This window comes from Pseudoliparis swirei, chromosome 22, assembly GCF_029220125.1.
Source record: "Pseudoliparis swirei isolate HS2019 ecotype Mariana Trench chromosome 22, NWPU_hadal_v1, whole genome shotgun sequence".
NCBI classification, from domain to species: Eukaryota; Metazoa; Chordata; class Actinopteri; order Perciformes; family Liparidae; genus Pseudoliparis; species Pseudoliparis swirei.
The window spans coordinates 16,923,468-16,984,415 of NC_079409.1; the positions used below are offsets into that span (position 1 = coordinate 16,923,468).

The window sequence follows — 60,948 nt, forward strand, 5'->3', positions numbered from 1 at the left end:
GAGAAATATGGCACAGAATAAAAATGTCTTTGTCTTCTTCTATTTAAGATATTATTGCTATGGCCACAGTCATTACAGCAACAGTGCTATAGGGTGCTTAGCATGCTCTGGCCCCTTAGTCTGCTCTTTACAATGAGCCACTTATGTAGAGAAGGAACGCTGGCATGTTAAATCACTTCATCTATAATTGCCTGCATTTACTTCTCCTTAGAGGGATAAACATAAGAAATTCTCCCAGGCCCAATAAATGATGCTGCTGACGGTATTTTTGATTAGGAGCTGGGGGCGGAGGAAAGGGTTTGACGCTCATTTTTCACAAACAATTTTTCCATTTTTCTTCACAGGCAGACAGTTGGCATTAGATTAGGGCAGGCCTAACAGGGGCAGGGCCGCTAGCAAATTGTGTGGCTTGAAGGGCAAATGCCCCTCTGAATCTATCAACTTATGGCTCCAGTGAGCTGCGAGGGATGGTGATGACCTTAAGATACCCTCCTAAGGATGCCTTTTACCATCACTCCATGCTACACGACCAGGCTCTTTACAGGGCCATAGGCTACGGGCCTGAATGCTTTTTTCAAGTTTTATTTTTTTTAAATCTGCAACTAAATTGGCTACATATAGCTGCAGTTGTTTCATGAGGGTTGTTTCATAACTGTACCACAAAACTGTACACAACATTATGTAACATTTTTCTCTGCATAATGCTTTTAACAGTACACACACAACTGGTGTACTGGAGCATATCGGTGCTACAGACTGCACTGCACTACAATATCACTTCAACATATTACATATATAGGAAAAGAAAATGCAATATTTACAACTGGTTACGACTTCATACTAGGTTGTGAAGGTTTTACTTATTGGCTCAATAGAAATAGCAGTAGTATGATAAGTTATAATGCTCTTTATAGGAGATCAGACCAAGTTTGGCTACAGGGAGTATGACAGAGACTGTGCACACAGGACAAGTGTGTGCACTTGTATGGAGACCAAGATTGTTTTTCCCCAAACTGCATCACTCACCCTCTGTGACAACTCCATACAAAGAACTGTTGTTCCATCAGGGTCGTAACTTAACTGGAAGGACAGACACAGTGGAAACACACACATTAAAAAATGTATTCCAAGATATACTGCACTGCTGTCATGAGACTGTCAAGACACGTTGTGTGTTTGAATGAAATTCATTTGAATGGACACATTGTGCCTTAAAAGCTATGATTCATGAACAGTATTCATCTGACATGTGGCCATGAAAGTGGATAGACACACATACACACAGACACACTTAAAACTCGAAGGCAGAGGATCATTAAAGTAAGCGTGGAAAATGTTACCTGTAATTGTGTCTAGCTTTAGAACAGGTGGAGCTAAATGCACCTGATTGTTGACACTCAGCTTCATTCTCACACAGCACGATGCATCTTCAGGATTGTCCGATTGAGTCTTATATTTACTTCATAGTGATAAAAGCTGCTCAACAAAAACTTTTTTGTTCTGTATAAATAGTCAACATTTAAGAGATGTTCTGTGTTGTGTCATTTCGATGGCTCACTAGCTTGTTTTGGATTGAGAACAACATTTTCACAACATGACTCGAATATCACAACCCATACATTAAAGGGACAGTTCACCCCCAAACAGATATTCTCACCTATGCCATCGTGCTATTTATCAATCTAGATTGTTTTGATGTGAAAGGCCTAGTCTTTGAGATATAGGCAAAATAGATGTCTGCCTTCGACTTAATACAACAGCATTTCTTCTTTCCAGAAATCATGACCCGGCTATTCAAGATAATCCACAGAACTTGTTGTGAGCAGTCATGCCAAAACAATCTAGAAAGTGAAATAGCACGACAGCAAAGACGAAAAATATGTATTTTTGATTCGGGTGTGAACTGTCCCTTTAACACTTGAAAAACACCATAATGGTCTTTTAAGAATAATACAGCGATTACCCGGATATATTACATGGGTATGATTTAATACTCATACAGTCATTTATTTTTACTGTAATTATCATGTAGTCTAGATAATCAAGTTGGCCGTTAGTACTGTAGAGTGAAAGGTCACCCTGACTAATGCCTAAAATGAAAAATGAGGCGTTTCAATATATGCTAATGTCATAAACAGCAGCAGCCAGTGTGAGTCACTGATCATGTCCCACTTCATCATATGATCTTTACTGTCATGTTGTGGACTATAGATTGAAGGGTGACTTACATGTTGTTTTCATGAGCAGCATTAAGGACGTTAAGGTCATCAGGCTGACACTGACATTGTCCGAATGTAATCCAGCTGCAACATCTTAACAAACAGCGCAACGAGACTGACAGCGAGACAGTTACGTAATGGAGAACCAGCTTCAACGCCCATGTGGTTTGTCTGAACGTAACATTCTCCACTTCACTGTGAGAGCATTGTAGAATTTTGGCGGAGAATTTAGACCATCGACTTGACCAGTCAGGTGTTTCTGTTTTGCATTTAGGGGGCACCCAGAGTAGAACTGGGGACCCTTTGATCTGCAGTCAAATGCTCTGCCACTGAGCTATACCCCCAGTTGTTTTACCATGTGTAGTGTGTGGGTCGCTCTCTGGTAACTGTAATGGTCTTCGCCTAAACTCGTAAGTCTGGGGTTTGATAACCAATTGTAGTCCCAGTGGGTTTTCAGTTGTGAGGCAACAGACATCTTTAAGCCACAAGATTTATTTTACATCGGTCGGTAGGTTTTTTTTGGAGGAGGAAGCTCGATTTGACCAGACAGGTGCCATGCCCATGCAAAACAAGCCGGTTAAGAATGGACCGGCTGCTTATCCTGCTTTAAAGTCAACCAATTCTATAAAGACAAGTGTTTCCGTTTTGCATTTAGGGGGCACCAAGAGTTGAACTGGGGACCCTTCGATCTGCAGTCAAATGCTCTACCACTGAGCTATACTCCCAGTTTGGGGTTTTTGTCTCTCTATTTATTGTTTTAGTCCCGATGCACAATGTCATGAGCCTGAAGGATGGCCTCAATCAAAACAAGAAAGGGACTTCCTCAACCAGAATCAACTGCTCTATTGTGGCTTCATCATCAGTTACTTCTCTTTCACAGAGGTGAGAAGAGATCTAGAATATTGTCCAAACCAACAGAGTCCGCAGTAAGTGCATAAAACAAATTATCAAGCGTTAACAATAACTGCCTCCCTTATTTAAGACTAAAATGTAGAACAAAACCTCACCAAAGCAGACCACGTGGACATGTATAAATAATATGTACTTAACTCCACAGACACACATATTAGCCTCCAGCAAATTATTCATGAGTTAATTAAAATATAATTGTAATAATTTCTATGGTTTTTACGTACTGCATTTTACGCACACGCAACTTGCCAGGCAACAAAGTGTTTGTTGGCGTTCTCATCTGAAGAGTTCAGCAGCGTGTTGTTGTTACTTGGTTAAGATAGTTGGAACATTCTTTTGGTTTTTGACTATGTTGAGGTACAATTATGCTAATTATATCCACACCCCATGCAATCATTCATTTATTTGTGCTTAGAAGAGCCCCTGCTTGTGAACTCGGCCCACAAATGCAAATAATTCTAATGTATCATGTCTGTAGTGTCACCAATAAGGACATGCACTGTCCTGCTGCTGCTACCCCAAACACACCTGGAGCTGCTGATTCATCTCTTTTCTTCTCTTCCATTCTCACACTTATTCAGACTTCTGATGTTTTGTTTTACTCTGTCACGGATGCAACTTTAAATTTCGGAAAGTACATTACTTGTGATAGATAGTACTCAAAAGTCAAATTACAGATTTGGTAAAAAATACTTTCAAAAGTAGATCTACAGAAACAATTATTTGTTAAAGTAACACGTTTAAATGTAATGTGGTACTCCCACCCCTGCTCTTCTACAATAACAAACATATATTCCTCCGACCTGACAATCTCAGCTCTCATAATGTTCTCATTGATGTAACAGTCTATCGGCCTACAGTCTGTGGTCTTTACAATTTTGGTCCTGTAATGCAAAATGGGACTGCAACTTCTTTTTCATAGTGACCTTTTCTTTTAGAACAGAATAAGTGTGATTGACATAGTTCTGGAAAAACTGATTATAGATATTAAACAACACCGCACATATCAGATAGCAGCGGATCTGAATAACATGGAGAAGGGATTAGGCTCTCCAATTTAAATTTGATCTTGTTTACATTTATTTATTTTTAGCATCTGATACTTTATGTCAATCCAAAACCAACCACGACACAATCGTGCCAACACAAATATACAGCAGGAGAGAGATATAGCCTTGTTTTTTGAGTAACTGATTTGAGCTATTTTTGTATAAGTAATTAAGAAATGTTATATATATTATATTGTGATATGACTATCTTCATTCATAGACAGATGTCACCTTCCACAAGTTAGGTGCCAATTCACCAGTGCCAGTAAATACAGATGAGGGCAAATCTCCTCCACGTTTTAATGGTGATGGTAATAATATCCTTAAGAATCAACAATTCATAAAGCACACCCTGAGGTCTCTCTTAAAAGGTGTGTTCAGTTTGATCCATTAGATCTTTTGTTGCCTGTGGCAGCGTGTATTATTTTAGCATTTGATGAATGGAAAACTGTCACGCATTCAAAAGCAAAATGCAGTCATGCATGGCGTGACTCTCACTTTAGAGTAAATAGGATATAGAGTCTGATGGAATTCGCCTTTCTGGGCGTAATCAATGAAATCCCAACTTCCAATTCAGTTTGCATGATGCCTTTTAAATTGAAATATCTCTGTCAAAGTCCAAGCCATCAATCAAATGGTTCAGATGTATTAAAGTATGGAAATATTTTGATGTTATGACTATATCACTTTGAATCATATGTGTGATTGACTCATATGTGTGTATATTTGAATAGATGTGTGAATAAAGACACCCCAGGCATATATGCACATTGCTGAGTTTTATCCTTCATAATATGCAGAGAGATTCAATTGTTGCACATTCTTTGTTTGATTGTTAACATAGTTTAATGTATATGCATTGATTAAAGATTGACGTGTTTGCCATTATTTCATGTTTAAATAGAGTATTGTGAAATACTGGGAGGTAGGAGGAGATGACATGTGATCTAGGTCCACTGTTGAATTACAACTGGAGAGGTTTGGGTTTTTATGGTGCAGGCTACCTGGGATGTATAATCTATCCAGTGTGGGTCTGCCCTGGGGTTTCCTCCAGGTGAGGACGTTTGAAATAACCTCGACAGAGTGCATCAGGGAGTTACAGTGACCAAATGCCTCAGTCTGGAGGCAGTCTCTCCGTGTCTCTTTCAATGAGATGAGGCTGTGGCCCGACTCTGACCTCGTCACCCGATCCTGAAAGGTGAGCCCTGAACACTTGGCATTTTGACCAAGTGCAGCGACAGTATTGTCTGCTCATTTCATCTTTTAGCCACTTACACAACGTGGGTTTGAACTTAAAGAGCAAAGATGTCAGGCTGCAATTGCTGTCATATTGATCTCACAGGGAGAGTTTCAGACTCAAGTCTTTGGCAGTTTCACATCCTCAACACAGGAGGGGTAATACACACATTCTTTACTAATGATATGACCAGTGAATATAATACCCACTAAGAATATGCTCACTAAGAATATGCTTCACTTGAAAAAAGGACAACTTAATATCCTTACTTATGCTCAAATATTATAATTATGTCCAGTTATCCTTCAAACAGAAGTGCAATAACACAGCAGAACGATTTAGTTTGGACTTTTCTCTTATTGGAAATGTGAACACTAAATGCTAATGATAGAATTACTGTTTGGTGTCCAGAGGTGGAGTGTTTACAAGGACCCTGCAATACCTATTAGCACTCAGGTGACCTTCTGGAATTGGAGAAACTCCAACACTAATAGCTTAGCTGGGCCCTTGTGAGTATCCTCACCCCCTGCTCATTACCTCTCACTCTGAATAACTTCAGAAAAAAAGTCCAGAAGTTTGTGATGATACAGCAGTCAGAGGTGAGCTCTACTACAGTATATGTAACTGCCATCATAGACGTATCAAAAGCCTTAACCATCTGATCAACCAGGGGCGTCGTTGGCCCCCCTAAAATGTTCTTCAGACCCCCCCAAATCATTTTTGTCTGAAACTATTGTTTCTCACATACACACATTATTTATAACTCTAACATGCTACATATGTGCGTGCGTTCTGGTTTGTATGTTTTATCCCCCTTCAAATAACAATCCAATAGCCTGTCATCATACTTAACGATATAATGCACGGGCACTAGGACCTTGGGGAGGCTGCTTTGCTGGCTTTCTCACTCTGCCAAGGAACGTTTCTCATCAACAACCGACAGGATTATATCCAGGAGTTTACCTCAAAGTCAATGATGCACGGAGTGAAATGTAAGTCCAGGTAGTTACACAGTGTGGCTGTCGGTAGTTGTTAATGATTGTTACGTGCTTACATTTAGGTTTACTTGAGGCACATGAAAGGAAACTTAGAAACTGTCTCCATTGAGCAAGAGTGTAAACGAGAAGAACTATCGACATCTCTCTTTTCTTTGCATTAATATATATTACGGTATTATAATATTTTTTTCCATTAAATGGTGTATTTGACACTAAACTAGTTCATCTTTATCTCAGTGATAGTGTCCAAATGAGCATCAAATATCACTATAACCCTTAAATCCTGTCTCTTGTGTTATCATATACTGAATGCAAAAAAACTACAGCGTAAAATCACTCCTTCTGATTGAAACAATCTAAGAACTTTCTCTAACAATGGTTATCCGGGCCCCCCCAAAGAAATTGTGCACAAGCACACCTAGTCATACCACTCCCCTTGGGGCTTAGCCCCTCTTTCTTTGAATCCTACAAACGCCCCTGTGATCAACTAAGAGGAAGAACATGGAAACAAACCTGTGGTTAGCTATTTACAAAGGAAAAGGAGAATTAGCCAAAAAGAAAGATGCACCAAGCAGAATTAAAGGACAATTAATGATTAGGGAAAATCTGAAGGTTAGGTTTTTATTACGTAAGTCATGTACACAAGTAGAAAAAAATACGTAAGCTTCCAATGTAAAGTAATGACACATGTCCGGTCCAATCTTTGTTCTTTCATGTATTAAATCACATCAGCGCTTGATGTAATAAAGAAAACCATGATCTTTTAGAAATCAATGCAATTACTGTGATCAAAAAAAATCAAGCAATTGCAAGGGACCTCTGGGAATTGACTGAACCAAACATATGAGTTCCAACTACATGATTGTCTTTGCTTTTGCTGTACCCGCTCTTATGGCTGCATTAAATTAAGGGCTCTCTTTCATAACCTCAGGTATTGCAGAGCTTAGTAAAGCAACGGCTGATTCAATTCACCACGTATCAAAAAAAGAACCTGGGACGGGACTGTAATCAATGGATAATTTCCACAGAACATGTCCTGTGGACTTCTGGGGTGTCAAATGCAATCAAAAGTGTCAAAACCTGTAAAACTTCCTTTCAGCACGTGTGTACGTGGGAATGTGTATTTGTGTGAGTGCTTGTGTGTGTGTGTGTGGGGGGGGGTGTGTGTGTGTGTGTGTGTGTGTGTGTGTGTGTGCGCACTATCGCTGACTGTTTTTTGAACAACAAGGAAGCAACTGCTGTGGTGTAAATCCAATTTCCAACACCCAGTAGGTGTCATTGTGTGCCTCAAGTCAATCGCTCTACTTTGCACATTTACATCATCATGACTTATACATGACTTTTGAATTTTTTCTGAAAACAGAGCATTGTATTAGAGGTAGATATTTTCTCTTTTAAAAATAACTATCTAACTACGAACATATCCCTTTTCCAACATTGTATACAGCACTAGTCAAAATCTGAGCTTTTTTGATCGTGGTCCACATTTACAATTTGGATACATAATTATTTTGTATTACCACACATGTTATTTAAAGCCACAGTGTTTATATATTCTAAGGAGACATACCTCTTCATCAGTTTGTCATAAACATAGTAAGTCTATAATTTAGCATTAGCTTATACCAACAAAACATGTAATACATGTACATCAATCAGACTCAATAATTTCAAGAAATGTAATAGTCCTTATAATAGACATTGGGAAATATGACTTGTAAACAAAGTATATCTTAACCACTTCACCCTCTTAAGACATGAGAAGAAGACAAATTATTACATTTCTCTATTTTATGTGCTTGCTAATGGCATTACATCTCTTTGTTATGCCTCAATGGTGCAGACAGCAGTCCCTCAGTAATTAAGTACAAACGCCAGAGAGAGAAAGAGAGCGAGAGAGACGGAGAAAGAGGAAGGCTCAGCTGGTTCCCTGAACATAAAAACAGGTCTAATTAACAGCGTTGACTTCACACATGAGATTGACTCAAAGGGGAGTGAATTGCAGGCAATTACTCATACAGCAGAATATCATTTATAGACAATTCATTTGAAAACTTCTGCCAATTTATTCATTTAAGTGCCAAGCAGATTCACCCTAAGGCAAAGTTTAGATGTTTTATATTTTTGAAAATGTATCGGGTAAATTAATATGTACATTTGTGTTGAGATCAGAATCATTCTTTACATGATTAGTTGTCAAATTCCTTTTGGTTTAGAGTGGAGAGTACATGAAATCTATTTAAATTTAAACAAGATATTTTGATGGGGAATCCTGCAAAATCCACATTGATATGACTCCCTCATACACTGTACTGTACTGTTGTTGGGACAAAGGAATACATTTATTTCTCCTGAAATGTAGGCCAATTACCATCCCTTATTTTGTCTTTGTATGGAGTTGTTCCAGTTTCACAAAGGGGAATTTACCTGGTGTATGGATAGTGCTTTGTCATCAGGTTTGTCTGACAAGGGATAGAAAAAAACTGTCCACAATCCTCTGTTCTTTTCTTTTTACAGTGAGGTGTGATAAATGGCTAGTCAGCGTCCCACTAGAGAATAATATAACTCCAGCCTTTGCTGTCTGTCCAATTCCTGTCTCTACCTCTGCCAGTATTTTCTATTTTTCTTTTCTGTTTTTTCTTTTACTTGCAGTCTCTCAGTGACACTCTACCTCAACACACACACACACACACACACCTCTCACACACACACACCTCCCACCCTTTTCCACCCATCTTAACCCTGTCTCCACTGTCTGAAACACTCTGTTCTCCCTCATACCTTCCCTTTTCCTCTCTCTCTCTCCATCATCTCCCCTCACCCTCCTCCCCAATAGAAAAGAGAAAGAAGCCAACATTATTCTAGCAGAGGAGCAGGTGAGGGTTAAAAGTCGACCGCGGCCTAGTCTTCCAGGAATTAAAGGGAAAGAGCTTGGGGAAGGAGGGGATAAAGACGGGGCCTGTTTAAAATTCTGACACCTCTTTGCTATAAAGTAGGATTTCTGAGCCACTTGGGGCACAGGGAGGAGGAAAAGAGACTTAAGCAGATGCAGAGGGTAAATGCAAGGCTTTGTTATTTCTGACAAGCCCACAGAATGGAAATGTCATTAACTGACTGTAAATATTCAAACTCCTTCCCTCTCGCTTTACTCTCTGATTGAGGTTTTTACAATGTTGTTTTGTCTTGAGGCATATGCATAGATAATCCACGTTGTGCACAGAGACAAAATTCTCTGAGACTTATATTAATTATTCAGGCGTATAGGTGGATAAAAAAAGAAACACGTACGTAAGTCTCTGCAAGAAGAATTATTCATTTCCATGCATTTTGTAAGTGTTAGCTTTTTTGAATTATATAACTTTGAAATCAGAACACTGTCTTGTATGGTATAAATGGTGCAGTTTATGAAAATGCTAAGTTTTTTATGTGAGCTGTATTTCATTATGCTGAATTTCTTTCATAAGCATTTCATTGAATCTGTGTAGCACAGTTAACCTTGAACAGAGTTACACTTTGAAAGTATTAATTTGATTGTATATTCTGTTCAATAACGACAGCAAACTTAGTTACAAGTTTGTGTTAACATTTGGGGACTTATTAACTTTCTTAAATATATATGTGTTGTTGCTTGTTTACCTTTGTATATACATAGACAGTATAGGAAAATGTGATGGAAAAAGTAGAATACCTTAAGGATGTGGAAGATGGAAGGGCAGGAATGAGTATTAGAAAAGACAGACAAAGTAAAAGAAGCGAGAGTCCAAAGACGAGAGAAGAGAGATGTCGAGTAGGTACTGTACATACACAAACTAGGCACAAAAGACAACCCAAGCAGATGACAACATTTTCAGCCAACATCTTCAAGGACAAATGGAATAGTGCTGGCAGTCACAGAGCACCTTAGGGCAGCCAGCAGAATCACTCTCTACCACCAACAACATATATTTGTCATTTAGCCCATGGCAATTCAGTCCCCTTGAGACATTTGGAATGCCTCATCAAATGATGCCGATGTTCCCTTTCGCTGGTTTTGTGTTGTGTGCCCAAAAGCTGCAAGGCACATTCATCTTTGGAATAACCCAATCCCTTTCTTTCTTTCTCCCCTTGGGTATGTTGAGAGGCCTGCTGATGTGGGTTATTTGTCCCCATCATGCTGAATACATGGTGTGAGTGTATTTGGGTTGATGTTGTTGCAGTATACTCTACACTATTGCAGCAGATCGGAAGACTTGAAACCATAAGGAAAGCTATGGCTTTTAGTTGTGTTGCTTGCCAATGATTTTAGACATGCGAGCAGCATGGCTTTAGGCATGGAAATGTCAGACGATCCGTCAGTATATATCTCGAAAGCAAATGATGGATTGGTACAATATTGTTTCCTTATTGTCTGAACTTAAATCCTAAACCGGCGTCCACCAGTAGGTTGACTTTATTGACTGACGTTTTGGAAAACAATCATGACATGAATGGAAATAACATTTGGTGCAGCCATCCATGGTGCTCAGAGGAAGAATGTCTCATTTCTTTTGTGATCCCCCTTGCTTTCCTCTAAAACCAAATATCTACAACCACAAGATAGATTGGTAGAACTGTTACTTAGATAATCTCGATTCCCAGACAATGCATTCTAATGGCTTCTAGTTATTGTGTAACCATCATGAGATTGATGTGTCTGTATTTGAGTGAAATGTCTGAATATCCTCTGGCTAAATTGTCTTAAAATGTGGAACAGATGTGTATTTATCTTGGCATCCAATTTCCTTAGAATAAACGACAACATGCTTCTCAGCTAATCGTTCCACCAACGAGGCCAAAATTCTGGCTTTTTGTGTATAGGCGGCTGCGAATTCTAGTGTCCTCAACCATAATCCCTCGGGGAATGAATCCAACCTATTTGAAGGATGCGAGTGGCGTACTTTAACCGCGGGTAATTCGAAAGTAATAAGCAAAATTAACAGGGAATTTAAGGCCTCAACGGTACACGCCTCAAAGATACACGCCTCAACGGTACAGCTTGTGTCAGAGTGTTGAATATATGAGGAGTGAATAGGGCGACTGCTGCATATTTTACCTTTTCAGTTTACAAGCATAACACAAGTATATCACAAATGTACAAAGATCCCCATTGTCCAAACAGGAACAGTATAATGATGGATGCCATTCTCACCATGTCTAGGGACAGTTAGTTATGGTTTTCTAGACTTGTATCAGTGCCAGGTGGCCAAACAATTTGAGGAGGGAGGTTCCGACCTAGCTGCTGCCAACCCCTCAGTGCAGATAGTTCTCAGATCCCAGTTTGCACTTGCAGCCTCTCTGAACAGTGCATGTCCTGGGAGACCATTGGGGGAATCCCTTAATGGTTTCCACCATGACTCCATAGTAGTATGTGTTTCCACCCCCACTGACAGGGTCAGCCACCTTTTCTTGTGTGGCGCAGTTGGGTTCTCAGTGCAAAGATCAACTATCCTCTGGTAAAGAAGTATATCATGGCAGATGTAGAAAATAGCACCAGGCTGGGATCTATTCATGTTACTTCCTCAATCCCAAAACAAGACCCGAGATTCAAAACAATTTCGGATTACAAATCTCTCAACAATTTTATAATATCCTTGCAATGCAAGATGTCACCGAGGATTTGACAGGCCATCGTCCAAGGCAACTGGTCGACCTAGAGAATGCAAATATTTAGATCCTAATATAGGAGGGACACAGAGGCTTTCTCAGATTCGCCCTCAACAGCTGAACCTGGTGGGTAAGTCTCCCTCTACTTTCATTGGAATGGTGGCAACCATAAAGGCAGCCTGTGTCGGGCTTTAAAAATTGCACAGCCTGAACTCCATTTGCCACCCTAAGGACTGGTTTTGAATCCCTGGACAGTCGGTCTTTTGATCTCCACCCTAGCGCTGAGGGCTGAGAAATTACTGTGTGTCTTCATCAGACTTGTTCGCATAGGACAAACCTAACTGCACAGGACAAACAGTCTTCAAGATTAGGCTTCCTTATTGGGTTGTGGATGCAATCCAATAGGCGTATAAGAAGGCAGATCACTACAGCGGGACATGGCCTGACATGCCATGCCTCATGGAACAAATGTATTGCAATTAGACCTTGGCCTGGAGGGATGTTTTCTTCTTTCAAAGTTAGCCTTACATCCTGACAAGCTAAGTGGCCTTCCATCCATTTCCATCCACTTGCACTGAGGCCATGGGTGTGTAAATATAGTTTTTTTGTTTATGAGCACATGGGTGAGCACTCTGGTATTCTAAGTAGCAAGAAGTCTTTAGTTCTATAATTGACAAATGTAAGCATGCTAACATGCTAAACGCAGATGGTGAACTTTGTCAGCAATATATCAGCTGATGCTAGAACTCAGCTTAATGAGCCAATCACAGAGTCTCTTGCATGACCATAAACTGTCCTGTTAGGATTCCACAGAAATGTGCCACTATAGACCTATACATTAGTATGGTCAAATAGATAACAGGAAGCTACTGACAACATGGTGAAACACCATTTGTAACTTAATAAAAATTAGGGCTGTGAAACGATTACAAATTTTAATCGGGTTAATCACAGGTTTTTGTGGATTAATCATGATTAATCACATATTACCGATATTCTCGGTATATTTTGTGAGAACATAGAGATTTATGACAAAAGACGGATATATACATTTATACATTCTTCTATACAATGGTGCTGCAACTCAGCAGTTATTTAGCAGTTTTCTTCCATATGGAACATTAATACATCTTCATCCTAAACAGAATGTTTAACCCTCCTGTTACCTTTGGAGTCAATTTGACCCCATTCAATGTTTAATGTCGGTGTTCTTTGGGGTCAATTTGACCCCAGGCTGTTTTTCACTGTGTCAAACATATAAGAAATATCAACTTTTTTATTTATTTAAAGGGCTATTTAGGTTGTCAACAAACAAACATAAAGTACCTCACACTTAAACTTGGGAAGCAATATTAATTCTAATAATTTTCTGGAGGTTTTAATTGCTGGGGTCAAATTGACCCCGAGGGTAAAATATGTTAGTAAATGTAAAGGTAACAGGAGGGTTAAACAGAACATTTTTCTCTTGTTTGTCAACCATTAACTCCACCATGATACAATCTAAAGGCCTCTAGTCTTCCTCTAGCAGCTGCTGAGGCAAACTGACTGTGTGGGTTTTCTTCATGAACTGGGCCGTGATGAAAGGGACGGCGGGGACACCGCTGCAAAGCTGAAACCTCACCGGCCCGGACACGGACAGGTGGACAGATTGACAAGTGACTTTTTTTTTACTCGGTCCCGATGCGCGCGCACGGAGCTCTGCGGCGCGCGAGACGGAGATCGATAAGTGTTAACGCAACGCGAAGAGACAGAAATGACATGCTGCTGTGGAGATACGATCAACAACAGACGTTTAGTTTAGTTTAATAAAAGAACAAAGACGTGCTATAGAGAACATGTCAGGGGGCGGGCCAATCTTTTTAATGTCATGCCTACCAACAGTGTCTACCAACACTACGCCGCGATCGACTGGCAGGTCGCGATCGACGTGTTGAGACCCTGATCTACAGAAAGTAAAAGTCGTAACAAGGTTTCCGTAGGTGAACCTGCGGAAGGATCATTACCGATGAACAGACCGTCTGCATGAGAGCGGACAGAGTTCAGATTGAAGTGGTGTATTGGAAGCTCATTTTGCAAGTGACTTTTTTTTCGTCCCGACGACCAACAACAGACGGATTGGAAGCTCATTCTGCGCATGCGTTAAATGCGTTTTTTTTTAAAAACTAGTTAAACCTGAAATTGAATTAACTGAGTTAACGCGTTATTTTTCACAGCACTAATAAAAATACATTTGAAAACAAGATCATGCCTGCTCTAGACGTTCTAGATATACACCATAAACAGGCAAACAAATAATCCATGCCAAATTGGTATATGCTCTGTTGCTTTGTGGGGCTGAGTCAGGTAAATGATTAGAAATATAAGTTGTTGCAATATATTGCGAAACCAAGTCAGTGGTAAACAACGGTTGAAATGATTCTGTATTTATAGTAGGCAGACACAATTGTAATGGAATAGGCATGCTTATTATCTATCCCTTTAAAGTCAAAGGTATCTATTCTACACACTGCAGTTCTGTGCAGGCAGCTCGTTATGAAGAATGGAAAGGTACTGAACATCAATAGCATGCATGACTTATTTTATGAGCCTTGCGCACGGTTAAATTGGTGACATTTGGCCTTTAATAGGCTGACTGAAAACTCATATCCGTTCTAACTACTGAATAAGGACTTCTAATGAACACCCAGCCGGCTAAGAGAGTTAGTGGCCAGTACTCACTGAACTGAGAAACCAGGAAAGGCAATTATCAAGGTTCCCATACAGCACTGATCGAGGATTGCTGCCGAGAGCAATGTTTTTAACCTTGGTTTTAGGACCCTAGTTTTACTGCAGCAGCCTTGCAGCAGTTTTCAATATTAAACATTTGCCATTGCCCTCTCTTCATGGACGCAGTAAATTTGATCCTCCAAAGAAGCTGTAAATCGTAAATCAAAAAGACATCACTTTCCAATCCAGTCTTATCAGAAGTTGACATTCAAGCAGTTTAGAGTCCTTAATCACAGCTGAAGCAACCAAACCTCAAGATCAGCTCATTCATGATAATCTGAAAGGCCACACGGCACCAACTCACTGACCCAGCTCGCGGTGAATTTGCTGAGGGGGAACATATGCCACATGTTTTATACTACAGCATCACTTTTCATGCCGTCATTTTTTAGCACGCCGACTTTGATATTGATCTACGAGCGAGGTGATTGGATGTTGCGATTAATGACCACAGAGGAAAGAAGTATTCCTCTGAGGTCCCTTCCTTGAAATGCCACTAGATTACCTTCCGCCTTCCACTAGATCTTATGATCAGTGTGAGTGATACAGGGGCTGGAGGACTGAACAAATGACGGCCCCTGAGTCACAGGAGACCCGTGTAAGTGTAAAGGTACGGTAATTTGTTTAAAGAGCAGTGTTTCCATCCCTCTTTTTCTGTCATTTATTCGTTCTCTCATTCTCCCTCTTCCTCTTCTCCCTGTCCCGGATCTTCACTCTCTCTCTTTACTCACCCCACCCTTTGCACTAGCTCAAGTCCTCAATTATTTTCAGACTGCCAGGCAAGGCACTGCGGGGGCACATGGGACCATTTGGACTTAGTACATTAAAGAATTCATGATTTGAAACCACCACAGCCCACCCTGACGACTCTATGATATGACTTTTCACTGCCTGAAGCTCCTTCCTTCTTTCCCCTTTTTCCACCAGACTGGCTCTCATTCCCCCTGCCGACTGACATTGATCTATCCTTGAGTCTTTTAGCTCCAGGACTCTCATACCTTAAACTTCTGACTACTGACCATTAAAAGAAACAGAGCAGCCGATATTTATGAATCTGTCCGTAATGATTTCCTTGTCTGTTTCTTGTGTTGCCATCTGTAAATTGGCCTGTTGGTATCAGGCACATATAGCGACAGACATGACAGCTGACTGCTGACAAAGAGACAAAATATCTCAGTGTAACACAGGAAATCAATCTATAAAGAAAGTGTATGTATGTATGTGTGTGTGTGGGCAGGGGACACACACACACAAGGTTACAACACCAAGTATTGTGTGTTGGACTTTGGAGTCTGATGTATTTGCATATTAAAAAAAGTGGTTTTCCATCTTAAGTAAGAACACAAAATACAATTACATAGTGGTTAATTTATTACAACATGTGGTTTGCAATTGGCAGCTTGCCAACAATTCTGAAGAAATGTGGATGTTTTTTTAATCCTAATAGGGATTTCGTTTTCTCAAAATGTTTGATTTGCCTAACATCATTTGTTTTCTCAATGAGCTGTACAGACCCAAACCGCAACATATCATCAACATGTATTTTGTATGTAAGATGATAAGGACAAAAAGAAAGAAAAAGGCAAAATATTACCTTGTCAAAATCAATATTGATATGACAAATCCAATGCTCTACACAATATACTGATGTGTTTCTCGGGTCATTAATAAAATACTGAATAAGATGTGTGCTTTCCTCAAATGATCGTCATACCACCTCAAAATACAATTTGGCGTGCAACTATGCAGCGACTCCATATCCTCACCTGTTTGCTGCTTGCTCGTGACAAGAGAGGATGACATCACCGGTTTTCTATACCGCACTGTTAGTTGAATGAAGCCATTGCAGACAAAACACCGTTACTACTCTTCTCAAAGTGGCCTCATTCATAAATGTCTATCCGCCACGTGCGCAAGAAAAGAAAATAGAAGTAACCAAAAATAAAAAAATGTCACGTTTGTGAACCATTTATGCTTGAAATGTGATTGCTGTGTACGCGATAGCGAGCAAAATATAACATTATATAGATGCTGTCTATATTTACAGCACTTCAAATAATATGTTCATATATTGACGCAAAGCACACAGAGTAAACAAGTTATACAAGGATATATCGTTTTTTACTTATCAATTTGAAGTGCAACATCACCACCTAAAATCAAGCATCAGGTTTTCTGTACGTAGTTAACTGACGTGAGTGTTCATATTATTTGCATGACCAGAGTACCAACACTACATAAATGCCAGAACAGTATAATGCGTTGGCTTTTAGGCAGTCAACCGTTCAACCTCTACCTTTTCATTCAAGCCCTAATGTGCATCCAATTTGGTGTGTTTTTGTGTGAAGCGTCCTGTTTTTATCAGACATTATATTGCATGGTGTTTGCGATTTGATGGGAACATAGTGCCATCTCCTGGACAGAGAGGCTACTGTCATATTCTTTAAAGGAAATTGGCTTACTGTCTGAAACATCTGGATGCAGACATATAAAGTTGCTCAACTCCTAGAGACTCAGTCATTCCTTTCCCTTTTTCCTATCCAACATGGTGTTTCTATTTACTTGTAGGTGTGTCTGGCACAGCGAGAAAGAAACACAACAAGATCGGAACCGGGGGAAAACAGAGTGAGAGTCACAGTCAAGATACTGAATGCCCTGACATGTTTTTCCATAACACAGGGACATTCTTGGCCACAACGCCCGACTCCAAACAAGCTCTCATCACTGTGGGCGGTATCCTACTCTCAGTGTGAGTTCCCTAATGGCCATAATGGAGGACAAGATCATTTATTATTACTGGGGGGTGAGGTATGTATACGGCTACAATTAAGGAGAAAAACATCCTGGTGCTTGTAAAGGGCAGTAATGTGAATCGGGAAGTGATGAATGCCGGGGAAATGAGTCTTGCAGGCCAGTGGGAGTATCTTATTATCTGAGGCAGGTGGGGGATCCGTCAATGAGGTAAATTAGAGAAGAGAGAGAGAGAGAGAGAGAGAGAGGGAGAGAGGGAAGGAAAAAATATAGTAAAAAGAGAGGTATCTTGAAATTCGAGAGAAAGGAGAGTAAAGGGGCTAAAAGAGGAAGAAAGAGATGTTAAGAAACATTTGTACAAGACAGGTGGAGAAAGATAATTGAAGAGAACAAGCTCCACCACAATGTGCCCTTAAAGCAATGCCTTTCATTTTTCATTTAGTATACTCCACTGGGAATTGCATCATTGATGAAATTACTGTAGCTCATTTCACATTGCCAACAATTACTTCCGCTGGCTGCCATGTTGTGTGCAGCATGTGACGGTGAGTGAAAGTGTTTTTTATTGAGTTTTTTCTTTTACATTTGCATAAAGTATGTCAATATATATTTGTCAGCTGTGCAGCTATCCAACATGCTTATTACATTTCTATTAATTATTGTTTCTCAGAAAACATGCAGATAAACAACAGGTGTGTATGTACACACGTGTACATGTTGATGTAATCGTGTTTGTATGCATGCATATGTTTTCTTTGCAGCAATCCAGTGTTGTGATTGTGTCATTGCAGGATCCACAGTCATTAATTTGTGCCCGGAAACACATTCTCGTATGCATGTACAGAACATGCCTGTATATGCTTTTTCTAATTTGTAGCTATCTATTTGAATTACTGTGTCTGGCTGCATCCACAATCACTATTTTACCCTCGGGACTTAGTCACACAGACAGTATGGGTGGTCAGTAGCAAGCCAATCTCAATTACACTGACAGCTGACAGTGAACTGAAGACATTAATACAACGTCTAGAGAGTGTACCGTGTTGGTGTGTCTATGTGCTGTATGTTATTGTGGAGGCCTGCACACGTGAGTCCCCTTTCAGGATAAAGAGCCACATGCATGAATCCATTCTGTGGGGCAGACAATGCCAATGAGCTGCCTAATAGCACCATTAGGCTTTGACAAATGAAAACACTAACTTAGTCCAAAATGGAGATTCAAATGTTTCACTGCAGTTGGTTTCTTAACCATCAGTCCTGGGTCAAGCTTATGATTATGTATGGCTGTGATATTTTGAACTGCCATTGATTCGGAACATTCATGCCCATGGATGACTGCTATTCAGATTCTACAAGAGGGGAAATTGCAGAATGTAATGTTGACTGATTGGATTATCATTGGTGATTGGTAATATCCAGCTCTAATATAAAACAAAGTATGTTAAACTCTGGGAAGGTTAACTTTGCACTCGCTATGACTTTTAAATACCAACAGTATATCAATCTGTATGTTAGTAATGCGATTGAACTGAATTAAAAATAACACACAGGTTCGCACGATACAGATGGGCACATGGATTCACTAACACAGTGGAAGATGTGCATTTGAATAACGGCTCTTAAAAGTAATCCAAATTAAAATGCATCCGCAGGTATGTTTAAAAAAAACATGGACTAGTTTTTGGGACAGTATCACACAATGGGGATCCTCATTACCATTGTTAAATGTGTATTAATGTCTTCATTTCATTGCAAATTGTCGTATATAGTATATATTTATTATTTAGAAATGGAGTTATAAACTGAACAAAAAAATATAACGAAAAGCAATTGGTATTTTAGACATGCTTTGAAAATAGGGGACTCAGGAACATCCCATTTAAACCATGCTGATATGCTGTGTAGACGCCATGCAACCTTTTTCCATCTCATCCTTATCTGGATAATCCAAAATTCCAAAAATGGGAATATAATGTCACGGTCCTCTATCTCACCCGTGACATTTCTGGAGCATGGAGTATAAACTTATTTTATCCATTTTTTCTATGCATCTGTGTCTTTTAGTGGATGTCATATTGTGTGTTTATTACATATAACCTGTTGTGCCGATGTGTTGTGAGTGTTTTGTGTGCAGATGTACTTTGTAATGTTTTTTTATTAAATTGTTTGCAAGATGTCCTTGATATGCAGCATCAGTGGTGTGCATTGAGGGACAGACCAGTTTAATGCACACACAGTTAATCCCCAGTCTCACAGCGGATGCAATAAGATAAGAAATGTATTGTCGTACTAATGTGCTTTCATTGATATCATCAAATGCCAAAAGCAGAGAGGTAGAGAGAGCACAAGAGGGGTACAAAAACGAGGGGAACGGAGACAAGGACAGACACTAAGAGACAATAAGTCATGAAATGAGACCAAATGAGAATAAAAAACACAACATTCAGAAATACAGACAGAAGTGAGAACAGTCAGACAGCAGGAGCAAGAGATGTAAAGAGGCAGATGGGGGACATTAAGTCAAAGTTAAGTAACCATCGTCTGCTTCTTTATCTCACCCAGATATGCTAATCCAGTGAGCCTCTGCTGATATGAGTTTAACAGCCTGGCTGGTGTGTGCGTGTGTGTGTGTGAGAGTAAGTGAGAGAGAGAGAGAGAGCTTGAGTGTGAGAAAAGACCCAGTTGTCCATGCTCCCAGTTACACTAGCAATGCTTAGCCAGTGCTGGATGACACAGTTATAATCTCTTTGCAATGGAAAAGTGAATATAAATCACGTCTAAGGCACTCAACAAGATTCCACTGTGTGTGTGTGTGCTAAGACCAAGAATTAAGCGTGAAATGTGTGTGTGTGGTTGTGTGTGTGTTTGTGTGTGTGTGGAAGTAGGTAAAAGAGAGCAGAAGTGTGCTAAATTCATGGAGGAAGGGATTTAAGGCTGCATGCATTTATGTGAATATACACTCCTGTTCAAATGTTTGGGGTCACTTTTTTTTCAATAAAGATAACATTAATAAAAAATACACACTATACATTGTTAATGTGGTAAATGACTATTCCAGGTGGAAACGTCTGGTTTCTAATGAAATATCTCCATAGGTGTATAGAGGCCCATTTCCATCAACTATCACTCCAGTGTTCTAATGGTACATTGTGTTTGCTAATCGCCTTAGAAGACTAATATCTGATTAGAAAACCCTTGTGCAATTATGCTAGCACAGCTGAAAACAGTTATGCTGGTGATATAAACTATAACTGGCCTTCCTTTGAGCTTGAAGTTTGAAGAACAAAATTAATACTTCAAATATTAATCATTATTTCTAACCTTGTCAATGTCTTGACTATATTTTCTATTCAATTTTCAATTCATTTGATAAATAAAAGTGAGTTTTCATGGAAGACACAAACTTGTCTGGATGACCCCAAACTTTTGAACGGTAGTGTATGGCAGAGGGGAAGCGACAATTGGTACATATACATATTTAGAGCTAGAGGGTGAGGTCATTTTAGATTGAGTAATATTCCTATGTCATCAAGGCAAAGTGTTGTTTCGACAACACTGATGCATTTGGATCCGCTTGAGCCGAAAGAAAAATGTACCCACTTATTGTTGACATTGAAGTTTGATAGACTGGCGTAGACAATTAAATTCAGTCGGATATCAAATAAAATGCTAATTACTAGCGTTACGAGGAATTCCTTTGTAATACATGTGCATTCTATGGAGCCGTGATATGCAGTATTTGCGCAATAACCTAAATGTTTTTTTGGGTCATTACACATTTTTACCTATAGTGAAAACATTGTTTTGTCATACTGAGCCATTCAGATTGAAAATCCCTTATAACCTTTTTAAAAATGTAAACATTGTATCAAATAAGCCAACTGTATTTTGAATGCCCGATAACCCACAGACACTGTAATTTCATATCACATGGCGACACATTCATCTTCCATTCTTGTGGCCAATCAATTGGACATGCATCTTGGTATCTCTGAGACTTGACCTAGTAACACATTTAGATGATAATCTAAACAGCACTTTTCATGTCAGGACATGTCTCGGCAGAGACACACTCTCAGTGCTGTGCGTAGTGTGACAATCACCTGCCACCACATTGGCCCATCTGATTCAAATAAGCCGTGTTTCATTTTCAGTGACACATGTTCATGGGACTTTGGCATGCCATGATTAAGCGTGTCCAATCATCGCTCCCACCCCTCACGACTGGAGGAACATATAACAAAGTATAAACCCCTGTACATGACCACATGCTGTGACATCCATGGCACATCTGCAAGCACGGACATGCACCAAGACTCGTGCATATTCCCTGACAAGCATCAGAGGTTTCAGAACCCGTTACTGGCAAAAATGACTATTTCAGGCTCTGATGGCCAAAGTGAATAAGGCTCCATTCACTCTATTTCTCTTCTTTTCTCTATAATTCCCTTCATTGTCCTTTCCCCTTTTCGTTTATTTCTTATTTCTTATCTTTTTTTTTCTTTTTTCTCTTTCTCTTTCTCCTTCTTGCCCCCTCCTTCTATCCATCTAACTCTCCTCAGCCCTCTCTCTAATATCTCCCCTGCAGCCATTTTCTGGGACTCTACAGGGAGGGAAGCAATCTTAGATTTATTTTACCTCCCAATTTCCAATTTGAGAGACCCCCTGCTGCTGAAGGCGAATCTTCAGCGGGTCTGATGTGAGTCTTCCTGTGAAATTAAAGTCTGTAAAAAATGTCAAAATATCTCTATGGCCAACCATGTTTATGGAACAACAAGATCAGAAACACCATCCTCGTTCTGTACACAGAGCAGGATGCTTCACTTAACTCCTTGGCTATAGGGCTTAACAAGTTCTCATATGACATGAGAAGTAACATGACTCAAATAGGCTAAATCCAGGGTGAGACAGAAAGAGGCCCAGAGCTAACACAATCTGGAAAAACACTGCCTTGAATGGTAAGTGGAGGCCCTCATGTGATGTTAGGTTTGAGTGTAAGATATATAGTCTGGTCTTCGTATATGCATCTTTTTGCTTGCTGAATGCCTTTTATATAACATTTTTGTTGCATGATGTGTCTGGGATATATACTGTATATCTTAGCTTTGCTGAAAAAACAACAATCAACAGGAGCTAATCTGACCCCCTGCAACATAAAATCCCATCTATTCCCCAAATGCCCTTTGATACTCCATTACTGCTGAAAAGACTATAGTGTGCCTTCTAGTCTCCATATGTCCATTCTCAAATCCTCACATAAAAGAGCCGCACACACACTTTCTTTCTTTTTTTGCTCTTGATCTAGCAGGAACACAAACTGTCTCTCTCTCTCCCCAAAAAAAACCACACTCTCCCTTCCACCCCTCTGTGCTCTTGCATTCCCACTCGCGCAGCACACAGTCCTCTATTCCCAGTATAAAGCCTGGAGACAGGTGTTGGATTAGCTTTCTGGAAGAAAAAAGCTCAGAGCCTTTGATAGGGGTTGAGCTGGCCTGGAGAACAGGGAGGCAGGTGCACCATGAGGAGAGAGGAGGGGAGAGAGAGGGTGTGTGTGTGTGTCTGTGTGTGTGTGTGTGCGCGTGTGAGTGTGTCAGAGGATGCAGCCCAGTCATCCCATCTATTGAGAAGAAAAGAGGGGGTTTCTGGCAGAGGTGTCCTCTGTAATTGGAGAGCTTGGCACGGCCATAAGTGAAGCGTGGTTGGCTGTTGCCACGTGGTGACAGTTGCTTGCCAGCCGGCACACACGCGCGCACACACACACACACACACACACACACACATGTATGCACACAGACACTCACAAATGCACACATTTAGCCAGACGTTTAAACTTTTAAATGCCTTCCATTGACTATAGCATTTGTGGTAATCCTTCCCTGATACTACTGAACCTTTATCCTAACCCAAAATGTAATTATCAACCTCATTCATTTTTCAAGCAGGATATTTCATCTGCACAAGAAAGTAAATACTGACATTACGGGCTCACATACTATACAAACAAACACAAGCTGCCAGGCTGTAACCACGGTAACTGAGAGAGCAAAGGAGGCCTCTTCCCGATGCTTTTGTTCTTTACGGACATCCCTTGGATGTGGTCGGCCATATCTCCATGTGACTGAAGGTCTCTCTTACTCACTCACAGTAAGAGACGGAGAGAGACACGTGCCTCTAATCCTCCAATTTGAGGCATTTTTTTTAAATGACCACGACAGAGCCGAAAGGGAGAAAGAGATGGGAAGAAAACCAAAGTAGAGGGGGTTTGCGATTGCAGATGGATCTACAGAATAGAAAAAGAGCGATACGTGGGAGAGGTATTGTGTGCTGGCCACTAACATCGCCCTACTGCCCGTGAGGAAGGTACAAGATTGCATTTAGATCGGGTTCAGGGTAACTCAAGGAACTAGCATTCTTTTACAAAATATGCAAATAGTGTGTAGAAACTAGTTGTACGTGTGAAACATTCAAGACAGGGCAGGCCACACAGATCATGAATTTGAAATTAGAGGCCATCAGAAAACAGTCTCTCTCCAGATGGACCGATCCTTAGACATCATCCCAACACAAACTCTTTCCCATACCTACTCATTTCTAATTTGAATATGGAGTCTAATCCAAGACTTTAACTAAAAGCCAACAATTCCTCAGAAAATCAAAGGGAAGTATGTATGAGAAAGAAAGAGAGAGAGAGAGAGCTAGATCTACATGAGTAATTGCTGTTAATTGTGTCTCTCATCACTCACATTCATCCATCAACCCCCATCGGCCGGTGACTGATGACCACTCAGGGTGTGAACTGGTACAATTAGAACTAGAATGGGCACTCGGTAGAGTGCATACCTTCGCATATCACAAGATTGGGCATTGAATTATGAACATTTTGGCATTAGTTGCATGCCAATTGGACAAAAATGTATCGTGCTATGGTAAAAAAAGAGTTTGACCTTTCCATGACCTTGACCTTTGACCCGATTGATCCCAAAATCTAATCAAATGGTCCCCGGATAATAACCAATCATCCCACCAAATTTCATGCGATTCAAGAAAATGTTGACCTGTTCATGACCTTTGACCTTGACCTTTGACCCGATCGATCCCAAAATCTAATCAACTGGTCCCCGGATAATAAACAATCATCCCACCAAATTTCATGCGATTCGGTTCAATATTTTTGAGTTCTGCGAAAGATTTTGACCTGTTCATGACCTTTGACCTTTGACCCGATCGATCCCAAAATCTAATCAACTGGTCCCCGGATAATAAACAATCATCCCACCAAATTTCATGCTATTCGGTTCAATACTTTTTGAGTTTTGCGAATAACACGCATACAAATAAATAAATAAATAAATACACGGCGATCAAAACATAACCTTCCGGCATTTTCAATGCGAAGGTAATAAGGTGGTGGTAGCTGAGGATCATAAGACTACAACCATGTGTGGCAAGGCCAAATAGGTTGTCAAAAAAGCTTATAACGATGACCTATTTATGTTATTTATGAGTGTTGTATGATTATGATTAATATATAGTCATATTTCAAAAGGGAAGTTTTTTGTTTTTTTTGCCAGACTTTCTGGAGATGTAAATTAGAACATGAGGTACTTAACATGGAGAAGTGTAACTGACATTTCAATAAACACGTTTGTCCCTTCTGCATACATTTTTTACATTCAGTGGGTAAAGGATTTATCTATGATTTATGTCTTCATATGATTTCTTGACCTAATTACTTCAATTTTACCTCCTGATTTATTGAATAATTTCAACATTAATATGATATTTGATCTAGAAGATTGTATAACAAAAAAGATGTAAGTTTAATTTGTATTGGAAGCCCAAGTGTCTAATGATGTTATATTTTCATTATAAAGAAAAATATTGTACAATTATGTTTTGCTCGTAGAGCTCTGCGCCTCCCGCTGAGGAGTTTTTTTGACTGATTTGTTTAGAACTGCGGCTTTACCATCTTAACCTGATTCTCTGTGTTCCCCCTGAAGCTTCTTAGTTTGTTTAGAAATGATTATATGAAATATGAGCAAAGCATTCTCATAACTAGATTTGTTGATGGACAATAAAACAGAGAGCCTTTGGCCACAGTTTTAATATATTGATATCATAGTGATGGGCGCGTATGTGTTAGAATTATAAGAAAATTAGCATGAGTGTTATCTGTATGTTTTGTTTTTGTTATTTAAAAAAGAGCAGTCTTATCTGCTTAAAGTACCCCGACTTATTCAAACCTGGTCATTTTTTCTGTACTTTTCTTGTATCACTGTCAGTGGTTTTTGCTATGGTGTCTCCATTATTCTTATCGAGGGACATTCACAAAGCTAAAGATTATTTATTATGTCTACTTTCCAAATTATTTCTTTGTGGTTTTATTCAGATGTTGCCTCACATGTAGGTACCAGCATGCTGTGAGTCTGCATAAATACTGCCACACTTTAATGACTGGATCCCCATAACGTGGACAGCTTTCTCCCACAGAGAAAGATCCCTTCCATCAGAGGAAGACCTTTTTGGCCCCTCCAGTCAATACTTTATGAAATACAGCAAGGCCCAAGTGGAGAGTCCGAGCTTCCAGCCCTGGAATGGCAGAATGACAGAGGAATCAATATGATGAAGAATGGACAACAACACCAAGGCTATTCTACGTTTCCTGAGATGGATAGATCACATCTCCCTCCCTGTCATCGATCATGAAACATAGAGAGGTGGGGAGGGCTAATGCAAATCAGCTCAATTCATGTATGCTTAAATCTGAGAACAAATTTGACAGAATGTTCTTATCATATTTAAGAAATTCTACAAATAAACCATTATTAAATACTTGTTTGAGTGGAAGCATAGCTTCTGTTTTAGATGGACACCTCTGTGTCCTCTGTGTGTTTATGTCATCGTCTTACAATCTCATTATATTTTGTGAATGGAAATTAATTGTGTGTAATAAATCAAAGAACAACTGAAAGAGCTGTTGCTTTAACAAATAGGACAAAAGCTCCCGCTATGTTTGGTTGTCAAACACACCTCACACATGCATGTTTGACGGATTGAGTCCTGAAGGTTACACACAAACACAGTTTAGAAGTTATTAAATGACCAGCAAACAGTACACACAAACAGGATAAGCTCACATGCCTCATTCCAACATTTGTGACGATATGTATCATAATGAGGCAAAAGATAATACATAATACTGAATTCTGAAGGTTAAACTGCTTCCAGAGTTACACATATGTATTCTCTGTTGATGCAGAGGCCCGTACGGCCAGTAGATGTCAGCCTTGTTGGTTCAAAGTAATTACTGACTCCAGTGCTGGTGTGTTCAGCTGTAGTAGAATAGCAAATGATGTGCTGTGGTTAACTGCTTCAATGGCTTGTCAGTTCATCTAGTTCATAGCAAGATCCCCAACATCATAATAGTGTACTTAGATTATCAGAAAACACGTCATAACAACAAAGCCTTAGGAGAAACAGGGACACAATTTGACCAATTACAGAAAGAACAGCCCGTTTACTGTCTTATACGATATACTAGTGTCTACTAAACCAGACTGGAACATGTGGTCACTGAAGGTTTTGGTGCTTTTCTTCCCCTGGTCCAAATGTATTATCTGAACTGGACAGCAACTGCAAAGACCCACAGATTCTACATAATAAATTCGGCAATGTTTGACCTTTTTGATCATTAAAATTGTATAATTGCATAAACACGCATATGAAGACAAAATAAATCAGCTCGGATTTAAGTTGTTTTGAATGAGTGACACACCATGTGTATTTTGGTCTATCGCTAATCATGGGTGAAGCATGAGAGAGTAACTATACATTACACATACTTAAAGGAAACATGCCCTAGGTAATTAAAAAAGGTAGCCTACAGTAAATAATAAGAGAACACTAATGACTACAAGTTGGCTTAAACCCTTTTCAGAGTAGTGATGAAAACATATGAAGACTTTTTATTTTTTTATTTTTACTATTACAATTCACATAGAGATGGGTAAAAAACTTAATTTCTGCAATTTATCATAATCATTTTTTGATTGTTCTGAGCAGGTTATGGCTGCCTGTTACGCTTATTATTTCCTTTGTATTCAGCTCTCGTCGTACACACTGTCCAGAAGAAATGCCTCGTGAAGCAATGGAGCTGCAGCATTGCTGCTAATGGACACAATGTCCTGCCAGGCAGCCAGGTACCACTATGAGGTCATCTTGTTGCAGTCTGGAAGATGTTCCAACCAGGCATGTGTGGCTTGTGTTTCTTTCATGTTAGTAGCTAAAGCTACTGAGTTAACTACGAGGCCACAGTTGTGTTAATTAGAGGGAACCGTAGACAATTAGTCCAAAATCACGTCTGCTTGGCTGCGACTATTTCTGCTTTTTTTGTACCACTTTATGTAGGAATTAGTATTTTATATTAAAGGTGTGTAATACTTTTGGTATGAATGATCCATTGTTTTTTTACAGAATGACTAATAATCCCTCCCCCACACACACCCCACCCAATATGTATTCTTCCTCTAATGAGCTGCGGTCTGTTATCAGTCATTACAGGAAGCCTGATTATCCAACTGGCATTCTGCACACGCTCACAGAGAACTTCCTGAAGGTGACCTTTTCACGTCGCCATAGAAACCTCCTCTCTCCGCTCGAAGATGCTCAGCTTGTACACAGACTGGAGGCAGGATGCGAGACAGATGACAGAACATTTTCTTCCCAACAAAAGTGCATTACTATTCTGCAATTTGATATCATAATTACAAGTCTGTGTATGATGTAACAGCACAGGTTATTTTGTTTGCCAATAATAAATAGGATAAACTCACCTATAGTTAAACATCGGGCATTCAATACTTAAATGTCTTGTACTTTTTGGCAATTTATTTATTTTAAAAAATGGGCTGTCTGTCCATTACTTAACTTCACCTGAAAGCTGCTCTCAGAAACACAGTAATTACTGTGTGAGCTTATTTAAACATGTTTATAAGTGGATTTGGCTAGAAAATAACACAAACAACTCTAAAAGGTAATTTGACAGAGCCTCAGAGAAACATATTCTCTATGATTACAACGTATCTGCAATCGTTAGCGAGAGAAATTGGATGCTGTGAGAGGTATTCTGGGATGTCTATAAATGCACTTTGAAAGCAATCACTCAAGATGCAAAAACAAACAAGAGCTTTGAAAGATTATCAAGGCCGGTGTGTCAAACGGACATATTCTGATTTAACACCTCTACCAAATGAAAGATATGGGGCTGCTTTTTAGTTCAAGGGTTTCTTGTTATTGCACTTTTATTTCACGCTATTCAGGATCATAAAGAATAGCCGATGCCTATAAAAGCATACATCAGATAAAAAGTAGGTCTCCAATCCTTCACGTATCCTCATTTGTATATGGTTCATAGCAGTCAGACAAATGTGTCCACGCCACTCGAGTAATTAAGATGCAAATAAGTTGAGATGCAAGGTCATTTTTACATAAACATAACAAATAAAAATATCTTATTATTAAAGACTCATGTCTATATTATTTAATGTCAAGTCAACAGCGTTCTAAAGCAACACAATATAAAGATATAATACAACTGAATAAATCTTAATACCAGCGACATTTTGAGTTTCTTGCCTGAGCTGAACATCTGACCCCAGTCATCCAGCCACCAGGCTCCTCATTCAGTCAGTTTATTTTCAATTACTTGCCTCAGTAGTCCGGCCTTTATTGTGGATTACAGAACCTGTCGATATGTTAGCCGCCTGAATATTATTTGCATGAGGAGATGACTGAAATGCTGCCTTTTGACCAATAAACACCAACTTTACCAGACCTGTAATGTCTCCTGAGTCTACATTGTGAGAACCAGATCTATAATCTAGTGTTGCTTCTAAAATCTTGCCATTTACAGCCTTTGCCATTAAATACATGTTGCAGAGGTGCTAGTAACATTCACTTATTTAAGCTGCCACTTAGTCAAAACCTCAGAGATATTATTTTTGCGCTAGCACTACTTAATTTTTTTCCACAATGTTTTTTTTTAGGCCTACGGAAGATTTATTTCTGAAAATCCCACTTCCCCACTTTGGCCAATTAAAAGTACCCACCACACTGTGTGCAAGGTCATAGACATAAGCCAGGTTCATACTCGGCTGCATCCTATATGTACCGAGCGTTCGTTGTCCACTTCAATTGTTTAGATGAAATTAACTGCCGAGAAAATGTCGTTATGACTGTAGGGCACACGTTAAACAAACCTGGAAAACGCCTCTCTCATTTTAATGTGGTGAGTTTTGACTGAACAGCAGACTCGTTCTTGTTATTTATGAACAGGATTTTTGTACTTGAGTCGTGATGTGGTTCATCCCTTTAGGTCATACATCCCTGGAGAGGAGCACTGAGATGGTGACTAATACTTCCTTCAACAGTGTCTGTCACTGGTAGCGCTAAAAATAGACTGGGCAGTATGTGACTGGGATTCTGAAAAGATGGTATGTGTGTGTGGGTGTGTTTTTAATTATTGTGTACCTGCCGTGGATTTTGATGCAAGACTAAGACGCCTTTCCTCCACCCAGATGTTTTCATGTGTGTTTCTGATGGTATCACATTCCTGCAGTGACTGTGTCATGTTGTGTCTATAAGTTCATGTACATATGGATGGAGTTGAATGCATATTGGAATGGTAATGATAATATTATGATGGAGAACAACATATTCTGTAGGCCTGCCTGTCTTTGACTTTCAACTGACATTGTTATGACAAGCTGCCCTGAAACTGAGTGTTCCTGCCCTCCGTTCTTATAACAGTCATCCACCCATCCAATAAATATGTATTCATTCATCTCGACATGAATGTTGAATCTTGAATGAATGCCTTTTCTGTTCAGCTGGTCCTCCCTCCTGCCAGGTTATTTATATTCTCCGATGAATCATATATTGTCATGGATGTGACGCATGCGCACAAGACAGCGTGAACATCTGAATCATCGACGGAGAGAGAGAGAGAGAGAGAGAGAGAGAGAGAGAGAGAGAGAGAGAGAGAGAGAGAGAGAGAGAGAGAGAGAGAGAGAGATGAATGTAGAGTGATGGGACCCGGCTGAGGGAACGGTAGCGAGTGATCACTCTCCGAGCTGTTAATGACAGGTAAATTACGATTTCAGTGTTTTTCAGAAATATTACAGAGATGCTCAGATGGGTTGATGATTTTGTCAACAACATAACGGGGAATTATATTTCCTGGATAGACTCGGCGTCATCCGTGCACGCGATATCGTCTATCACATCTGGAAGTCGCGTTATTGTGGGAACAATGTCGAAAGAAACGTTCCTTTAAACTTTGTGATGTCACCTTGTTTACCTATTCGCTGGTTTTTCCATGTCCATTTCTCGGGCTTTTGGGCGTCGCTTTCCTAATCAGATGAAATAAAAGTTCAATAAACTCGTACCTGCGGATGTCCTATTTAGAGATTGCGTGTGTTTTCAGGTGGTGAGACGAACCGATCTCGTGTTCGATGCAAATGTGTCCGCCTTTTGAAGTTGAATTGAAACTTGTGCTGTGTTTCTATTTGCGTCTCCTGGGGGGTTGGGAGGAGGTCTGCTCTCAGACCGGCGTCACGTATGACGCCTGTGTTGTCCTGCTGGGCTGAGGGCTGGCTGCTCAGAACATGGCGTTCAGCACCACCGACAGCTCCCGGTCCAACGCTCAGAGGACACCTCGCAGAGACCTGTGGGTTACTGCGAGGTGTCCTGTATATTGTACATGGCAGATATATTCTGCAGATATATTCAGCTTGTATTTACAAGGCTCTAGTTTTATGGAGGTCAAGGTAGGTCGAGAGGTATATTTAGTTTTGTTATGCCGTGGAGACAAAATACATCTAAATGCGAGCGGATGGACCAGTATAAGATAGAGCATCGTCTTATAGAGACACAGTGTACAACTGTGACCCGTTAGCTGATCTGGATTTAGTATTGCCCCATTTTCACAATTTGTTTTGGTCCTGTTTATTTAGCCATAGTTGGTATATTACAAAGCAGTCATCTCATTAAGTTGATCAAATAACCTTATCTGTAGTCGGTTCAGGCCATTTACATTGCCTGCGTGTGTGTTTCTCTACGCTTGGATGTTGTGCTGGACCACATAAAGTCAAGGGCACTGATTTCATCTCCACGCACTAAAAGAGTGCGTGCAGCAAAATATAATCTGATAATGAAAAATGTGCCTGATTTATGGAATTCCTATTTCAACATGTTTCCTACTCTAGTTTAGTGTTTGAATGGGGATACAGTAAGGCTCAACGGAGTCCCCTGAACAAGCAGTTCAAAATCAACAATCTCTCATATTTTCATATTTTGCATTTTACATTATTTGGCTCGTTAAACCTCCTTGAATATGCAGATATGGGGAGAGAGAAGGAGAGCGCGCTCAAAGCATTTGGGCAGCGCCAGATGTCTTATAACAGACCTCGGCAGGTACAAATTAAGCAGTAATAAGATTAACAGGAGGTACCAGGGAACACTGTGTCTCATCTTAATGCAGCACTCCACTCATCACACTCATATTATGGGAGCTGGCTGAAACGCTCATATCTCTCATGTACTGTGTTAATTTATTGAAGTGGGACACTCTCAATCTCACACGTTTCTGAACATCTATCATCTCTATTATCGAGTTGAATAGATGAAACAAGCACTCTGTTGTGTTGAATGACAACACACTTGCTGTTTCTAGCCAACATTTAACCCCACAAAATGTGTACATGTAACTATAACTCACAAAAACAGATTACACCAGTGTGCTGTTTGACATTTAAGACTTCACTTCAGCCTCACAAGATGTCTGTGAATGTGTCATGTCAGCTGTCAAAGGGGAGCCAAATGAAGGAAGACACAGTCTGTTATGGATTCAGTTTTACAAATGCCTTTGAACATAATGTTTAAACACAATGGAAGCAGGGTAATCACATTGACGGCAACACAGGCCAGAGGTCAATGATGCTTTTTTGTGCTCATTTATTATTACTGCCCAGCTTACAGTTTAGTCTAGAAAGCACCTGCAGATGGAAGCCCAAATGAATTTTCAACCCTAATTAAGTCAACACCATTCATGTTTTTCATCAGAGGTACTTCATTAAACATTATATTACCCATTGATTTATGCTCCTATCAAAATGAACCACATCAGTTATATATATACAGTATTTATATATATATATATATATATATATACATATATATGTATATCTTTTTAGTTTGAGGGCAGTTTCTTTATCTATGACACGTGTATCATAAGAGCATGTGGCTTTTGGAGCATAACATTTTGTAAATAAATGTGTGTCTGGGATGTGTCTTTATTTTGCTTTAATTCTTTTGGCATTGATAAGAAATGTTGCCCACACTGGGATCAGTGTTTGAGTCCCAATTATGTGCGCTCGGGGTGCAACAGAAACAGCAGTCGAGATTTAGTGCTAGCTGACAGAAACTTGAAACGTAGTTAAGTGAGTCTGTACAGCGGCACCGAGCTGTGAAATGCCTCTAGATCCCAAAAGGTTAGGGAGGGAAACACGATTTCCTCCAGCCTCTCTTTTCCTGCCATTGTTATGTTTTATCAGGATGCAATCATTTTGTTTTGTTTTTAATAGTAACAGGAAAGAAAACTAACAGTTATAAGATGCTACACAATGTAAGCTGAAATAAAACAGCGAGTTAGGTTCCTTGAATTATCTTAATGTAAAAACAAGTGAGTTTGGGGGAAGTTTTTTTTATGTTTTATGTTTTATGTTTACATAACATGATATAATATGCCTTGTAAGAAACAAAAACATGATACATGTTAATATTATGTCCTTTATTTGATCTGTGAAACCTTGTAAACTACGTCAAACTAAATATATTGCCGAATGTTTGATGTACAGCACAACAAAAGTGTTACGGTGTTAAATCACAAGGAAAAGAGAGGATTAAATCATGTGCATGTCAGCCCTCTCTTTCTTCAGCCGACATCATATTGAATGTAATAAGGAGGACTGGTGCAACATTTCATGGCTTATTTCATAACAGCGGACAGGGGGGATGCATCATGAATCTCAATGTACCGAGGCACCCATGTGTTGAGTACGTTACATAACTCTCAGGCTCCGTGTGTGAGGGTGCATGTTATGTTTGTTTATGAATGTATTCATGCACGGCATATCTGTGTGAGCATATTTTAGACTTTGCTAAATGCAGGAGTTTGTCCACGAACCGTGTGGGTGGGCTCTTGTGCGAGAGGTGCATTCATGCATGAATGTGTGTGTGTGTGTGTGTGTGTGTGTGTCCTCAAGCAGGTAGGCAGATGTGAAGGATGACTTCTTGCTCAGAGATGTGTGGGTCCGAGTATGGTGAACAAGCTCAAGCCAGCGGGAATTGCCAGCAGTATGGAGTCCGCTCTTACCTACACCAGGTATCTCTCTCTCACACACACACTCAAACACAAACACCTCGATAAAAGAGGGAACATTCTCTTCCATCACAAACTCTGCATCTCCAGAATCCATGTTTATTTAGTGAAGCTTATCTCTCTGATCTCCTCTCCAGTTTTATGAGGAGTGCACCGCTTCCATCTGGGAACGTGATGAAGATTTTCAGATTCAGAGATCGCCTAGCAGGTGGAGCTCTTTACTCTGGAAGGTGAGGTTAACCGTCTCGCTCAAACACAAATTCTCGTCTCAACTGACACCATTTGGGTGGACGTACTGTAATTGCAAAACTTCTCCCCCCCCACCACCAGGTCTGTCTCGCGTTCGGATCCCTGATATTGTTTGCAGGACTCATTGTTGTTTTGGTGGGTTATGCCACCCCAACCAGGATCGAAGCATTTGGCGAAGACGATCTCCTTTTTGTTGACAGGTACTGTAAAGGAACGATACAGGGAGTACTACTTTGTATATTTAACATAAACAGTTGCTATATGTTAAGCATTTTTCACATTCTGATCACAAGGAAGAGCACCTTGTGTTAGTGGAAGGAACATACAATATATTATATACAGCGCAAGAGTCTAGTCTAGTCTCATGTCATTTGAAAAAAGCAATAAAGTGAAGGTAACTTTTTGGGTGCAGCCTTTAGACTTTCTTGGGGTCGCAGTTATAGTTTGCACAAGTGAAGATGTAACCCTTTTAAATCATGCCTTAAACCAATTGTCTTTTTTTTTTCTTGAACAGCCACGCCGTCAGTTTCAACCGCGCATTGGATGTCTGCAAGCTGACCGGTGCCGTACTGTTCTGTGTGGGAGGCACCTCCATGGCCGTGGGTCTCCTGCTGTCCGCCTTCGCCAAGAGCTACTCCAAAGAAGAACTGTACCTGCAGCAGAAGTTCAAGGAGAGGTTGGCAGATCTGCACGCGACAGTTGGTACGGTTTCACTCGTCTGCTGTCTTGTTACGACTGTGACGACACTCTCTGCCACTGGCTCGTGTCCCTGCACTGGCAACACCTGGGCCTTGTGTGCCAGTGCTGCCTTTTTACCTCAGGTGTTTCCACTCTTCTGATTACCCTTGAACACGCCCACCTACAGGGACACGAGCCAGTGGCCGAGAGGGTCGTCACATGACCCATTATGGAGTGAAGGTTGAAAGTAACAGGGTTATTGTTGGGGCTCATGAATATCCCACTTAACAGAACTGCTTTGGTCACAGGTACCCCCATCATGAAAGCACCGACTCCCGGAGAGGGAAAGGTGCCAGTCACACTTTCCAAAGTTCAGAACATACAGCCAGTGACCGTGAAGTCGGAGACCTGACAGAAGAACCGATGAAGGCGTGAAATGAAGAAGAGTGTGTGTGAAGATGATGGATTTAGTGTGCAGACTGTGTGTGAGTGTGCGTGTGTTTTGATTTATGTGCATTTTCTCTCTCGAAAGGTCAGCTTACATGATTGATCGTATTAGTTTGTCATCTTTATTGGCCGTGTTTGACATTAAAGCTTTATTTGGGAGTTATATAGGGGCAGTTATTATAGCGTTTACGTACGCCTTGTGTTTGAACAACATCGTGATCTGACGAAGCTCTCGTGCAGGACTTGAGGCCGACCCAGAAATACAAACCACAGAATCAAATTAATAGAACGACAACATTGTAGCTTCGTATTTCTACTGTACAGGAAGATGGCATTGACTGCTTTGAGGGTGGAGAGCAGCAGATGCAGTGTGTTGTTTCAAAGTTAATGGTGATTGGCCCCCATTGCCAGAAAATGATCACAAGCAGCACTGAACACAACAAGCGTTATGTCATTGCCGATGGTGTCATCTAAAAGCTGTCAATCACAAACGCACAATACATGTGCTTTACCGTCGCTGGATACTTCTTTTAATTTCTGCTTACAGAGGGAGAAGTCTTTGCTAGACGTTCACACATCCTCAGTACAGATGAGAGATAAACACTGACTCGAGCAGACCTTCAGGGTAGATTTCACACAAGCATTTCTTCCGTCTTGTTAGTTGACCGACCTTGTCTCCTTCAGCGACTCTTTAAACACGATCGACAGACGAGACCAGACAGACTGACGAAAGCTACATTCAACCAGACGTAACGTGCAGAACGACATAACGAAATGCTAATCAGGCAAATCACTTTCTTCACAACACGAATGAGGCATTCATCTTTTCTCTTATGTACATTAATATCTTTAATCCCAAACGCTTCATTGCAACATGTTCTTGCTTTATTAGCGTCCTTCTCTCCCTGTGACAATCCCAAGCACGTGAACACGGCATCCAGGCGTGCTCATTTCTACACTAACCAGTTGGTTAGAAAGAAAGAAAAACAAGTTCAGGTTCTGCGAGTTGAAACGAAGACAGAGCGACCAAAGTGACGGGTTAAGTTACGTAACAAGGGGCATGAAGAGAACACACTCGGCTCTCCGGCGAGATCACAACAGCTACGTCAAGTTTGACATTTCCCTGTCTGGATGCTTTCGACACACTAACTGTCGTCATGCTAGCAAAGGGAACTTGAAACTACATTATGCAGCAAGCGGAATAGCTTACATTGTGTATGTATCATCAAAGCTGTCTTTTAACTGGCTGCCTGTTTACGTGCAGACATTACAGGGGAACAGAAGTAATGTCAAGCAGGTTTTCATTTCATATATACAAATATATATTTCGATTTGCACTTTGTTTTATTACTCATTGTAACTTTAACTTAGAATTAACAATGAGTTGGTAATAGTCATGTTTTGCTGCTTTTCAAAATGCTGTGTTTATATATGTATTTTAATAATTTTTTTAATATTGTGACCCTGTCACTTTTAATTGTTGTGTTTGTTGTTGCTTCTTCTTTGTTCATTTTGAATTAATTACACAGAAACAGTACTGGTGTTTTTCTTTTTTTACTGTACTTGGTTAGAACAATCCGTTTTGTGGTAGTCACAGTCCAGCTGCAGGTCTTTCCAAACAAATCATCCTCTTCAAATCCATGTCAGATACATACTGTGTGAAATAATATATGTTTATATACTGGTCCTATAAACATAAAGAGTATACTATTAATATATCACAGACTCCACTCTAGTCTGTTATGTTAAAGCATTTGGTGTCGGACACAACACAAACATGTAGCTTTTTAACTATGTAGAACATTCTAATAATAATAACAATAAATACATGTTTTTTACACAACCACCATCAAGCTGCAAAGAAAAAACTGTTAAACAATCGGTTATCAACAAACCCCTCCTGTGTTGCCAGAGCGTTATTAAATAATCAAGAAATCTGCTGACTTGTAGTTCCATGCTGTGAATTGTGTTTTTATTTTTTTTTATTTTGACATTGACCACATTTTAATTTTACATAACAATCCCAAATTCACAATGGATATTTGTCTGCTCCTAATCTGACAATTTCCCAGTTTAAGTGTCTCCTGATGTAAAAGTAGATTCTCCCAGTAAATGAAACATGTATTCTGTACCTATTGGAGGTTGGATTGAATAAAGAACAAATATATATCAATGTCTATATACAGTATGTCTATTTTTCAAAGAACACAATAAAAATTGATATATCTGCTGCTGAAAAACTGTGAATATTGTATTTGTACTGAATCATAATACATTATACAACAATGCCAAGGAAACACAGGGCAAGTTCTATGCATTGTATACATATACATGAGTCTTTTTTTGTGGTAGAGCTAAAGACATCATGGAGAAAAACAAAAAGAGAATGAGTAGTTCATGTTTAATAATGAATTAATTTGGTATTTATGCAGACTGTCCATGATGTTCCAACCTACTGAGCCTCCATGACACCGTGTATAAACTGTCATCAATCAGGGAACTCATTCAGGGAGAGGAAGCTTCGACCAGTCAGGCCGTGTGACTCACCTACACGCCCCTCCCCCGCCTCCTCTTGCTCTTTGCTCTCTCTCTCTCTCTCTCTCTCATCCATGCCCCCCGCCCCCTCCCAGTGGGATGGTGACTCACAAACACATTGAGAGAATCCCAATTTGAACAGCTGCAGGGATGAGAGGTTGGCGAGGCCATCACAGACACTGAATTAGATCACAGTTCACGCGACAGCTTCCTGCCGCTGGGAGGTGGTTCATCGGGGCCTCTACGCGACCGTCTTTCACGGTAGAACAGAGCGGCAAAGAAAATGTTCAAACGAACCAGATGTCAGCCACATCGCATTCTGAATGCTGTCGCATCCATCTTCCTAATCAAAGCTGTTCAAGACTCGAGACTTGTCCCTCGCTGAGTTTAGCATCTTGGTTTCTTGAATTAGATTAAAGGCCTAAATAAGTTATGGTTGATGCACGTTGTCATCATATTTATTGGTGCATTAAGAAGACACTCACATGTTATCATCATGCACACAGATCACTGGTTTGCATGAAAAGAGATTGTCTGACATTAATTACTGGCGATATATATTATCTTCTGACTGACAAAACATAATTATAGAAACATTGTGGTTCTCATGCTGAGATGATGTCATTTAACTTCATCTACTTCTACCTTGTGCTGTACTTTCCTCTCCGAGCAACACAAACACCATCACTGTGTTGGTTTGTGATGGATTATAGTCGAACAAATAATAATTAATCATGAAACGAGTGTACCAATAAAGCATACAAATAAAACAAATGCAGCAGTAGTGGCTCTAGATAACATGAATCTTCATATTTAAACATTTCATATACTTTAGGTTGTCCAATTTGACAAACATTGTCTTTAGTAAACTCAACAATGATCATATACACGGCCACAAAAGAAGCTAGGGTTATCACACTCTAATTAGTATTTTTATTATTTGTTGACAGATTTGATTACATATGGTTAACATGAAGTGAGAAAGTCTGTAGTATTAAATCATCCTCACTTTTCTCTTTTATATTTTTGGTTGGGGATACAAATAGTCAGATATCATAAGACATAATGACAAGCTAAAAAAAGGATTATGATTTGAAATAACAATCAGACGCATACAGTATGCTTACAATATTACACATAGCATATTGTACTTAAAAAAGTTAATTTGTATCACTTGTTTTGGGGGAATAGACAAAAATATGCCATACATAGAAAAAGCATCTTACAAAGAACAAACTAGTGTAATCATACCTGATAAAAATAAACATGTATTTATGAAACATTGTTTGACTGTAATTATATTTCAACGTCCCAGCAGCACTCACTACCATAGACAGCGTAAAATGAAAGGATAAAGCAGCCCAGGAGGTAACATAATGACTTAATGAAAAATAAGCTTTAATTATTCTTGCCTGTTTCAGGTGTGATAGTTATGAATAATATTTTAATGAAAGGCTTTTGAATTCAAACCTGAAATGTTAATGGTGTTTTTGTACCTTTTGTAGCTGCTATTGCGTGCTTGACTATTTGGGACTCTCCTTCTTAGTGCTCACTCTACATGGCCGCCTAGTTGCTTTTACTCTGTCGCCTTCGTTATTTGAAGATTGTATCATACATTATTGCTTACTATTTCCAGCACCGCTCATGGAACTTCTTCCTAATCCTTCTTCCCTGTTTTTATCTCGATTCTCTTCTTCATTATCTACCTCGTTCTCTCCATTTGCTGTGGCATCTTTGGATGAATTCTCGACAGTGTCCGGCTGCATTCCCCTTTCCACTTCATCATCTTCTCCACTGACCTCTCCATTCACCTCTCTCTTCTCTTCTCCTGCCTCCTTGGTAGCTCCCCCTTTTGTTTTGCTCCCATCTTCTTCCCGGTTACTGCCACGACTGCTATTTCTGCCCTTATCGCTCTCTTTTGTCTCGTTATCTGAATGAATCTTCTCCGGGTCACAGCTGTTTTCTGCCTCTTGCTGTTCTTCCCCCATGTCTTCATCATTAACCTGGTCCTCACTGCTTCTCTCACCATTCTCACTGTCTTTATCTTGCTTCTTTTCTTCTTCTTTTTTGTCTCGCTCATCTATTTTCCCCTCAGAAGATGTATGGCCTCCATCCTCTTTCTCTTCACGGTCCTGGGCCTTATCACTGTTGCTACTGCTGGACCCCCGCTCCTCACGTTTAACCTCCTCCTTCCTCTCGTCTGTGACCACCTCCTGTACATCTTTTTCTACCTCCTCCTCCTCATTCTTTTCAGGTGCTGCCGTTTCTCCCCCTTTGTCATCATTTTGCTTGGCATTTTTCCCATTCCCTTCCCCTCCTTTCCCACTTCTCTCTTGGTGTCCCTTCATTTCCTCTTTATTAGTGGAAGGGTCTTCTTCTGTGGTGTTTTCAGCAACAGCCTCCTCCTTATCTCCTGCCGTTCCAACATTGTCCACTGAGGCTTTTGTAGCATCATCGGGCGGATTCTGTAATCCAATAATACCACAGAAAACAATTTATGCTGTGGCTCTAAATATTTTAACAGGCATTCAATATAATTGCATTGAAACAAAAATTCTCCCTGTGACCTACATATCCCTGAAATATAGCTAGATAACTCTATTATTTGCTTTATTGTTATATTGTTATATATATATATACATATATATATATGTATATATATATATAAACTATTTCTAGCATGCTTAACAATATTCAACAAGTCATGGTGTTACACATGACATGACAAATCAAACTAATGCTTGACATACTACGGGTGATATTCATATGAATCACGTCCTTTAGAGCAAAGTGAAAGTCATTGACACAAAGATGAATGGTTCTACCTCCACGGCTGGCTCGTCTTGGGGGGTCTTGTCCTCAGTTTTCTCATCATCAGCCTTTGATTCAAGGTCATCTGGAAATGGAAAGAAAACACAATTATATTACCTGTGCACACTGTTTGCTAATAGCTGACGAGAAATGTATTTGTATTAATTGTTTTTAGATAAACAACGTGAATAAAGTTTGTTTAAGTGCGTCATTATGAGATGTGTCTCGTCCACGTGTGTGACATTGTGCCCTAAAGTGGCTTGCTAGGGGCAATATAACAAGAAGGATGATTATGGCCGTCATCCTGGCATCGATACATCAACATGTATTCTCTCTTGCCCAGGCTTAAAGAGACTTCTCTTGGCCATACCAGACACAATAGAGATGAAGGTAATAAATACAATGCTATGAAATGCATCAACGCCATGAATACTATTTTTGATTTGACATTCTGTTTTGTAGAAAACCAACATGACAAAATGTAGCAAGTAATCACACAATGAATTTAACATAAACAACCCCTTAAAGGTTATGCATTGGTTCATTATGATTCGTGCCTTTTTTGAGCTAATTTGTTTTCCATTCCCTTATGCGATTTTATAGGAATGCATAAGGAATGCTGCTGAATACAAATTCAGGACCCTGAGCCCAGTCAGAGCCCATTACATCATTTTCAGAAATCCATACAACCCCTCATATAAATAAGGGAGCTTTTATACATCATCCAATTATTGAAATTATACATCTTTTATCCCACAGCTGTGTGTTCGGTCTTCCATGACCAAAACACAGCACAAGACTGACACCTGGTGGAGAGAAATAAAAACACCCAGAACCATCTCAGCCAAGTAAACAACTTGCCCAGACAATGGAAGCAGGGCAGAGAGAACCAACACACACGTTTACAGGCTCATCACCAGTGTTGGTGTTCATCCACAACACTGGCTTTCAATGGAGGCACTCAAATTTGATTTGAAAGAAGAAATGGGGGCCAAAATGTATTCTTAATATGGAAAAAACCACGTGTTGTCATTGGCGGAAGCTTTTTTAATTTCCTATATTCTTATTAACACTGTTGCAAGAAGCCGTCTAAATAATTCTACCCAAAACAAGATGTGCAAAACAGACTGAAAAGTACAGCGTGGGAGTAGATTGGAGACAACATATATATAATATATATATATTTGCCGTAATAGAAAAACATGCACTTGCACACTCATAATTTACTACCTAAACAACCACATAGTGATATCGTGGATTTTTGGGGTGGAAATGAAGACATCATACCACAACTCAATAGCTCATTCATATTGAAGCAATCAGCTCAGCCAGGCAGGTTTGATGCAGAGCAAAAATTATTACTTTTCTTTTTCTTTTCAGTTTTTGTGTGAGCCTGTGCATCAAAGAGCTTGAAGTGATTAACCCTAAACATCATAAGCGGAATACAACTATACGCTCTGATAAATTACACACTTGTTGTGAAACACAGGATGCGACTGACATTGCAGCAAAAGAGTGAGGAAAAAACTGTGTAATTAATGTCTTTAATATTATTTCCTCTTTCTACACAGACCAGTTAAAGAAGAAAAATGACTCTGTAGAGATTAGAAGAGTTTATGGAGACATGTAATGCATTTCAAATGCAAAACTGATTGAAGTTTAGCTATGGTGGGGAGATGAAACGTTATGCTAATAATACCGGACCTCTTTAAGAATATTTTATGGAAATCGGCCGCATTCATTAACAGCGAGAGCCGAGCGATTGAGTGTAAGCAGTAAGCAGTGGATGAGCCGCAACGACTCTAAACATCTTAACATGATTTGAGGATGAGGCACGGGCTCATGAAAATGCTAAATCAAATTAAGCACAATATTTAGAATCTCCCTTTCTTGCTCTTCATTAAATCCAGTTGATTTAGGCTGTGGTGTTAAAAATTACTTTACAGTGTGTGTGTCTGTGAATGTGAATATGTGTCTGTCTGTCTCTTTTTTTCTTGTCATAATGAGGCAAAGACACACACACACACACACACACACACACATACACACACACTCACTCCTTCTTTCCTTACACTAGTGTCAAACAAACTCCGACAGAGCGCACCCACACTTCTGAAGTAATGCTACATCTCATCCATCAGTGAGAGGGGAAACAAGGACGCAGCTGTAAGTGTGTATAAATTACTCATATAAAACATCTATCGCTGCCAATCTGATGAAAAGATACAGTTTTAAATTAATGTCGCTCCAGAGAAATGTAATGTACAAAAACCTCCCATAAATACAAACTATGTATCTCTCTCTTTACAAACACATCTGCCTTACTACTGAATATTTTAGTTTTTGGGAAACATTTATATATATATATATATATATATATATTTGTTTTTATTTATTTATTTATAATATATATTTATTTATATACATATATATATATATGTATATAAACAAAAAAGCATCTGATCTGTGTCCGTCCACTCCAGCTACAGAGAGTTATCTTGTGCAGCATTGCTTTGATCTGTGTTTCCATTTGATCATCCAACACTGGCAACCCAAACACACTGAGGGAATCGAGTGTGCAGTTCACTCGAGGTAAATGATGTAAATACTATTCCATGAAATACTTTATGTATGATTTCATGAATTAATAAAACAATATGCAGCACATGGTTCCCTGTGCTCAGGTGAACCCTGAATCTGAGCTACATTGTCAACAATAGAGCATTCATTTTTAAATTCAAGTCCCAGCATAGCGTAAGCTAACAGGTGCATCGTTTAATGGATTCCACAGGATATGAGGGATTGTTGCCAATCAGCAAATGTCACACTGTCGATGGTGTCATTTGTGTATTCTTCAGTCCTCTAATGCAGAGTTGGGCTGGGTAACCATGTCCAGCAGAGAATTGGAGGGTCTATCATGTTTAAATCCTTTTTCACTCTTTCAGAAAGAGTTCTGACTTTATTCCATACAATACATTCCCGTTCTTGACTCCACAGGAAATATGTAGCAGTCAAGGGCATGAACCTATTTATTTTATTTTATAGCAAATGTAACTGCAAAAATGTGTTGCAAAGTCACTAAGCTAAATAAACCCTTCCTGTTCTGCAAATCATTTCTTGTTTCTCTAAAAGCTGTTGAATCCTGTTCAACACGTTAAGATACTCTGTGCTTCTGTCTGTTGTCTGAAATCGTTCTGTTGATGGTTTTGTGCACACTCTTGTGTTACACTGTGTGAAGGCGACCTAACACGTTGCAAAATGAGACTTTTAAATGCCATCAAGCCAAACACTCGTCCACCATGGTGATGTTAAGCCATGAGGCGAAGGTGTAGCACGATCATCGTCTAACCTTTTGCCCTTTAGCAATGCTTACATTCAAGCCTCCAAAATCCTAAAAGTGTAGATCATCTTGCTGAACAAAACGACCAATGAACGTCTTTCTGTCTCAGAGCTGCTATCATTCGAAATCCACAAGAAAAATGACGTTGGCTTTTTGTCAAGGGAACCATAGTAATGCTAACTTCCGGCCTGCAAAAATACTTCATCCCTGCCAACACATGTTCACATCAATGCATCAAATGTGTGGCGTGGTCAAGTTTCAAACTACCTCTCTAGCTTCATTTTAGCGTATCACGACGCACTCATTGCATGTCTTTGGCAACAAAAAGCCCTTTGGCCCCCCCTTCCTCGGACGATGCCCACCTTCCATCTTGACTTTCATTTTGATCTTAATGCACCTGTAAAGTTCTGTGAATGCTTCTTACACATTTGGAACGCTAACCACAATTAAATAGATCCTCTGGGGATCAATTATTTTCCTGAAGGATAGATAAGAGGGTTAAAAATGACATTACTTTGATTTCTAATAGTGATGTATTTTAATAGTAACGTGTTCGAGCCAACCTTTAAGATAGGGCAGAAGAAGAGTGTTTGCCAGGGGATAAAGATCACCTATGAATTGTACAATACAATACAATAAATTAATTGCTCTGCGACTGTGAAAAATCTAGATTAAAAAACGGTTGTCATGACAAAATGTAAGAAGAACATTGAGTAAGAGATGTGTGACTTTAACAGATCGACTCGTACTGACAGTAAAAATAAAACTGTCCAACAGCTGTGCCCAGTAATGAGAGAGCGACCGCCGTGTAAGAAATCGTCTATTTAACTGTAGCCTGTAGGAGCTTTGACGGCGGCTGAAAAGGAAGCATTCTCCTTTCTTTGGAAGTGTGTGTTTGTGCTGTTGATTTAAGTCTCGGGAGCTTAGACGGCGACCAAAAAGGTCAAGGATTGTCCATTCTCAGCGAGTGAACAAGTGAATGATTAAAACTAGGACGCAGTGATCCTCGACTGAAAATGAATGTGGTTTAGATGCAAGGAGGCAAGGGGAGCAACCTTTGTCTCCCTTGTTCCTTGTGACTGCCTTTGTATCGAGTGTTTTGGATTCCATGGTCATTGCTTGGGATTTTTTTTCCATTTCATTAGAGATGAGGAATAGTACAATCTTTATTTCAATGCAAATTCTAAAAAAAATCAATCAAATGACTGTTTTAATACACACCGTATCTGTGCTTAGAAACCAAGGCAGAAACGAATTGTTGACATGGCCTCCACAAGCCAATTCTACCTTTAGCGGATTAGCTCTGCAGTGTGAAATAAAAACTTGACTTACTACTAAATGCACCTAAATCACTTTACACAACACTCCCTGTATACCACCATACAGTAGATTATCTGTCTTATTTACAACAAGCTGATTTAGCCCACTCAGCTCATAGCTGAGTTATGGTGGGATGTAAACCAACATGGGTAGTAACTCTAAATGGTAATTATGAAATGTTGCCTCTCAGAAAGTGTGCTCCAGTCACTGGCCAGAGTTGGTATCGAGTATATAGTGACGGAACACAAAGGAAAGCAATCCAGCTATATAGTGTAAAAAATTATAAATTAACGTTATTTTTGTTCATCCGTTTCTCTCTCATGCATTCATATAATATATTTAAATGTTATTCACAGGTGTACGAGGCTAACTAGCAAAACATTTTCGGAATCTTTAGGGTAAGAGTGATGCATGTTATGCAATCAGCAATCCAGCAAAACACAAATGAGCACATCCACCGTCATCATATTTGTAATGGTAATGCTTTGTAGATAAATAAATAACTGTATTTAAGGTTCATACCATCATTTGAACACATGCCACTCACACTACTTGTAATTGGACATTTCAAAAATCAGTTGTGTGGCTCAGCAGGAAGCTTTATCAATGTGAATTCAGTTGCATTGTGGGAAATGTAGGATCCAGTGTTTTCCAGGGCTTGACCCAGACTGGGGCCTACAAGTCATGATATGTTAAGCCCTGCTGCTTCATGTGTGACCTTTCTTTTTTAAATCCTCCAACTTTAAGTATGCAAAGCTAAATCTATTATTGAATGAGCCTCGTGGAAACTGTGCTTAGGTGGACTAAAATATCAATCCATCTGTTATCTGTGATTGCTTACCCTATTCAGGGTTGTGGGGGCCTTTGTTGACATTGGGGGAAGGCAGGGTGTACCTTTGACAGGTCACCAGTTGTATCACAGGGCTGACCCACAGAGATTCACACCTATAGTCAATGTAAAGTTGTCAATGGACTTAGGACATGGATCCACTGCTGTGCTGTTGCAGGTCTGATCCTGTTTGTTTCCTTTACGGTTTCGACTTTCTTAATGCAGGACCCTGCACTGGCCTTGCAGCCAAAATGGATCGACATCGTACTCTATAGTTCTGGAGGTTAGCAGGTCTCCTCTGAGCTGTATCCAAGACACCGGCTCCAGGTCAGGGTATCTGACGTGGCCCTGATCAAGAAGCTCTCCCCCCAGATATATACCATCAAATCACTGCCCTACTCATCACAACCTCGCCTCGCACAGGCTGATCCCAGGTTGGACCTGAAGTTGACCATTCTCACTATCAACTGAGAGGAAGATGGTCTCGTCCCTTACTCCTTTCTGGATTGAGAGACTACAGGTCTGATTTTATTTTCATCCTGGCCCATGGTAGGCAGCTCCTCAAGCCTGTTCAGGTGTCTGGAGATGCACTAGTGTCTGAGGGAGGGTAGTAACATCATTGATTCATCTATGTAGGTCAGGACTCATTGAGCTGACTGGGATCTGACACTTCGGACCATTTGTCTTCCACCAATTAGAATCATCTGATCTGCTGTTGGAGTGAAAAGGGATGCGAGAGATGGAGCAACTACTATTCCTACTTCACCTTTCTCCAACTGGTGCAAACCAGTGGAGATCTCCTAAATTGTATAGCAGCATATAACGTGTTGAAGTACTTTGCTACTCTTCTCTGGATGCATGATGGTGTCACGTGGTGAGGCTCAGGCGCAGAAAGACAGGCTGGATTCAATATAAATAACAAAAAGGCGCTCTTTAATGAGGCAAAACAGTTGAAAAATGAACAAGGTCCAAAAGGGGCAGGCAGACAGGCAGACAGACAGGCAGGCAGGGTCGAAGCAGGCAGGATCAGGAACACAGACAGGACGACGGAAAAAGGACAAGGAACCATAGACGACAATCCGACAGCAGACAAGGAAAAGACTAACACAATATATAGGGGGGACACAGGTGTACGACATCAGACAGTAACGAGACAAGAGTGGCTGAGGGCAGGTGCAGGGAATTAAACAATTAAGACAGAGAAGACACAGGAGGCATAGGAGACACGGAACACAGGAGACACGGAACACAGGAGAGACAGAACAGGGTGTTACAGATGGTACATGTAAGGAGTTGTGAGCAAAGGTGAAGAAGAGCGGGATGAGAGCAAACCAGTAGCTATTTGCAAGATCAAACTAAATGATCTGATTTGCTCCGCTGGGCTATCTTGATTTTGTAATAGGACATATAACCGGGTACTTTAAAGTATTTATAGAGTATAAAGTAATGTACAGCACATTAAGCTTTGTTTCCAAGATGCATCTCAGCAAAAAAACACCCAATCACTAGAAATAACGTTTTCAATAGTGTAGAAAATGCTGCTAATCTAAAGTTAAGGGCAGCCCTGTGCTTAGAAACTTTTGAAATTAAATCCGAGGAAAATGCTGCTTAACAATGTTGTAGTGAGACAGGCAGAGTAATATTCATAAAGGTCACATCTTCAGTTGAATATTTTAATAACTCATGATGCTTGTTCTCTCTTACTTTTCTCAGAAACCGTACCATGCAGTGTCTTTATCACATGAAAGGATTATTTTGAATGGATTCGGTCTAATCAGTGTGATATGACCAGATATTAAACAAATAAAAGATTTCTACACACAAAAAAATTATATTTAAATATACAGCATATGTTTTCATGTTCTCTTTGCACCCTAACATTTATTATTTGATTAAAAATTATGAATGTAGAACTTTTGAATATGTATGTATGACTGCTTTATAACACACGATGATTAACATAAAGCACACAGAAGCTTCCTGAGTCCAGCTCCTTTACTCTTGCCATTTAGGTTGAATGTCAACGTTGTTTCACTCTCTTTGGCTGATACTAATCCTGCAAATACTGATGTTACTATCACAGCTACTCCAGACGAGATAAACCTCAAAAAATTAAAAATTAAACGTGCAAAGTAGGCTAGATTACAAGTGAGAGAAATGAAGAATTTTTCTCTCAATGAAAGTGTCACACGTTACCCTAACCCTATAAATGACGTGTCACAGACCTCCCCGTTGTATGTCACAGCTGAAACACTTGTTAACAGATTATGTGGCAGATTAGTACAGCTAGCCTGCACTTTAATCCAGTAATCCTGCATCAAAGGGTCACCAAGAACCTTTTTGAGCGAAGGAAGAGATGAAAGGAGAAGAATTGAGGAGGGAATCGGAAAAAGGATGGCCATGTCGTCTGAAATGTGACATGCAAGCGCTTGCACATAAAAAAAGTCACGCACATCCCATACACACAACTACTTTATAACGCAATAATCACACGCCACACTTTCTAAGAACTTGGCAAGGAAAAAGAACATCCCTTCAATGTTGCCATCTCACATCCGGTGCTGCTGAGCCTCTTTTTCTTTACACAGACACACGATTTCAGACACTCAGACTCTTTATGTGCATGTCTCCCGCCTCCCGATGCTGTCTTGAACCCTATGTCAATCTGACAGGCGTTATAGATATACATGCTAACAGAGCTAATTCCCCCAGGCAGCATCACATTTGTATGACACCAGAGGCGGAACGTTGATCTGGCGGCGTGTGCATGTGTAATGGTACGCATAAACACACAGACACGCTCACACATGCAGCAATCTTCATTACTTTCACATTCAACCTCCAAATACGAGCAAGAACATTTCCATTTCGAGTTTTGGAAATTCATTTTTTTTTCTTCTGAAAAATACGTGAAAACTTCCCTGACTCCAAATCAAAGTCCCTTTGAGAAAAAATGGAACGGAACATAATGTGTCCCTATTGTGTGGCATGCATTGAATTGGCTCCTGCTACATTCAAGGATGCAGCCTTGTGCATGAAAAGGAGGCAGCAGGCTCCTCAGAACATGATGTTGTGTGTAAAGTGGACATCCTTGAGTTACCTGGAGCTCACCCTCTGCACACTTAGAGATGTGAAACAAAAGAGGAACATGACTGTGAGAACAAGAATTCACAATTGAGATTCCAAGAAGATAAAGGACGGCAGATTGTTAAATTGTTGGATTTCACTGTTGTTCTGCAAAAATAATTAACCCACAGCTTGTTTGTACACCTTATTACGACCCATATTTACATTTTCTTTAGTGGCTGTTGCGATTGTGACGAAGAGCAAAAAGCTACACAGTCTGCATAGCGAGGAGGAGGAAGGATGAAGGACGGGTGGAACAAACACAGGAGGCCGCTGGTCGTCTCCCACGACAAACCAAAAGTCCACATTGAGTCATTTAACTTTCATAGGTGGGCTAAATCCCTTACTGAACTTAAGTTGAACAACAAACAGCCTTTTAACCCAAATCACTCGATCAAAACATAACATAAGTACCGCTCCGTCGAGTTAAGAGGACATGTTCATCTAAATTAAAGAGGGACAATTTGCTTATTTTGCAAATACCAATCATGTTCAGAGTGGACTTGACGAGGACACACACAGTTTTCCGAATCAGAAAGCCCTCTTACTAATGCATGCACAGAGGAAAATACAATCCACGTGAGTGTCCAGATAATCAGTCGGCCCCCTTCATCTCCCCTCTATTTTCCTCTCGCTCTCCTCTCGTCCATACCTTTCTGTCTGTCCTTCTTTAAGTGCACGGCTCTTTTGTTGATTTTCAGAGCAGCAATTTGGGAAGTAAAATTCAGCTTTGATGACTCTAAATGGAGAGATTATCCAAATGAAAGGCAATTATTCCCAGCCCCACCCATCCTTTTACCGCGACCGCTTTTTCTCTCCAATCAATGCTTGTGCTCCACCGTCTCAGGCACTCACTATTGGATTCCACCTGGACTCTTTTTTCTCTTCTTTTCTCCTTCCACATAATGCCCTCTTCCCTTCATCATCACAACACTTTATTCCCTCTTCTTTAACCTTTCTCTTCTCTCCTCCCTTCTCTCGACATCCCATCTCCCCTCCCCTGCCAAAACAAATCCTTTCCTTGCTCTGCTACCTTGTTCCTTCTCTGTCCTTCCATTCCTACTTCTCCTCTTCCTTACTCTTCCCCTCTCAAGGAAAACATTAACTGAAGTGGTCACCAAGGACCTTTAAGAAAGAGAACACTCATAAACATCCTATTTCTATTTTGAGGTAAGCAACAGCTGCTGACTGCTTGAATGCAACCTGAAACTTGAATGTGTTTTTGATTACTGGCTAAATTGAACAAATTATTTTCCCTAATTTAAAATGAGAAATGCCGGACAGGCAACGTGTCTCCGCTGCGAAGTCTTTCACGGCAAACGTGCTATAGTTCAGATTAATTCTGTGACCTTTGCCGCATGAGTTGTTGCACTGTGTTGTTGCCCCCGTGTCTCTGCTGTCACTCACCACTGTGAAGCAAAACAAAGTCAGAAACGTTACGATACACCAGAGAGAAGCTGCTGGAGTTCTCCCCAGCAGCTGATGGACAGTGAATAATAGAGACTGGCATACTGACACACACAAGCTAACCCCCCTGTCACCACACCGTCAGCACAGCACAGAGGGAGAATCTCGAGTTACGGGGGTCACGCTGTCTCATCTCTCTTTTTCCTTTGCTTCTTTTACAGCATAACATCTCTCTATGTTTACCTGCCCCTCCCCCTTTCTCGAAAAAAAACCATTGATAATGCCAATGCACCTTTATAATAATCTTTTGTTTTCACTCCAGTGTTCCAGCGCGCCGGAGATCTAGTGTCTTTCCGCGGCCTCTGCCAGTCAACGTGTTGGCGGTGTTCCTGTTGGCAGCATATTTGGGATGTGTTTAGCTGATGTGCAGCCAGGGCAGGATTTCCCAAAGGGACACAAAAAACACCTCTGTGCTGCTGTGAATCTCTCAATAAGCGTGGATATGAACCCTGGGTCTCTATTGAGAAGCTAAACTGGACAAACACAAACACTAAATGTAACAGTTAATGGGCGCGTACGTGATTTGTTTTTGGTCAGCCAATGGGCAACTAGGATTTCAGCTCTCGTTTGCTTTTGAGAAGCCAAACGCACAATTAACGTTGTAGCATTGATTTGCTTTGGGGAGAGAACACAAACCAAAATAGGAGCTTCAAACCTCAACCTGCCGAATCGTTCAGCACCACGGACAGAGACAAAGCAACCGCCATGCAGAGACTGCAGTACATGGATTATTAAACCTATTTGATAAGCCAGACACATGTATACATATTGTTTCTAGTAAACATGACACATTTGAAAAAATACTGTCCAGGGAAAATATTGAACGATGCATGAGAATATGATAAGCTCTCAAAGCCTTTCCAAATATCTGTTCTGATACCTGGTCTCGTTTTCCGTTCCATCTGTTTGCTCAATGTCACCGAAGGGTACCGATAACGCAACATGTTTCCTCTACCCGTAATATGACATGCCACACAATCTGAGGATTTTGAGGGTGACATTACAGGTTTCAAATGCACACAAAGATGAACGCACACACATTGCTGATCCCTCTCTTGATGCAAAATGCCAGCTCCCCTGAACCACAGACACAATTCTCCACGCTCCTTTGGGCTTCTGCTGTCAAGACTCCTGCCAGAGGAGCAAATAGGCAACATCTATCATGAGCCAGGGATGACGTAATGCCGGTTCGCAGCGCAGCCGGAGTTATAACAAGGTCAGCGGCAGTCTGCAGACAATTCTGTTTCCTGGAAGATGTATTTATGTTTAACCCTCCTATTACCTTTGGGGTCAATTTGACCACATTCAATGTTTAACGTCTCTAAAAAAATGATTGACATAATTTTTTTTGATTCATATTTCATGACTTTTCCTAATTTATTGGGGACAACTGGGAAAACATAAAATTCACATGATGATATGTTTTCAATGTCCTGTACAATTTGACCCCAGGCTGTTTTTCACTGTGTAAAACATATAAGAAATATCAACTTTTTTATTTATTTAAAGGGCTATTTAGGTAGTCAACAGACAAACAAACATACCTCACACTTAAACATGGGAAACAATATCAATTCTAATAATTTTCTCTAGGTTTTAATTGCTGGGGTCAAATTAGGGGTAAAAGATGTTAGTAAATTTGAAGGTAACAGGAGGGTTAAGAGAAGAAATGCCATTAACTCCTTCTCACAATATATATTATTAGATACTGATTGTAAGTCGCTTTGGATGAAAGGGTCAACTAAATGGTGTGTAATAATAATATGTATATATATATCTGTATATATCTAAAGTACATACCATTCATGGGAAGCATGTGTAGGTATCCAAAGAAACAACGCAGCTTAATGTTGGGAGGTCAAAACTGGCGTTTCTGCGGTACATTATAACACTGATCACAAGCCCAGAAGATGACGTAATGTGTTTCTTAGAATAGTAGTTAATGTCATCATGCGAGACCTACTTTCCATATTTCTGTCTCTTTCTTTGCAGTGCAACAGTGCCACTATGTGGGCAATTTAAGATTGCAGCAGGTTACATAAGATTTAAAAGGTCACGCATTACATCATCTGGATATCATATTCATTTAACTGTATAACTAGACCTGTTTGAGCACATGTTTCTGGTAATAATTTATGGGAGAAGACAATTCAGATAAAGAGACGTTAAAATGTATGTGACATTCTTGTGAGAAGTGTCCTTGAGCCAGGCACTCATCTTCTTGATTGCACAAGCACATGCACCCACACATGTAAGTGCACACCCACACGAGTGTTCACTTCCTCCGTGGGATTTAGAAACAGAAACGCTCCGATACGCACAAACTGTCTCCGGCTTTTCACCTGCAGAGTGGAACTTGCATTTCCTCCCTCTGGCAGTGAGAGTAATTCCACAAACATCGATAAACGTGTGTAAATAAGGGAAGGTTTTGAACTAGCGCCTGCATTTTACAAATACCAACCGCCGTTATGCTCTCTTCCCATTCCTTCCCCAGACAGAAGACACATCACTTCCTGTTCGCTAGTGCGGGAAAAGTCGCCACAGACATCAGAACGTTTGCACCAAATTTAAATAAAGTCAGAGGTTTCAGAAGAACCGCGTTCACAGGAATGTCCCGGACAGGCGGGCCAACAACCCAAACATGTCATTTCTTCGGCCCCGGTTGTGTGGCGGAGGCATATATATGCACGTATAGCAGCTTTAGTACTATCTTCTTTGTTTATTGTGATGACATATCCACCACATTGCATCATACCGTTCTATTTTTTTCCCGCTTTACCATTATCAGAGATGCCGAGGGTCATGCTTTGTCCACTCCTCTTCTTCCTGAGGGACATGAGTCTGGCCTGAGACATCTCTCTGACGATGGACGACAGATGGTTCTTGCTGCCATTGTGGCTTGGAGGAGAGGCCTTTGGCTCTCCATCACCACTATCACTGCATCTGACCATCGACTTACTCTGGAGGGAAAACAAGTGGAGTTCAGTTGATGAGAAACTTGTGGGAAATATGACCAACAAAAAACTCAAATGAACTAAATCATACAGAAAATAACATGCTTTCCTCCTGTCATTTTTGTAAATGCAAGCTGGTTTATTTAAACCATCCAGTACAGCTGTGAAAATGTTGAATTCCTGATTTTCAATTTGACAAACTAAACACAATCATCTAAATGTACAACATGTAATTCTTACATTTCCATTTTGCTTGGAGAATCTGAAGATAGGCGGTAATGAGTAAGCTTTCATTCTGTGAACAAAACAATTGTTTTATTTACATAAATACAGGTGAGAGAATGCTTGTAATTTTTGAACAAAAGAATCTGAAATGAAATGTAGATCTTAAACTACAATGGAATTAAATTTCATCTGAAAATAAAAAGTTTGAGGTTCAAACACTGTGATGTGTGATGTTGGATAACAAAACACCTCAATTAGAAATAGATAAATAATAAGAGTGTGTTTAACCCTCCTGTTACCTTTAGGGTCAATTTGACCCCATTCAATGTTTAATGTCGGTGTTCTTTGGGGTCAATTTGACCCCAGGCTGTTTTTCACTGTGTCAAATATATAAGAAATATCAACTTTTTTATATATTTAAAGGGCTATTTAGGTAGTCAATAAATAAACATAAAGTACCTCACACTTAAACTTGGGAAACAATATTAATTCTAATAATTTTCTGGAGGTTTTAATTGCTGGGGTCAAATTGACCCCGAGGGTAAAATATGTTAGTAAATGTGAAGGTAACAGGAGGGTTAAGATACTTTAGCTGTGTGTCTCTTTTATAAAAGATTATTCAAACATTACAGAACAAGGGGATGTAGGGTTTAGGAGATTGGTCAATGCTGGTGATGTTAGATTACATTACATGTCATTTGGCTGACGCTTTTATCCAAAGCGACTTACAATACTGTTACATTCATTCACTGTAGACGCAGCTACAGGGAGCAACTCAGGGTTAAGTGTCTTGCTCAAGGACACATCGACTAGGGCGGGGATTGAACCTACAACCCCCTGATTGAAAGACGGACCTGCTACCCACTCACCCATCGTCACTTTTCTCAACACAAGGTCATTCAAAGAGTTTCTGAAAGTGTGTGGTAATTATGGGGATCGAACCTCACCGCTAGATGCCACCAAATATGACACACCACACCTTCAAGTTTTCTTTTACATATAGGTTTGAGAAGGAAAATAAAAACATGAAATAAAGGTGTTCTTATACATATTACTTACCCATTGACTCTCCTTGTCCCTCTGGGTTTTGTGAAGAGAAGATCACTGTAGGGCAGCTTCTTAAACCGTTCTCTCCCTACAGCAACATACAGCTGACCGCTCTCCATTTGATCCCCATCGGTCACCTGGTGGCCTTCATAGGTGTAGAGACTGGGGAACAGAAACAACGTCAAAAGTCCCACAGTTCCCATTGTGTGTTTGTACCAGTTTGAAGGTACTTCAGTTGCAGGAGATCCTCACAGTTAACCGTTAGCAAAAGAGGGATGACATCATCATGTAGGGTAAGAAGTCCATATAAAACGTGTGAGCATCTTTGAGCCATGGGCCTACCTTTGCACCCCCCCGAAGACTTTCATACCCATCCTCTCCGTGATCATCTCCAGTATTCTTTCAAAGTGGCCGAGCATCCTCTGGTGGATCAGCAGCCTCATGGCGGGATTCAAGACGTCGCCATTTGCTACCGCACTAAGTAAAGAAAATATACGTCGCTGAATCCAACACTGACTAGTTGTCACGTGGATCCCTCCGAGTAAACAGGCAACATCGGGGTTTCATGCGTATATAATCAATCTCAAAATGTTGGAGGCAAAATCATAACAGTGCGAGATGGTTAGAGGGAAATTGTACTTACAAAATTGTGCACGGCTCCTTGATGGGTTTCAGAAATCGAGCTGACACAACGATTCGATTCGGTGGCAGAGGTTTGGCCTGGAAATAATGAAAGATGTCAAACATGCAGCTGCTCAGAGACCATTAGCTACATCTGGCATGGGCAATGAGAGTGTGTACGTGTGTGTGTCTCTGTGTGTGTGTGTGTGTGTGTGTGTGTCTAAAACTGCTTATTGTTAGCAGATTAGTGCGTCCAGTAGGGACTTCAGCACATCTCTTGTTTCCCAGTGGAGACTCAGAACAACAGATCAGTGCAAACTTTGGGGACTTTTACTTTAGGGACAAACTGGAGTCAGCTAAATATAGCAGCCCATGTCAGGGTAGTCAACAGGTCTCATACTGAATGTCCTTTAAGTCAGAAATGCCACGAAGAGTGGGAACAGTTTGATTGAATTGAATTGAATGTGTCACATTTGTAGATAATAATATGTTTATTCACTAAAAAGAATCGATCCCCGGTTTGGCATCTTTTTTGTTTCTATCTTTGTTGTGAGAGATAAACGGCAACAAAAAGAAACACGATTATGTGACATCAAAAGATTTAACCCTGTGACAGCAAAAAAGAAAGAGCTATTTTATACACCGAAAATAATCTGCCTCTCGTGCGATGGCAGAAGAATGAGCCATCGGGAATCCTTTGAGGTTGAAAGCAGTGAGCACGGTAGGTCCTGTCCCATAACACCCGGCAACCCACTGTGACGCTAAGATTTTGATCCTCTGAGAAGGAGAGAGAGAGAGATAAGGAAGGAGGGATATTAAAAGTCTTCTGGGGGCCTCTAAGAGCACCCTGGCAACAGAGAGGTGAAGGCCACAAGTGGAATTCAGTAACTTACTTCATTAAAAAAAAAGGTGTGGGACTCACTCAGAGGTATAACAGAAGGACTCGACACACACACACTGACCGCATAATATCAAAGAGAGGTTCTGACAAAACATGCACTTCCATTTCAACCATTGCACCTGGATGTGTGCTACAACCCACCGAGACTAGAATAAACCTCACAGCTAGTAACCATTCCAGGAACAAACAGAACACAAGCAAAGGTACATTGCTCTCTCGGGAGCCATTAGATGTCCTGGATTTGTTTTTCTATTCACACAAATGATTTTTATAAGCACATGAGCTTTTGAGGCTGGAGCAGGAAGGACATGTCACCTCAGCTCATTTTAGTGTGCATGTACACATTGTGTTTGGCAAAAAGCTGTGTGTACAGTTAGCGCTAAGCCGTAACCAAGACGTGTCATTTCAAAGCTGCTCATACACTTGGATACATCTCACACCCACTCGATTCCATCTACAGGGGGCAGGTGTTGGATGTAGTTAAACTAATACGCAAAGACTGTGATAATTTATGATGTAAGGATATTGTGAAAAACCAGGACTTGACTGGAGGTGGAAATCACTATGACTGTCGTCTCACTAAAACACTCCATTAATCTACCATCATCACCGTTCACTGTAACCGGCATTGAAGTGTGTCCTCTCAAGCCCACCTCGTCAAACATCGAGCAATAAAGAGGGACACTGCGAGGTAAAAAGAGAATTGTGAGAACAACAGAAGATCTTGTATGTGCAATCAAAAGTAATCATTTCTGAATACCAGGGAGTGTTGTCACCAGCTGGGGTCATAATGAGCCACATACAGAATGGTACATCTGTATGTGACCTTCCTGTAATGAGCCCTTCCTCTAATGCTTCAAAATCAATAAGCACAAGAAAGAAACTCGCCAAGCATCCAGCCGGCGAAGAGTTCTCATCATTAATCGACACAATCAGGCAGGTCAGCTGGGGTAGCGGGGGGGCGGGCCGGGTCCTCGTCAACAGACTTGGCTCTTTTCATGCTCGTCACGTAATCACAACGGCAGCAAGGAACCCTCGAGGTTAACGGTTTTTAATGAGATCGTTCAGATGAAAAACGAGGCTTATTTACATTGAAATAGCCGGAGAAAAGAGGAAATCAAGAGCGTTTCCCAATCAGGTCCTGATTCAATTTGTTTGATGAACGTGTCCAGTAGAGAGAGGTATCTGTGTGTCGGCCAGGGTAAAAGAAAGTATAATACAATCCTGATCATTATTTCAACCAGCATCACAAATGTTTGCTTCTACTTCTTTGTTGTTTCATTATTCATTATTCTATTTAATTACGAAGAAAAAAATAGAAAACACACCCTTGCACCAGGTTTTTAGCTGCTCTTTTTGTGGCTTCATAGCTGGTGATTAAAGATGCATTGCAAGGAGGGATGATTATGATACATAAATCAATAATGCATGGTAATTGAGACAACAACACCATGATTATTCACAGTGAACAACAGAGAGGAATGCTAAACACAACACCTTAAACTGTCTTCCTAAAAGCGTAACACTGTGACACATCCTCAGGTATCTTGCATACAGGTTGGATTATGTAGAGCTCCTGGAACTGGAACCACGTCATGAAAAACATAGCCATTGAAGGGTTTCAATAGTCCATAAACAAAAAAATTAAATAATAATGGAATGAAGTAACAACAATTGAGATAATGTGTCTGCAATTTAAAGTTGTCATTCTCATGTGGAGAAACGTTAACTGAGTTTACACAGCTGGACATTTTGGGGGGGAAAAAGGACGGTTGTGTTTGTGTGTAATTATAGACACTGGCTTCCTGTTTAGATGTTGTCCGATCCACCGTGATTGGTTGACAGGCAGACTCAGTCAAATGAAGCTATAGTTCGTCTGACTAAACTAAAGGACACGAGGTGAAGGGGGACATGAGGATCTTCTCTGGGATGTGCATGTAGGGATTTACTGCACTTGATTGACGAGACTTTGTACATTTTGTAAACAGGTTCCATTTCTGCAGATTGTGTTTAGAAGATGCCACAGATCATAGCGAACCGATTGGTAATTCAAGGTATTAACATACTTTCCTTGTATACTACACTTCACTCTTATACTTAAACCTTTAAGAATCGGTCCTAAATTGTAATCCGGATGAAATAATCTGTACTATTAAAGCTTGGCCCAAGTCGTAAAGCAAAATACTTACATATGACCACACTGTTATTAGCTACAGCTACTTTACTAAAGACAGTTCACTACATTCAGCTGGGACTTACCTTTCTGGATCGACGAGATGCACAAATTACGTTCTGACAAAATGATAGAAGGCATGCTTAATTTGCATCACTTTGGCCTTACATGCATTGGAAGAGTCTGCATCATCTTCTTCCTCCTTGACCCAATGTGTAGGTAACTACAGACAACACATGAAGGTACATTTGTCTCGATTAAACATAAATAGGCTATATATATATATATATATATATATGAATTTCAACAGAGGTATTCTCTAACTCACAAACAAGTTATATATATATATATATATATATATATATATATATATTCTATTAATCTGGGATGGGTACATGTAAATTTTTTAGTATGACATATTAATAATTGTGGGTATCCTCTGCTGTTAGCTTTGCTGCCATGGTAAAAGTGGTGTAGCTCCTCATTATCCCCAATAAGTTCAAACACATTTATAGTAAGGAAACGGTTAGTTGGGGAGTCATTTGTGACTTCATCTCTTAAGATTTGATTTTCCATCCAATTCCTCAGGGCATTGCAGTTGCAACATGGTATGCAGTGAGAGGAACACAAAGGATGGTGAATAAATAATATATATATAGCATTTAGTCACCATCTTTTTTTCATATATATATATCCAGTTCTGAAGCAGATGATATAAAACCCAAGACTTTCCCTGGAATGGTGACACAGTGACAGCACACTTCAGAATACTTTCCCACTTAGCTGCTTCACCTCTGCATTCTATGAATAACTCGCTGCACAAATCGTATCATCTGCGGAATAAGTCCACTTATTTCTAGGCCAGAGCAGAGCACACTCCTCTGGAGTGACCTCTGGAGTCTCGTGCTGTGACTCAGCACTGGGGCCAGACTGTTGAGTCGTGGTCTTTAGGTTAATCATCAGACACACACAATATGTATTAATATATATGATATATATATATATATATAATAATAAATAGTAATGCTAGTTCAACTTACTCCAGCCTTTTGAATCGCTCCCTCCCAGCTGCGACGTACTGCTCCCCGCTCTGCAGGCTCTCCAAGCAGTCCACCTTGTGGCCTCCTCTCGGTGTGTAGATGTTTCTCACCGCTCCAAACGGGGCTTGTATCCCGCCGGTCACCTCTCTCAGCAAAGTCTCGAAGTTGGCCACCCTCTTGTGGTTGATCACAATCCGGCGCGCATCGTAGTACGGGTCGCCGTTTCGGTACATGAACACGTTCTTCACGACCGGCTGCGACAGAAAGTTTGGCCTCTCCGAGCTCATCGTTGTGCGTAACAAGAAAAAAGGAAGAAAAAAAGTAGTCTGTCGCGCGACAGAGAGAGATCTTTGTTATAATAAAGTCACAACAGGATGATCCCAATTGCGAGAAAAAATCTCCAAGGCCATATAGTTACATTAGAGCTGGTCCATCCTAGCCAGAGGTTTAGAGGCGTTTGGGGCTGAAGCGGCGCGCAGGTCTTCCAAGATGACAGCAGCTGGGACGCACACAGATGGAGCGTTCACGGGCAAAAAAAGATACTCTGAAAAAATAATACATATAGGAGCACATTCACACAACTGGTAATGCGTCCTGCAGGTATAAATGTAAAGCATACATTTAGCAGCAGCTCAATCCACTCCCGAGGAACAGGTGTCAAGTTATCCGCTTCGCGTGCGCACCGCTTTACGCATCAGGCGATGGTCCAAGCCAAACGGGACAATGTGGTTTCCCCAGGATGAATACTGGGTATCGTGGGAGCTCATCTGTTGGGATGTATCTATGGGAACACGCCGCTGTTCTCTCACTGATTACCAGGGACCTCACGAAGCCGTAATCAACAGGTTGGCAATCATTAATTAACTGATGCGAGAGAAGAAAATAAAAGACTTTTATTCCAATACACCCTATTAAAGTTTAGAAAACAGGAGTAAATATACACAAAGAGCTCTGTGAGCAGAGCAAATATAAATGTTGAAGCTGTTGCATGACTAAATCGCTCTAAAACTCTCCAACAGCCACGTGAGAAAGTTAATTGGGCATCAAGAGACCAATTGGAAACCCGGCTGTGCCATCCCGAAAGTGGGACAAAAAACATGTTTGTCCCGTGTACCATAATTGTGTTGCATGACAACAGGGACATGTGGACTCGATGCCCTTTTACAAATTACAGTGGCACGTTTCCTGTCGCA

General features: G+C 40.2%; 2 protein-coding genes across 3 annotated transcripts; one reads left to right on the forward strand and one right to left on the reverse strand.

Moving 5' to 3' along the window:
• Positions 1-30,614: 30,614 nt before the first annotated feature.
• On the forward strand, positions 30,615-37,543 carry nrsn1 (neurensin 1). Of its 2 annotated transcripts, none has more exons than XM_056443583.1 (6): positions 30,615-30,697; positions 33,880-33,995; positions 34,130-34,222; positions 34,323-34,441; positions 34,756-34,943; positions 35,228-37,543. In XM_056443583.1, exons 2-6 carry the CDS (start codon positions 33,897-33,899, stop codon positions 35,329-35,331), a joined length of 603 nt encoding a protein of 200 aa, XP_056299558.1. In that variant the 5' UTR covers positions 30,615-30,697; positions 33,880-33,896; the 3' UTR covers positions 35,332-37,543. The 2 variants fall into 2 exon arrangements, with proteins under 2 accessions (XP_056299558.1, XP_056299559.1); XM_056443584.1 differs by having other exon boundaries at positions 30,657-30,697; positions 33,877-33,995.
• Positions 37,544-37,910: 367 nt separating this feature from the next.
• Positions 37,911-60,042, reverse strand: LOC130212570 (doublecortin domain-containing protein 2-like). The gene is made up of 9 exons (XM_056443582.1): positions 59,756-60,042; positions 58,884-58,938; positions 55,664-55,740; positions 55,363-55,497; positions 55,033-55,182; positions 53,989-54,043; positions 53,574-53,754; positions 40,727-40,797; positions 37,911-40,366 (listed from the first exon to the last, which is right to left on the reverse strand). The coding sequence occupies exons 1-9, from the start codon at positions 60,040-60,042 to the stop codon at positions 39,518-39,520; spliced, it is 1,860 nt and encodes a 619-aa protein (XP_056299557.1). The 3' UTR covers positions 37,911-39,517.
• Between the last annotated feature and the right edge of the window lie 906 nt (positions 60,043-60,948).

Bases quoted from the DNA above. Each gene is read 5' to 3' on its own strand.
- nrsn1 (XM_056443583.1), top strand. From the start codon at position 33,897: ATGACTTCTTGCTCAGAGATGTGTGGGTCCGAGTATGGTGAACAAGCT. The intron at 33,996-34,129 runs GTATCTCTCTCT...TCTCCTCTCCAG, and splicing joins TCCGCTCTTACCTACACCAG to TTTTATGAGGAGTGCACCGC. The intron at 34,442-34,755 runs GTACTGTAAAGG...TTTCTTGAACAG, and splicing joins GATCTCCTTTTTGTTGACAG to CCACGCCGTCAGTTTCAACC.
- LOC130212570 (XM_056443582.1), bottom strand. From the start codon at position 60,042: ATGAGCTCGGAGAGGCCAAACTTTCTGTCGCAGCCGGTCGTGAAGAAC. The intron at 54,044-55,032 runs GTAAGTAATATG...TTTTGTTCACAG, and splicing joins GGGACAAGGAGAGTCAATGG to AATGAAAGCTTACTCATTAC. The intron at 53,755-53,988 runs GTAAGAATTACA...TTTTCCCTCCAG, and splicing joins TCTCCAAGCAAAATGGAAAT to AGTAAGTCGATGGTCAGATG.